General features: G+C 41.6%; 2 protein-coding genes across 15 annotated transcripts; one reads left to right on the top strand and one right to left on the bottom strand.

The window, feature by feature from the left end:
* Nucleotides 1–7,644: 7,644 nt before the first annotated feature.
* LOC139557366 (plasma membrane calcium-transporting ATPase 3-like) lies at nt 7,645–38,378 on the top strand. Of its 11 annotated transcripts, none has more exons than XM_071372090.1 (23): nt 7,645–8,169; nt 10,397–10,905; nt 13,071–13,268; nt 13,502–13,759; nt 13,997–14,122; nt 17,866–17,997; nt 18,767–18,817; nt 19,134–19,172; nt 19,597–19,758; nt 19,905–20,119; nt 20,484–20,726; nt 21,085–21,326; nt 22,538–22,772; nt 23,774–23,953; nt 24,097–24,184; nt 24,287–24,393; nt 24,845–25,036; nt 25,387–25,600; nt 26,198–26,409; nt 26,601–26,708; nt 26,933–27,115; nt 27,898–27,984; nt 36,495–38,378. In XM_071372090.1, exons 2-23 carry the CDS (start codon nt 10,689–10,691, stop codon nt 36,930–36,932), a joined length of 3,927 nt encoding a protein of 1,308 aa, XP_071228191.1. In that variant the 5' UTR covers nt 7,645–8,169; nt 10,397–10,688; the 3' UTR covers nt 36,933–38,378. The 11 variants fall into 11 exon arrangements, with proteins under 11 accessions (XP_071228191.1, XP_071228190.1, XP_071228198.1 ...); XM_071372089.1 differs by having other exon boundaries at nt 10,274–10,905; XM_071372097.1 differs by having other exon boundaries at nt 10,274–10,905; nt 27,898–28,051.
* Nucleotides 38,379–38,575: 197 nt separating this feature from the next.
* On the bottom strand, nt 38,576–53,048 carry LOC139557368 (bile acid receptor-like). 4 transcript variants are annotated; one of them, XM_071372101.1, is made up of 11 exons: nt 52,933–53,048; nt 45,377–45,518; nt 43,172–43,537; nt 42,804–42,944; nt 41,992–42,122; nt 41,341–41,439; nt 41,127–41,226; nt 40,780–40,896; nt 40,530–40,622; nt 40,037–40,150; nt 38,576–39,814 (listed from the first exon to the last, which is right to left on the bottom strand). In XM_071372101.1, exons 2-11 carry the CDS (start codon nt 45,471–45,473, stop codon nt 39,612–39,614), a joined length of 1,461 nt encoding a protein of 486 aa, XP_071228202.1. In that variant the 5' UTR covers nt 45,474–45,518; nt 52,933–53,048; the 3' UTR covers nt 38,576–39,611. The 4 variants fall into 4 exon arrangements, 2 of the variants coding, with proteins under 2 accessions (XP_071228202.1, XP_071228203.1); XM_071372102.1 differs by having other exon boundaries at nt 38,576–39,811; XR_011671373.1 differs by having other exon boundaries at nt 39,788–39,811; nt 40,037–40,169.
* Nucleotides 53,049–57,959: the final 4,911 nt, after the last annotated feature.

The following is a 57,959-nucleotide window of genomic DNA, read 5'->3' as shown; positions in this document are numbered from 1 at the left end:
GAGGTGCGCTGCTGTTTATTGAATAAACATTAGCTAGTCAGTCGATCACATTTATGGCATGAAAGAGGCCCAGCAACTCAGCTCATTTCACAGGTTGAGCTTTATTAATCTTTATTTAGATTCTGAATATGCAATCAGGCAATTCCATGTTATGGCAGGGGATAACTTGCAATTGCAGTGGCCTATGCTAGAGACCGGTAGATCTCAATTCACATTTGTTATATTTTGGATTGGACATTTAAATGATTTAAAATTAATGAATTGATTATGTAATTTGTTGTGTAAATGAAGAGACCAAGTGCAAGTCAGATTCCAGTAGGTGAAGGTCATGGACTCAATAACTTCCTTCCTTCTCTTCCCTCTTCTTCACCCCACTCCTGTGTGGGCTATGTTTTATTCATGGGGAATTCGCTGGCTGCGTAGCTACCTCTATAATTAACGTAGTTTAGCATTAGAAGGCAACTTGTTCTGGGGAGAAGGACAGGAGTGATCTGATTAAGATGAATGGACAGTGCATATCAATGGGACCAGAGAAACAACCTGTCATGTCTCGTAGGTTATGTAACACTATTATTCACTGATTATCTATTAATAATTTTCTGTAGCCTAAATGCTTAGCTAATTATTATGAAGATAATAAAAACATGTAGGGTACTAGGGGGTAACTAGCCCCCTGGGGTAAATGCCCCCCCGTAATTGACATTAAGATCACAAGATGTTAACAAATTATTTTCCCTGGCTGCCACTGTTCTTGCTCAACAAAAACTGACCCCTGTGTCATCACAACTTGTGGAGATATTTCAACAAAACGATTTTGTGTTTTTCTTTGTATATGTACACTACCGTTCAAAAGTTTGGGGTCACTCAGAAATGTCCTTGTTTTTGAAAGAAAAGCCCATTTTTTGTCCATTAAAATAACATCAAATTGATCAGAAATACAGTGTAGACATTGCTAATGTTGTAAATGACTATTGTAGCTGGAAACAGCTGATTTCTAATGGAATAATGGAATATCTGCATACTGTAGGCATACAGAGGCCCATTATCAGCAACCATCACTCCTGTGTTCCAATGGCACGTAGTGTTAGCTAATCCAAGTTTATAATTTTAAAAGGCTAATTACATTTACATTTACATTTAAGTCATTTAGCAGACGCTCTTATCCAGAGCGACTTACAAGTTGGTGCATTCACCTTATGATGTCCAGTGGAACAACCACTTTACAATAGTGACAATAATTGATCATTAGAAACCCTTCTGCAATTATGTTAGCACAGCTGAAAACTGTTGTGCAGATTTAAAGAAGCAATAAAACTGTCCTTCTTTAGACTAGTTGAGTATCTGGAGCATCAGCATTTGTGGGCTCGATTACAGGCTCAAAATGGCCAGAAACAAAGAACTTTCTTCTGAAACTCGTCAGTCTATTCTTGTTCTGAGAAATGAAGGCTATTCAAACTGAAGATCTCATACAACGCTGTGTATTACTCCTTCACAGAACAGCGCAAACTGGCTCTAACCAGAATATAAAGAGGAGTGGGAGGCCCCGGTGCACAACTGAGCAAGATGACAAGTACATTAGAGTGTCTAGTTTGAGAATCAGACGCCTCACAAGTCCTCAACTGGAAGCTTCATTAAATAGTACCCGCAAAACACCAGTCTCAACATCAACAGTGAAGAGGTGATTCCGGGATGCTGGCCTTCTAGGCAGAGTTCCTCTGTCCAGTGTCTGTGTTCTTTTGCCCATCTTAATCTTTTATTTTTATTGGCCAATCTGAGAAATGGCTTTTTCTTTGCAATTCTGCCTAGAAGGCCAGCATCCCGGAGTCGCCACTTCACTGTTTACTTTGAGACTGGTGTTTTGCGGGTGCTATTTAATGAAGCTGCCAGTTGAAGACTTGTGAGGCGTCTGTCAGAGTGGCCGTCGGATTCTTGGTCACCTCCCTGACCAAGGCCCTTCTCCCCCGATTGCTCAGTTTTCCCGGGCGGCCAGCTCTAAGAAGAGTCTTGTTGGTTCCAAACTTCTTCCATTTAAGAATGATGGAGGCCACTGTGTTCTTGGGGACCTTCAATGCTGCAGAAATGTTTTGGTACCCTTCACCAGATCTGTGCCCCAACACAATCCTGTCTCTGAGCTCTACGGACAATTGCTACGACTTTAGACAATTGCTTCAATTTTAGAATAAGGCTGTAACGTAACAACATTTTGAAAAAGTCTTCACAATTAGGGTACTAGGGGGTTACTAGTCCCTCCCAAAGAACAATGTCTAATTGCTGGCATAAAAAGCAACATTTGAAAAACAAAATTGTATGTGGATAAAGGTCATGCTTAGGTGAATAAACTATAAAGGGAAATAAATGGCTACTGTTGAGACTTTTTTTGTTATTTCATAATATGTTGTTTTTAGAAAAGGTGCCAGTTACCCCGGTAGAAGATTATGGCATAGGGTTTCACACAAGTGTGTTGAAATCCATTTAATCCGTTTTTAAAAATTATTATTTAGTAAGTTTTACTTAAAAGCTAAATCTAGGTGTATTATTTTAATTATTTTGAATAAAATATGTGGGGGAAATGGTGTTGCACACATCACCATTAATATCTGCACTATTAGTAGATTTGATGTAAAGTCCCTCTTTTTAACTCACCTGCACATTCATTTTGTTGTTTCTTTCTTTGTTGTTCCTTTTCCAAACAATACATTATGTACAATTGCAATAAGTATTATTTGAATAATGCAAGATTTAAAATCCCAGCAGTCTTCAAAATGACATTCAGGAGCAAAAGCTTTTCAATAGTTGTTTTTAATTCCTCTGTGGAGATGGGAGACCGTTCCAGAAGGACAACCATCTCTCCACCAATCAGGCCTTTATGGTAAAGTGGCCAGACGGAAGCCACTCCTCAGTAAATGTCACATGGCATCCCACTTGGAATTTGTCAAAAGGCAGCTACTGTCTCTCAGACCATGAGAAACAAGATTCTCTGGTCTGATGAAACCAAGATTGAACTCTTTGGCCTGAATGCCAAGTGTAACATCTGGAGGAAACCTGGCACCATCCCTACGGTGAAGCAATGGTGGTGGTAGCATCATGCTGTGGGGATGTTTTTCAATGGCAGGGACTGAGAGACTAGTCAGGATCGAGGCAAAGATGTACAGAACAAAGTACAGATAGATCCTTGATGAAAACCTGATCCAGGGCGCTCAGGACCTCAGACCGGGGCGAAGGTTCACCTTGCAACAGGACAACAACCCTAAGCACACAGCCAAGACAACGCAGGAGTGGCTTCGGGACAAGTCTCTGAATGTCCTTGAGTGGCCCAGCCAGAATCCGGACTTGAACTTGATCGAACATCTCTGGAGAGACCTGAACATAGCTGTGCAGCAGCACTCCCCATCCAACCTGAAAGAACTTGAGAGGATCTGCAGAGAGGAATGGGAGAAACTCCCCAAATACAGGTGTGCCAAGCTTGTAGCGTCATAACCAAGAACACTTGAAGCTGTAATCACGGCCAGCGGTGCTTCAACAAGTACTGAGTGAAGGGTCTGAATACTTACAGTACTTGTCAAAAGTTTGGACACACCTGCTCATTTTACTATTTTCTACATTGTATAATAATAGTGAAGACATCACAACTATGAAAGAACACTTATGGAATCATGTAGTAAGCAAAAAATTGTTAAACAAATAAAAATATATCTTATATTTGAGATTCTTCAAAGTAGCCACCCTTTGCCATGATGACAGCTTTGCACACTCTTGGCATTCTCTACCAGCTTCACTTGGAATGCTTTCCCAACAGTCTTGAAGGCGTTTCCATAAATGCTGAGCACTTGTTGGCTGCATTTCCTTCACTCTGCGGTCCAACTCATCCCAAACCACTCAGGAACAGATATAGCCCTTGGTTCTCTCCAGACCTGACTGCCCTTAACCAACACAAAAACATCCTGTGGCGTTCTGCATTAGCATCGAACAGCCCCCGTGATATGCAACTTTTCAGGGAAGTTAGAAACCAATATACACAGGCAGTTAGAAAAGCCAAGGCTAGCTTTTTCAAGCAGAAATTTGCTTCCTGCAACACAAACTCAAAAATGTTCTGGGACACTGTAAAGTCCATGGAGAACAAGAGCACCTCCTCCCAGCTGCCCACTGCACTGAGGATAGGAACCTCTGTCACCACCGATAAATCCACTATAATTGAGAATTTCAATAAGCATTTTTCTACGGCTGGCCATGCTTTCCACCTGGCTACCCCTACCCCGGTCAACAGCACTGCACCCCCCACAGCAACTCGCCCAAGCCTTCCCCATTTCTCCTTCTCCCAATTCCAGTCAGATGATGTTCTGAAAGAGCTACAAAATCTGGACCCTTACAAATCAGCCGGGCTAGACAATCTGGACCCTTTCTTTCTAAAATTATCTGCCGAAATTGTTGCAACCCCTATTACTAGCCTGTTCAACCTCTCTTTCGTGTCGTCTGAGATTCCCAAAGATTGGAAAGTAGCTGCGGTCATCCCTCTCTTCAAAGGGGGGGACACTCTTGACCCAAACTGCTACAGACCTATATCTATCCTACCCTGCCTTTCTAAGGTCTTCGAAAGCTAAGTCAACAAACAGATTATCGACCATTTCGAATCCCACCGCACCTACTCCGCTATGCAATCTGGTTTCAGAGCTGGTCATGGGTGCACCTCAGCCACGCTCAAGGTCCTAAACGATATCTTAACCGCCATCGATACGAAACAGCCGTATTCATTGACCTGGCCAAGGCTTTCGACTCTGTCAATCACCACATCCTCATCGGCAGACTCAATAGCCTTGGTTTCTCAGATGATTGCCTCGCCTGGTTCACCAACTACTTCTCTGATAGAGTTCAGTGTGTCAAATCGGAGGGCCTCTGGCAGTCTCTATGGGGGTGCCACAGGGTTCAATTCTTGGGCCGACTCTCTTCTCTGTATACATCAATGATGTCGCTCTTGCTGCTGGTGAGTCTCTGATCCACCTCTACGCAGACGACACCATTCTGTATACTTCTGGCCCTTCTTTGGACACTGTGTTAACAACCCTCCAGATGAGCTTCAATGCCATACAACTCTCCTTCCATGGCCTCCAACTGCTCTTAAATACAAGTAAAACTAAATGCATGCTCTTCAACCGATCGCTGCCTGCACCTGCCCACCCGTCTAGCATCACTACTCTGGACGATTCCGACTTAGAATATGTGGACAACTACAAATACCTGGGTGTCTGGTTGGACTGTAGACTCTCCTTCCGGACTCACATCAAACATCTCCAATCCAAAGTTAAATTGGATGCAGTCTATCTCAGTCCCATCCGTTTTGTCACCAAAGCCCCATATACTACCCACCATATACTACCCACCAAACCCACTGGCTCCAGGTCATCTACAAGACCCTGCTAGGTAAAGTCCTCCTTATCTCAGCTTGCTGGTCAACATAGCAGCACCCACCTGTAGCACACGCTCCAGCAGGTATATCTCTCTGGTCACCCCCAAAGCCAATTCCTCCTTTGGCCGCCTCTCCTTCCAGTTCTCTGCTGCCAATGACTGGAACGAACTACAAAAATCTCTGAAACTAGAAACACTTATCTCCCTCACTAGCTTTAAGCACAAGCTGTCAGAGCAGCTCACAGATTACTGCACCTGTACATAGCCCATCTATAATTTAGCCCAAACAACTACCTCTTCCTCTACTGTATTTATTTATGTATTTATTTTGCTCCTTTGCACCCCGTTATTTTTATTTCTGCTTTGCACATTCTTCCACTGCAAATCTACCATTCCAGTGTTTTACTTGCTATATGGTATTTACTTCACCACCATGGCCTTTTTTTGCCTTTACCTCCCTTATCTCACCTCATTTGCTCACATTGTATATAGACTTATTTTTCTACAGTATTATTGACTGTACTGTATGTTTGTTTTACTCCATGTGTAACTCTGTGTTGTTGTATGTGTTGAACTGCTTTGCTTTATCTTGGCCAGGTCGCAATTGTAAATGAGAACTTGTTCTCAACTTGCCTACCTGGTTAAATAAAGGTTAAATAAATAAATAATTGTCCCGCTATGCGCAAACCAGATGGAATGGCATATCGCTGCAGAATGCTGTGGTAGCCATGCTGGTTAAGTGTGCCTTGAATTCTAAATAAATCACTGACAGTGTCACCAGCTAAACACCCCTACACCATCACACCTCTTCCTCCATGCTTCATGGTGGGATCCACACATGCGGAGATTATCCGTTCACCTACTCTGCGTCTCACATAGACACAGCGTTTGGAACCAAAAATCGCCAATTTGTACTCATCAGACCAAAGGACAGATTTCCACCGGTCTAATGTCCATTGTTCGTGTTTTTTGTCCCAAGCAAGTCTCTTCTTCTTATCGGTGTCCTTTAGTAGTGGTTTCTTTGCAGCAATTCGACCATGAAGGCCTGATTCACCCAGTCTCCTCTGAACAGTTGATGTTGAGATGTGTCTGTTACTTGAACTCCGGGAAAGCATTTATTTGGCCTGCAATTTCTGAGGCTGGTATCTCTAATGAACGTATTCTCTGCAGCAGAGGTAACTCTGGGTCTTCCTTTCCTGTGGCAGTCCTCATGAGAGCCAGTTTCATCATAGCGCTTGAAGGTTTTTGCGACTGCCCTTGAAGAAACTTTAAAAGTTCTCGACATTTTCCGGATTGTCTGTCCTTCATGTCTTAAAGTAATGATGGACTGTCGTTTCTCTTTGCTTATTTGAGCTGTTCTTGCCATATTATGGACTTGGTCTTTTATCAAATAGGGCTATGATCTGTATACCACCCCTAGCTTGTCACAACACAACCGGTTGGCTCAAACACATTAAGAAGGAAAGAAATTCCACAAATTAACTTTTAAGAAGGCACACCTGTTAATTGAAATGCATTCCAGGTGACTACCTCATGAAGCTGGTTGAGAGAATGCCAAGAGTGTGCAAAGCTGTCATCAAGGCAAAGGGTGGCTACTTTGAAGAATCTTAAATATAAATATGTTTGGATTTCTTTAACACCGTTTTTGGTTTCTACATTATTCCATATGTGTTATTTCATAGTTTTCATGTCTTCATTATTATTCTACAATATAGAAAATAGTAAAAACAAGAAAACCCCCTTGAATGAGTAGGTGTCCAAACTTTTTTTTAGTACTGTATGTAAATGTGATGTTTCAAGTGTTTATTTTTAATACATTTGCAAAAAATTCTAAAAACCTGTTTTTACTTTGTCATTATGGGGTATTGTGTGTAGATTGATGCAACAAACGATGTAATCAATTTTAGAATAAGGATGTAACGTAACAAAATGTGGAAAAAGTCAAGGGGTCTGAATACTTTCTGAAAGCACTGTAGGCCTATCTACCTCCATGAATTGATTAAGTCATTCTGATTTGAATTTATTATAATGATGATTTGATGATTATTTTTATTTGTAAACATTTCATTTTTCCAATGGCTGTCTAAGGCTTAGACAGTCTTTTTTTTAGTACGTTTTTTAGTAAGTTCGGTCTAAGGCTTAGGCAGTCAATCTAGGGATATAGTACCAATATTCTGGTCAAATTGTACTGTCAGGGTGTGCAAGTGGAGGGGTTGCAGGGAGGGATACGAGCGTCCTTCTCGGCAGTGGCAGCATCCATCCATCCACCCCTCCCCTCCCTCTCCTACCCGTCGCATAGAACAGCCCATTTTCATGTTGCCATCACCTTAGGACGAGTGCGGTTAGCGAGGTATCTTTTCAGCATGTAGACCCAAATTCTTGCTTACCTATTGGAGCTTATGCTGTATTATCTGACAAAAAAACAACAGCAACGAGAAACATTGGGAACAACGACAAGAACAGTAGGCCTAATAATATCAAATAGCTACCTGCAGTCCATAACCATTAATTTATGCAAACACGCTAATATCTACCCTGTATCATTTCATTTTCTTCAGCATTAGAGGAATTCCACATAGGCCTAGACGTCCGCACAATTTTGTGCTCTACATTTTTATATGCTGACCAGAAACAACAGATGGGACATCACGTCGGTATACATCCCTCAAACGTTTTTTTCTCTGTCGGATTTGAAGTGAATTTGAAAGTGAAGAACATTGGATTTTCTGTTTTTCTAAACTCCCCGTTGACGTCCTTGGACATGGCCGGGTGAGTATTTTAACTCCGTTCAATGGTGTTCTTCTATTATTATGATAGGCTAAGGATAATATTGACTCAAAATGCCTCGTGATATTTGAATGACCTATGAAAATGTCGATGATGTGCACCATTTATTTATATTATTATTATACCTTTCTCGCTAGAAGGCTACTGATATATTATGGGACTGGTAGGCTAATACTGACTACTCCATGAGATAAAACGTAGCCTATTCATGCATCCAACACTGAACATAAAGTGTCTACATTACCTTTATCAATATGAAATGCTATAAAACATGTATCAGTTATCTAGATAGGCTACATTAATGTTGTGGGCAACAGGAATAGATTATGATTCATTAGTAGGGAAGCACTGGCATCTGGAATATCTAAAATCCTGATTTGGCGTATTCTGGGAATAGGGTAAAGGCCTACCGGTCACTACTATGATTTATGTCTGAATCCACAGAGATGAGTTATTCTGCAAATAAACCATAGCCGGTGTCTATCCGGTGTTAACCTTGCAGTAGCCTAGGCCAGCTCACGTATTAAATGTAGCACATTCACGCGGGCAGAATTTGATCGTTTTCCCACTATCAAGAAACGCAATATGTTCCAATCGTATTTTTCTAAGTGCTGCAATTCCTCTGAAATCTTTTGCCTCGAAAATGTGTTCTTATTCATATTAGGCCCATCATACCCCATTCCACCTCTAGAAAAAAAAATAAAAATCCGAATTTAAGAGCTGTATAATTCAATGCTTTGGTGTGCATTTCTATTGTAATGGAAGGATATCGTTGACAACATATATTTTTGTGCAGACCAAGGTTAACAACTGATATCTGAAGGTTACAAGTAAAGGGCACGGTGGATTTTTGACAATGTACTACTACAATAATACATGCTCCGGGAAAGGGATGCTTTTTAAAAGTATGATATATAAACAGCTATGCTTCCATTCGCTCTTTGATACTGTGGAAATATAAGAACATCTTAGTATAATGCTTCGTGCCACGATGGAGGTGCTTTTACTCTCGCATCACTCCGAGGAGAGTATCCTCTCTGAATCACAGATCGCTGAGCATCATGGCTGTGCGCGTCGCCTTGGTAAAACCCATTCTAGACATGGATTGGCTATTTCCATACGAGCGTGACGACGCTCATTCAGAAGGTGGTACTGTGAGAACAAATATATTCTGGAAATGTGTTTACTGTTTGTGTTTAACCTTAAAATTTTTCTTGGGATTTTGATGATTCCTGGGCGCATATAGTAGGCCTAATTTGTCATGTATGGATGGAATAGCATCGAGGGAATAACATTCTCTGTTTGAAGATGATTAATAGAGGAGGTTATTATGCAAACGTCAATAATGATACAAAGTTTAGAAAAGTGTAGCATTAGTAGGCTAAAAGCTTGTCAAATTCATTATGGCCAAAATAATCAGCAAATCCCATACACACCATCGGATTATTTGCGTAGGCCTTTAAACCATTGACTATGAAGTATAAAACCATAAGGAAATGTAAAGATATCTTTGTAATGATTACAATTTGAAGTCACAATTCAACGATATGACTTGGAGTCATACATAAATAACAGTATCAGTCTTATAAAGATATTGTATATTTGCATGTGTTTTCATCCCAATGCCTTTCTCCTTAATTTTTTTAGTATGAGCATACAGGATGGTTACGTATGTCCCCATGATCAGAGAGCCAACCCACTGTTAAGTTGTTTCAAGCCAGAGAGGCCTTAACCTCCTAAATCAATAAACTCCAAATCAATAGTCCTCTTATAAATAAGTTATGGTGTCTGTTTTTTTGTTTTGTTTGTTTCTTCTCCCAGTGAAGGGGGTGTGGGATTCCAGCAACTCCTATTGGGTCATTAGGAATTCTCTTTGATGCAAATGATAGATCGTATTTTCATGACATGGTGACATTCTGCCAAGACCCTGAGTTCCTTACAATCTGAGAGTTATTTTGAGACCTGGGTTTATAGTCTTTTAAGGGGACTAATGGTTATTTTTCTCTGTTGGCAAATGTTCACAATTTGATTTATAGATAGGTTTGAATGATGAAAGAATATTCTCTACAATACCCCTTTTCTCCAGCCTCTAGGTGAATCCACCTTCTGAAGCATCTTACTCTTTACACTCAAACGCCTGAGCTCTTCTTTTTATTTCTCTCCTTACAAATATCTGGCTCTATGGATTGGTATCCTCCCTATCATTTAGCTTGATGCCCTTTTCTCTTCTGGGGTTGTGAGAAACACCAGATTAAGGTCTCTGGTGGAATAAACCACAGTCAAATAACACAACAAAAACATTTCCATATGTTCTTCCACACATGCCTTGATATGGAGAATCATAGAAGGGGAAAAGGAGGGAGTGGCATGGGGGAACATTAATCGAAAAATCACATAGTCAAGCATACCCCACTTCCTACCCTGGCCAAGGCACTAAAGGAGACCATCAGAAAATCATTGTTTTTTGAAAAATCAACACATTTCTATAACCACACATTATCATGGGGGACTTAGCCAATAGCTCGGTGGAGTTCAAACCCAAGAAGCAAGGTAGTGGAGGGGGAATGGAGGTCAACCATGCAGGGGACTTTGGGGCTACCCTGGAGGACCTGCGGGACCTTATGGAGCTGAGGGGTGCAGAAGCCATTCAGAAGATCCAGGAGAACTACACGGATACAGAGGGCCTCTGTCAGAGACTGAAGACATCCCCAGCCAATGGTGAGAGTCTCACTCGGACACACCACTCTCAGAGTGACATACTTCATTTGTGACACAAGATGCACATTATTACTCCACCTTACTAATCAAATTCAAACCAATATGTTAAATCAACTGAATTGTTTATGAAGAACCAGTTGATGATGTTGTATGCCGTAGCGCCACTGCCATCGTGTTTGCATAGACGGTTTCTACTTTACTCAATGTCATCATTTGTACTGTCCTCATCCGTCTGGTTTTCTATCTGTATTTTTGTATTCCCAACCCAGTCTGCCCGAACATGCTTTCATGTCGTTGCTAAGCTACTAAAGCATCAGCAATCTGGTGGGTGTGAGGCAGAGACAGACACCTCCTCTCATTCATCCTCCAGCAAACATAAAATCGGCCCGAGGAGAGATGCTCAAACATATAAGAGCATTTCATGTTTTCAGCATAATTACTTTATTTTCACTATTATAGTTTCAAAAAAGAAAAACTCTGATGACCTTAAATGATACAAGTGCCTTACTGTTTTTCACCATATCATCTTAAACAGGGATTTTTGATTATACTGTTGAGTAGAATGGGAACTTTCCAAATAATGTCGATTTCAGTTTCAATTTACTTCAGTGGAAATTACTAAGTAAAGAGCAAAAGAGTCTCATTTGTATTTACATTTTTAAGAACAATTTTAAATATTCCTGTTTTTACAATTCAACACACCTCTAATATCTGCAAACTTTTATAATGATTACAAAACAATGTTTTATAATTCAATAGAAATACATGTTTCAATAATCAAATCAAATGTTATTGCTCACGTACGCAGATTTTCTGATGTAATCGCAGGTGCAGTGAAATGCTTTTTAGCTCCAACAGTGCAGCAATACCTTGCAATAATAAAACAAAACAATACACACATAATCCAGAAAAATAAAGAAATTACGAAAAACATCAAAACGAGCAGTGTCAGATACCGGACTATAAATATATATACATCTAATATCCAAAAGTTATTTCCAGGTGTAGGTAATAATAAAATAAAGGTTCTGAGGAAATAATATAAGAAATTACCCCCCCAAAAATTATAGTAAATACTGCAAAGTTGGCTAGGAGCTAGAAACAGAGTGATCATGTCTGTCGGCACCATCTTGTTAGAGAGATCAAGAGGAATTTGTTCATGAACCTTTCATTACCATAGAAACGGCAAGAATATTGTCTGAATTAGTAAAAGGGGAATTTTCACAGAGTTTCCATTCAGATAAATTATTAATTTGCATATCTCCTCAACCTGAGATGTCGCTACTCACGTGTCTTTTTATCATCAGACTGTTTCACACAATTTCTGAACTTGGTCAAGGTCAAATGGAGTTCTGTGTGCAGTGCAGGCCTAGCTCTGGTTATAGTGCGACTACATTTTGACTACCCGACGAAATGGGATTGTGTGAAAAAGAAACAGATAAAGAGAGAAGGAGAGAAAGAGATACAGAGAGAGTGATGGCTGAGTTGCCAGTAGCAGCAGGTGACGTTTGGCAGGGAAGGACATGAGGAGTGTGTGACAGTCTGCCTAAGTGTGCTTGCCAGAGCACACACCCCACTGACTTAGCCATCTGTGCTGTTCCCACCCCATCTATCTCACTTCACCAAGAGAGCACCCAGCACTCAAACATGTATATGTCTGTCATATGATGCATGTGAGTGAGTCTATTGACATGTACATTTACAGAAATAATTGCATGATGCCTTATGCCGTGTCCTGTCTGCTCTATTGTAGACATTTTGATAGCACTTTATTTGAATGCTCTGTCATAATGCCTACACAAGGCTATAATAAACATGGCCTAGTCTGTCATTTTCTCAAGTTCTATGACCATGTCCAATATAATGTAATGACTGTTTATGACAACAGTATTTCACAAGGCCAGTTTCTAATATGAACCTATCATGAAGTGTTTCACACTGACTTTGTGAATCATGATGCACTGAAACTCAACAGATTAATGTCAGAGACCTGCAATTTGACAAATGTTTAGTCTTATGTAGGCATCCTGACAGAACTACCCCCCTTACCTACTGAATTCACGCAAGACTCTAATGTTCTCTAGTAGCGTTTTACATTAAATCCAGTGAGGTGAATGAAGGGATGCCGTACACCATGTTCAGTAGCAGTATTCCCTCTCCTCTAGGCCTATCGGACAACCCGTCAGACCTGGAGAAGCGTGGCCAGGTGTTTGGCCAGAACTTTATCCCTCCTAAGAAAGCCAAGTCGTTCCTGGAGCTGGTCTGGGAGGCCCTACAGGATGTCACTCTCATCATCCTGGAGATAGCTGCCATCATCTCCCTCGCACTGTCCTTCTACCAACCACCCGGAGAGGAGAGCGAAGGTAGGTTTGACTGACTATCCAGGTATTGAACTTGGGCTTTCCGCATGCCTTAAGAAAGCATTAGCCCTCTGAGCTAATGCCTAGATATTACCTCTGGGAGCTAACCCAAGTTTTCAGTTCTATCAGTTAAGGTAACTCATCAGGTGAGCGGAGTTCTGTCTTCCCTAATTTCTCTGCCCCCTCTCTTTCTCTGTCTCTCTCTGTCATCTTTCTCTCTCTCCCTCTCTCTGCAGCGTGTGGGAACCTGGCGTCCGGTGCAGAGGATGAGGGCGAAGCGGAGGCTGGCTGGATCGAGGGCGCAGCCATCTTGTTGTCCGTAGTCTGTGTGGTGCTGGTGACGGCCTTCAATGACTGGAGCAAGGAGAAACAGTTCCGGGGACTGCAGAGCCGCATCGAGCAGGAGCAGCGATTCGCCGTGGTGCGGAACGGCACCGTCATCCAGATCCCTGTGGCCGAAATGGTGGTCGGGGATGTGGCCCAAATCAAATACGGTCAGTCCAGAATCAGGAGAGGTCACCTGTGTAGTATACCTGGTTAGACTATCTACATAGTTACCTGTGTAAAACACATTTGTGGCATTTGTGGTCCTTTTAACAGCAACCATATAATTCAGTAAACATATCTGGTATTGTGCATACTTTTATTAAGCAGTTATAACTTTATAATTCTTTATAGATCCTTATAAGTCTCTGGTCCCATGTGTCCTCCTGCATCCCGCTCCCACACAGGCGATCTCCTTCCTGCTGATGGGATACTGATACAGGGAAATGACCTGAAGATCGATGAGAGCTCGCTGACAGGAGAGTCTGACCATGTAAAAAAGTCTGTTGACAAGGACCCTATGTTGCTGTCTGGTAAGTTGTTTGCATATAATACAGTAGTCATATTACAGTTGGGCGACAGAGGCCATGCTAGGGGTGTTTGCCTCTGTGCAGTGTGTGTGTGTGTGTGTGTGTGTGTGTGTGTGTGTGTGTGTGTGTGTGTGTGTGTTCTAGGTGCTTTCTTAAGCGTGTTCTTTTGTTTCTTGTACGTGCCTACGTGTGACTGATGAGCTGCCTGAGTGAAGGGCCTGTCTAATGTGTCAGTATGCTGGCTGTAATGCCGAGAGGGGAAATCTCATTGCCTCTCCCAGTAAGAGAGTGACTCCTCCCTGTTCCCTGGAGCCTGACAGGGCTAATCGGATTGTAGCCCCTGGTCAGCTTCCTGAGCACCGGGTCATGGCTCCATTAGACCCACAGGACACCCTCTCTCATCCTTTTCCCAATAATGATACTCGGAACTGGACTTTGCTACTCACTCCATAGGTCCATTGCCTGGCTAGGCCTATGCAGGGAACTAAAAGAAGAGCGTGATATTGTGATCATGGTGTAGCAGCCTCATCCACATTGCTGTAATGGCGCAGAAGAACAAATATTGAACGTTTTTAGATGCAGGTTAAGAAATATGTATGGTCAGTTATTTCATCATTATGTTTTTTTCCGGTATGTACCTGTCACACTTACATACATCACTTGATGTTTGGGCCACAGCATACTGGATGATTGCAGGAGAATGTATCAGTTCCAGTTGAAATACATTAGCTTTACCTGCTCTGACCATCTACATGCTGTGGTTTAGTGGACATATTCATAACAGTCTCAAGCCATTGCATATTTAAGCAATCACAAATATCAAACATATTTAGCAGTTTTCTGCACTATTACTGATTGTTCTTTCTCACAGAGGGCTATTCCACTCCCTGGTATTAGGGTATGTGAACAGTGTTATTGAGCAACCCCAGGTCTCTTGTGATAGAGTAGTTTAATTAATGGGAACATAATGAAGCTCTGCTGTACAGAAGTAATTAGATCACCGGTCAGTAGGAAAAACAGAGAAAAGTGACCTTACACAGTGATTAAAAAAGACAAACTACAGTAGCCACAGATTGTTGAGTGTAATTCTGCATTGACCCTGGATTCGAACCTGCGTTCCCAACGGCACACCTCACTCAAGCCAACCGTGCAAAACTCTAGAGCAAGAAGCTAGCTTGTCACTCCAGGAATGAGAGTTGGCTTTTAGGCCTTAGGGAAGATGACGTCACTGTGTAATGTTAACTTAGTCGTCCACTATATCTACACTAAACAAAAATATAAACGCAACATGTAAAGTGTTGGTCTCATGTTTCATGAGCTGAAATAAAAGATCCCCTGAATTTTCCATACGCACAAAAAGTTTATTTCTCTCAAATGCTGTGCACAAATTGTTTACATCCCTGTTAGTGAGCATTTCTCATTTGTCAAGATAATTCATCCACCTGACAGGTGTGGCATATCAAGAAGCTGATTAAACAGCATAATCATTGCACAGGTGCCCCTTGTGCTAGGGACAATAAAAGGCCACTCTAAAATGTGCAGTTTTGTCACACAACACAATGCCACATATGTCTCAAGTTTTGAGGGAGCGTGCAATTGGCATGCTTACTGCAGGAATGTCCACCAGAGCTGTTGCCATATAATTTAATGTTAATTTCTCTACCATAAGCCACATCCAACGTTGTTTTTGAGAATTTGGCAGTACAGTGCCTTCAGAAAGTATTCATACCCCTTGACTTATTCCACATTTTGTTCTGTTACAGCTTGAATTCAAAATGGATAAAATAGATTGGTTTTCTCCACCATCTACACACAATACCCCATAATGACAAAGTCAAAACATGTTTTTTGAAATGTTTGCAAATGTATTGAAAATGAAATACAGAAACACCCATTTACATAAGTATTCACACCCCTGAGTAGATACATGTTAGATTCACCTTTGGCATTGATTACAGATGTGAGTCTTTCTGGGTAAGTCTCTAAGAGCTTTGACACACGGGTTGTACAATATTTGCACATTATAATTTGTCAAGTTGGTTGTTGACCATTGCTAGACAGACATTTTTAAGTTTTGACATAGATTTTCACGCCGACTTAAGTCTACACTGTAACTAGGCCACTCAGAAACATTCAATGTCGTCTTGGTAAGCAACTCCAGTGTATATTTGGCCTTGTGTTTTAGGTTATTGTCCTGCTGAAAGGTGAATTCATATCCCAGTGTCTGGTGGTTAGCATACTGTACCAGATTTTCCTCTAGGATTTTGCCTGTCCTTAACGATTACAAGCATACCCATAACATGATGCAGCCACTACTAAGCTTGAAACTATGGCGAGTGGTACTCAGTAATGTGTTTTATTGGATTTGCCCCAAACATAACACTTTGTATTCATTGCTTTGCCAATTCTTTTGCAGTATTACTTCAGTGCCTTGTTGCAAACAGGATGCATATTTTGGAATATTTTTATTCTGTACAGGCTTCTTGCTTTTCACTCTGTCAATTAGGTTAGTATTGTGGAGTAACTACAATGTTGTTGATCCATGCTCAGTTTTCTCCTATCGCAGCCATTAAACTCTAACTGTTTTAAAGTCGCCATTGGCCTCATAGTGAAATCACTGAGCGGTTTCCTTCCTCTCCGGAAACTGAGTTCAGAAGGACTCCTGTATATTTGTAGTGACTCTATGTATTGATACACCATCCAAAGTGTAATTAATAACTTCACCATGCTCAAGGGGATATTCAAAGTCAGCTTTTTTTTATTTTTACCCATCCATCAATAGGTGCCCTTCTTCGCGAGGCATTGGAAAACCTCGCTGGTCTTTGTGGTTTAATCTGTGTTTGATATCCAGATAATTGTATGTGTGGGGTACAGAGATGAGGTAGTCATTAAAAAATCTTGATAAACACTACTATTGCACACAGAGTGAGTCCATGCAACTTATTATGTGACTTGTTAAGCACATTTTTACTCCTGAACTTATTTAGGCTTGCCATAACAAAGGGGATGAATACTTATTGACTCAATACATGTCAGTTTTTCATTTTTAATTAATAAAAACATTTGAAAAACATAATTCCACTTTGACATTATGGGGTATTGTGTGTAGGCCAGTGACACAAAATCTCAATTTAATCAATTTTAAATTCAGGCTGTAACACAACAAAATGTGGAAAAAGTCCAGGAGTGTGAATACTTTCTGAAGGCACTGTACGTCTAACCGGTCTCACAACTGCAGACCATGGAGTCGTGTGGGTGAGCGGTTTGCTGATATCAACATTGTGAACGAAGTGCCCCATGGTTGCGGTGGTCTTATGGTATGCACAGACATACCGTGACGAGATCCTGAGGTCCATTCTGAGGCCCATTTTTTTAAAGGTATCTGTGAGGTATCTGGAAATAAATATCTATTCCCAGTTATGTGAAATCCATAGATTAGGGCCTAATTCATTTATTTCAATTGACTGATTTCCTCATATGAACTGTAACTCAGTAAAATCCTTGAAATTGTTGCATGTTACATTTATATTTTTGTTCAGTATACATCCTAGAAATAAACACTTTTGAAAACATGATTTTTCTGCAATAACAATCCATGAACAGCATATCATTGCAAACAATATTTATGGACATTTTCTCTTCTGTTTTAGGTGCCATATATATAAAGGTACTCTGTTTAATATAGTGTTGATAACTGTGAGTTATTTCCATGCCTATTTATGAATTTCATATTTGTGTCCCCTTAGGAACTCATGTGATGGAAGGCTCTGGAAAGATGCTGGTTACTGCTGTGGGGATCAACTCTCAAACTGGAATCATCTTCACTCTACTGGGGGCTGGAGAGGGTGATCAAGAGGAGGAGAAGAAAGACAAGAAAGGTAAGATAATAAGACATGCTGAAGGTGTAATGTCTTTAAGACGTTATCATTGGTATAAAAGCAAACCCTAGTAGCCTACATTTGAATCTCAATACATATAGCAGGGATGCTTAATATGGATATATACTGTACACGGATGTATTTACATATGATTGATTTGCAATGTCTGTTTCTTTTACTGTATATACACAGAGACATGTATGTATCAAATAAATAAATAAAAATGAAAATAAATCATGCATTGGCAGTTTCAATAGGTGTGTTGAAATGATGCTCCATTTAGCTGTGAGTCATTTAAGACCGGATGTTACTTCTGCTGAGAAAGAGAGAGCAGAGAGAGCATCACTGAGCTGTACAGTGTATATTTACAGTACATGGGCAGAGACTTTCCTCTCTGTCTCCCTCTCCTTGATATGAAGAGAGTGGTAGCTAGCTAGCTGTTTAATAATTATATCCAGTAAAAGCATAGCAGTCTGCAGATCGATCAATCATTTAATGGAAAGAGGGAGAGCAACATGGAGATGGGGTTACACAGACAGGGAAGCCTCTGGTTAGGACCAAACTTCACAATGTAGACCACAGAAAGATATGATGCAATGGTTTACTTATTTACTGCTGAGGTCTCATTCACTCATTTTTATCCATTCCCTGTTTGTGTTGTTTCTGTTGCTCATTCTTTTTAGTGATTTGATTGTTTTTGTCTCTTAATTTGATCAAATCTCTTATTGTCCCTATCCCTATCTCAAATCCCAAACCACTATCCCGTCAGAGGGCAATAATACCCCTGCAGTCGAAGCAAAACAGATCAGCATCATGAATGGTAGGTGTTTCCCCTACTAGACTAGTTAGATTGGTGAAGGGATTTGCTAGAGATATTCCATGGGACTTCCATGGGAAATTGTGGGCCCCTAATGTAATTGGGGGGGAAAATACAAACTAAACATATTTTGAAAAGTATGTTTAACATGCTTCACATGTTTCTGTCACTTTCATTTTTGTCTATTCATTTTCCCATTCAATTTTTACTCCTTTAGGGGGGTTAAAATGGGAGCCATGTTTGCCTCCCATGCAGCATTATGTCTGTCACTTTCAGCTGTATCAGTCTAGATATTTATCTCTCTCTCACTCAATCACAGGTAAGCAAGATGGGACATTGGAAAACAATCAGAACAAAGGTAAGAAACAGTGGGATTTCAAGGCAGATGAATCATCCCTCATTTCAAATAGGCTGCCATATATAAATCGTTTGGGGAACTATACAAACAAGAGATGGTATGAGGTAATAATTTATACCAAATATTTATATAGAACATTTTTACTTCTCGAATAAGATGGAAGCAATCTCTTGATTTATGTTGAAAACATCTTACCTGCACCTGTAAATGTGATAATAATGGATTGTATGTATACAGCGCTTTTTTATTAGGTCTCAAAGTGCTTAAAATCCTATAGGAGGCACTCCATGTTACAGTTGCATACTGTAGCACCAACCTGGGCGAAGCACGGCAGCCATTTTGTGCCGCAACGCTCACCACACCTTTTGACATTCATCTAACCGTCCTAACCACTCCCTAACTTTGTGACAACCCCCAACCTTAGCCAAGAAACAGGATGAGGCCGTTGCCATGGAGATGCAGCCCCTGAAGAGCGCTGAAGGAGGGGAGGTGGAAGCAGAGAAGAAAAAGGGCAACGTGCCTAAAAAAGAGAAGTCTGTGCTCCAGGGCAAACTCACTAAACTGGCCGTGCAGATCGGGAAGGCAGGTGAGGGCTGACTCTAAGCATTCAGCATTCATAATCTGTTTCTGCTGGCCTGCTTGTTCACTTTGCTTTGACCTGTGAATACACAAGGTGGCTAGTAGTGCATACACTGCTGACAAACTCTTCACATTTCCTGTCCTCCTTCTCAGGTCTGGTCATGTCAGCCATCACAGTGATCATCCTGGTGATGTACTTTGTGATCGAGACCTTTGTGGTTCAGGGCCGGGAGTGGCTCACTGAGTGTACACCTGTCTATGTGCAGTACTTTGTCAAGTTCTTCATCATCGGCGTCACAGTGCTGGTGGTGGCTGTGCCTGAAGGGCTGCCACTGGCTGTCACTATATCACTTGCCTACTCTGTCAAGGTGAGGGGAATAAGCTGTGTGTGTGTGTGTGTGTGTGTGTGTGTGTGTGTGTGTGTGTGTGTGTGTGTGTGTGTGTGTGTGTGTGTGTGTGTGTGTGTGTGTGTGTGTGTGTGTATGTGTGTGTGTGTGTGTGTGTGTGTGTGTGTGTGTGTGTGTGTGTGCGTGTGTGTGTTGCTGCAGACATTATGTGACATTATGTGACAATCATGTTAAATCGCATTTTTGCTCAAATATCCCCCATGTGACAAAAACAAGGCGCGATTACACTATATATTGTGCATGCAGCTGAATTGTATTGTAGTTTCTTAGGTGTAGGCCTAACAGTAAGATTCCTCTCCGTCTGTTTCCTCCTGTTTCCCTATAGAAAATGATGAAGGACAATAACTTGGTGCGCCACCTAGATGCCTGTGAGACCATGGGCAATGCCACGGCCATCTGCTCTGACAAGACGGGCACCCTCACTACCAACCGCATGACCGTGGTGCAGGCCTACGCGGGCGACCAGCACTTCCACATGGTCCCGCACCCTGACCAGATGAATCCTATGGTGCTGGACACACTCGTAAACGCCATAGCTGTCAACAGCGCCTACACCTCCAAGATTATGGTGAGAGGGTGGATTGTGAAAGACAGATACTGTAGATACCTGCACACTGTTGAATGCTCCTACAGTTTTATTGTGGCATATGTCTGCAGTGTGGAATGATAACGGGACACAGCTTTATTTTTTCTGTTTATTCAGTGTAGTTTAGTTGGACATTTGAATGGAAACTCATTTTGTTCATGTCAGCACAACATACAGTAGCTTAAACAATTCATAGAATTCAGATTGTACATACCATTTTACATATACATTTACATACAAATGATATCGTCTTACCTTTTCTTTTCCTTCTTGTCTTAGACTCATTTTGCCCAGTCAGTTGAGCGGGGAGGATATAGTAACTTAATATTTTATCCGTTAGCCCCCAGATAAGGAGGGAGGCCTACCCAAGCAGGTGGGCAACAAGACAGAGTGTGCCCTACTTGGCTTCGTCCTGGACCTGAAGAGGGACTATGCCCCCGTGAGGGAACAGATCCCTGAGGAGAAGCTCTACAAGGTCTACACCTTCAACTCGGTGCGCAAGTCCATGAGCACAGTGGTGCAGTTGCCCGATGGATCCTTCCGCCTCTACAGCAAGGGGGCCTCTGAGATCCTGCTCAAGAAGTAAGTCTGACTCCGAGGCTTTACAAATAAAGTTGGATTTGATTTGAGGCTACAGCTTTGATAGAGAATGTGGTGGTGGTGGCCTCAAGATAAAGTTAGCCTTGAATGAGGTTTGATGAACAAAACGACTAACATTAATATTGTGCCCTAACATACAGAGCATCTGACTTGTGTCCTGAATAGGGTGGCAAAGGAAGGGTATATTACTGGGAAGTAGCAATATCTAACACAATTTTGGTAACTTTCAAGGATTTTAAGGAATTTATCACTGGACTTCTCGTGGCCTTTTTAGGTCCTTCAGATGATCACTGGTGTTTGTAATTATCTCTGGCCCTCTGTGTGGCCTTATTATATGTACAATATATAACATAATCTAAAAATATTATTTTAAATAACATTTAAAATAGAATGACAACGCTGTAAAACATCCTAAGTATAAACCATGAATTTAGCGAATACCATTGGTGTTTAATCCTGGGCCATGCCACCATAAAATATATTTCACTATGTCAATATGTCTTTGTTGTAAATGTTGTGGTGCCAAACTGGTTGCAGTTGTGAAAAAATAAATAGTTGGAAAAGTTGCATAGTTAATAAAAAATAATGCCATTGTTGATTAGGTGGTTGTCAGAGTTGTGTGTATAGGTGGCAGGGAAGTCAGGCTCAGGAGAATCAAACTGAGTGTAATGGAGTTATTTAATAACAATGAACGAAACATACTCCAAACACTAAATGTAACAAATAACAAAAATGGGTACGAGGACCCGTCGCGCACCAATACAAAAATATATACAACACTGAAATACAAACAATCTCTGACAAAGACATAAGGGGAAACAGAGGGTTAAATACACAACAGGTAATGAATGGGATTGAAACCAGGTGTGTAGGAAGACAAGACAAAACCAATGGAAAATGAAAAATGGATCAATGATGGCTAGAAGACCGCTGACGTCGACCGCCGAGCACCGCCCAAACAAGGAGAGGCTTCGACTTCGGCAGAAGTCGTGACAGTGGTTTAATTTTTTTTGTTGCTATTTTCTCTTGAACCATATGGTCTATTCACTAGTAGCTCATGGACAATATGGACACAGATATAAAAAATGTATACTATATACTGTATGAATACTTAAAAGTTATTCAAGTATACTGTACATTTCCTGTAATTACCGGTAGCTTTGCAACCATAGTTCTGACTCTCTGTCTGTCAGGTGCTCCTCTATCATGGCTGGCGGTGGAGATCCGCGGGGTTTCCGCCCACGGGACAGGGATGAGATGGTGAAGAAGGTGATCGAGCCCATGGCCTGCGACGGCCTGCGCACCATCTGCGTGGCTTACAAGGACCTGCCGGCCAGCCCTGAGCCCGACTGGGAGGACGAGGCGGGCATCGTCAGCGACCTCATCTGTATCACCGTGGTGGGCATCGAGGACCCTGTCCGCCCAGAGGTAACCAAGACCGTACGCAGAGGGACTCTCTATTGCGGTGCAGTTGTTTACAGATGTAGGTAGAGATTTGGAGTGGAGTTTTTCCACAGGTATGACAATTGACTGTTTCTTGCTCTTCATTTCAAGTGAGTTATTCTGCAGATAAATGTCTAAATAAGTAAGATAGATATGAATTTAGGAATAAATAAGATTAGAGTGGGGAGAACCATGCACTTATGGAAGGGCTGGAACAGCAGGGTGACACAACAGGTATTGTTATACAACAGGTATTGTTAAACAGCAGGTATAGGTATAGTTAGGTATAGGTAGAGTTAGGTTTAGGTATAGGTAGAGTTAGGTATAGGTATAGTTAGGTATAGGTATAGTTAGGTATAGGTATAGTTAGGTATATTTATAGTTAGGTATAGGTAGAGTTAGGTATAGGTATAGTTAGGTATAGGTAGAGTTAGGTATAGGTATAGTTAGGTATAGGTATAGTTAGGTATAGGTAGAGTTAGGTATAGGTATAGTTAGGTATAGGTAGAGTTAGGTATAGGTATAGTTAGGTATAGGTATAGTTAGGTATAGGTAGAGTTAGGTATAGTTAGGTATAGGTATTGTAATCTCACACGTAACATAAATAATAAATAGTATCGTAGCATCTGTCAACAGACTGGGATGCGACGACTAACAAGGAACTTTGCCGCAGGTGTTCACATTTTTTGAGTTTCGGAAAGGGAGTGGACATTTGGACCATAGACTTGCCATAAGGATACAGAGAGGGGAGGGGGGGGGGCTATTTCGCTCCTTGTTCTAGTATATTTTCTAACACATCTGCCCCCAGAACATAATCAAGTGTCCGATGCAATTAAAAAATGTTTCAGTTCTGCGTTTCTGAGATTATAGGTATTGTTATAATTGTAGTAGTAAATATTCAGTGATTAAGCTGTAGTTTCATGCACATTAGCTAGTAAGAGGGTGTGCCAAGGCTTTATCAAAACCCAGCTGTCTTTTCTAACCAGGTCCCAGATGCTATCAAGAAATGCCAGCGAGCAGGTATCACTGTGCGCATGGTGACAGGTGACAACATCAACACAGCACGAGCCATCGCTGCCAAGTGTGGCATCATCCAGCCAGGGGATGACTTCCTGTGTATAGACGGGAAGGAATTCAACCGACGAATCAGAAATGAGAAAGGAGAGGTAGAATTCATCATTCATGAATTGTTTGACACTTTTTAACTGACAAAAAAATATAAGTGCCCTGATTCAGTTCCTTAGCTTGTTTTACATAGTGTTACATGACTCAACATTTTCTGTGGATACCCAATCTTTCTTTCTTACAGGTTGAGCAGGAGCGCATTGATAAGGTTTGGCCCAAACTGAGAGTTCTGGCTAGGTCCTCACCTACAGACAAACATACACTGGTCAAAGGTGGGTCAGTGATTCTACACTCAAAGCTACAGTATTCTTTTGTAAACAGTTTGTAAACCATGCAGCTGCAGCATTTCCAATGTGACCTTAATCTCTCTGCAGGCATCATAGACAGCACCGTACTGGAACAGCGGCAGGTAGTGGCTGTGACAGGGGATGGGACAAACGACGGACCCGCCCTGAAGAAGGCCGATGTTGGCTTTGCCATGGTGAGACATCATGATGATGATGATGATGATGATGATGACAAATCTTTAGTCATTTTAGTAACTTTGGGAAAATATTAAGTCCCACACTTAAAGTTGCAGTCCGGGATCATAAGCACTTACAAATTTGTATCGTATCATACAAAATGGTTGATGTAGTACACCATTTTCAGGAACCAGTTTTGGCTCGTGAGCACTGCTTTCAAAACTACTGTGTGATGCTCCAAGACCTTTGGAGCATCACTTTAATAATACATTTCCCTACCTATTTACATTGTAGTTACATAGGCATGGTATGTACTGTGGTATTGTTACATTAGTTCTAACATAGTACTTACGGCTGTGTAACTATCATGCACATACATAGGTATTAGTGACATGTTTTTTTTTTATGTGAGACTTGTGCAAGCGGGGGGGTGAATTTAAAGTGGATTATTTTGGTGGCTCTGTGTAGGGCATCGCTGGTACTGACGTAGCCAAGGAAGCCTCTGACATCATCTTGACTGATGACAACTTCTCTAGCATTGTGAAGGCGGTCATGTGGGGACGTAACGTCTATGACAGCATCTCCAAGTTCCTCCAGTTCCAGCTCACTGTCAACGTGGTGGCTGTCATTGTGGCCTTCACCGGCGCCTGTATCACACAGGTACTCACTCCATCTCTGACTCTCACACACCATACCACAGTACAGCACATCACAACACACCACAACACACCACAACACAATTCACTGTTGTGTAAAATCCAAATGGACCATTTAAGTAACTGTAGTAAATGATCTAAGATGTAGGTAACGGTCTATGGACATTCCAAACAAGCTTTGAAGCAAAATTAATTCAAATTATATCAACTTACCTCTTTTTCTCTCTCCTTCTCTCCTTACCTCTCTTGCTGCTTCTCTTTTTACTTCTGCCTCTTTCCGTCCCCCTCTCTCTACCTCTTTCTCCCTCTCTCCTTACATGTCCCTACCCCCTCCTCTCTCTCTCCTCCCTTCAGGACTCTCCTCTGAAGGCTGTCCAGATGTTGTGGGTGAACCTGATCATGGACACATTTGCCTCCCTGGCCTTAGCCACCGAGCCGCCCACTGAGTCCCTGCTCCTGAGGAAGCCTTACGGCCGCAACAACCCCCTCATCTCCCGCACCATGATGAAGAACATCCTGGGTCATGCCATCTACCAGCTCACCATCATCTTCACCCTGCTGTTTGCGGGTACACACAAGGGAGGAGGAGAAGGAGGAGGAGAGAGACTGGAAGTGGGAGGAGAATGGAGACAAGGGGAGGAGGTGGAGGGGGGCTGCAGGTGGAGGTGGGGGACGGAGGCTGGAGGTGGGGAAAGGGGGAGTGGGGTGTAGGTAATGCAATAGTGAGGAACAAGAAGGTTGAAGAAAAACAGTCATGGAACTGTGGTGCTCTATTTAGCTCATAGTATTTTACATGATCATTTAGTATACCTTTGCTTGCTATTAAAGGGATAGTGTGTTTTGCTACTTATCCAGTCAGATGAACTCATGGATACCATTTTTATGTCTCTGCGTTCAGTATGAAGGAAGTTGTAGGTAGTTTTGCGAGCCAATGCTAACTAGCTTTAACGTTATCACTGGAAGTAGAAACTACCGTCAACTTCCTTAAAACTGCACGCAGAGACATAAAAAATGGTATCCGTGACTTCATCTGACATTGGGTAAGTAGCAAAACAGCTTAATTTCCAGAATCTTGCACTATCCCTTTAACTAGAAAATATATATTCGACTACATGTGTCTCTTTCTATTGTCTGCTTATCCTTTTTGTGTTCCTCTCCATCTCAGGAGAAAAGATCTTCAACATTGATAGCGGACGCAACGCCCCTCTGCACTCTCCCCCCTCTGAGCACTACACGATCATCTTCAACACCTTTGTGCTCATGCAACTGTTCAACGAGATCAATGCCCGCAAGATCCACGGTGAAAGGAATGTTTTCGACGGCATATTACACAACCCTATTTTCTGCAGTATTGTGCTGGGGACTTTTTTAATGCAGGTGAGAGGACCATAAGCTTTTACTTCTTATACGTTGTTTTTCCTTTACAATCCTAGTAATGTTATTCAACCATGACATATACCTAATAATATTGACTACTTAATTATTCTCTCACAGGATATGTTGTGCTAACCAATGGCAACCACTTTTTGTGATCATATCTCTCTTGTCTTGTGTCTTATTCTGTACAGTTTGTGATTGTGCAGTTTGGGGGGAAACCTTTCAGTTGCACACCGCTCAATGTGGAGCAGTGGTTGTGGTGTCTGCTCGTGGGAGTAGGAGAGCTGCTGTGGGGACAGGTATTTATGCTGGAGTTAATGTTGTGTGAATGTGTTAACCAATCTGTGGTTCTCCAGTGGTTTTGTGTCAAGACACAATTAAGGCATTTGACATAGACAAACACACATATCCATAACCCAGTCTTCAGTTGGCTTTGACACAAGGACTTGCTAGGACCAACCAGACTGAAACGGAAGTTGTGTTCTTCTGCTCATCAACTAACGCTGACCCCTGACCCCAACAGCTCATCACCACGGTGCCTACCAGCCGCCTGCCCTGTCTGAAGGAAGCGGGTCATGCGCTGGGTAAGGAAGAGATGATTGATGATGACATGGCAGATGATGAGCAAGAGATTGACCATGCTGAGAGGGAGCTACGTCGAGGGCAGATCCTCTGGTTCCGGGGCCTCAATCGTATTCAGACTCAGGTACAGTGCATTGAGCTCCACCATTCTCTGTCCCTTGTCTTTCCCTAACAAGGGCTCTCGTATGTGCTGTACTGTCCTACGAAGAGGAGTCTTTTCTGCTTGCCCGACTTATCTCTGTTAATTTGTGTCTCTCTTTCTTCACCATTTGATGCCTTAATTTATTTCACCACACTTTGTTTTCCTATATTTATTGAAATATAATAATCTCTATTGTAACCTATCAGAGTCATTTTGATTACATCTCATGGTCATATTTCTCACTTTTTATCCTTCATCCTCATGTCATTGCGATTATCACAGATTCTGTCTTTATTTTTTATGTATCCTTAATCCTCGTCACTGTTACCCAGAAAAGTCTTCAATGATCATACCTAATAATCCTAACAACAAGTATATTAAATATATTACAAGAGTTCTAATTGTAGTCTGTCTCTTACTGAAACCAGCATCTAGGTGAGACATATGATGCTGATGTAGTCCTAAATACAATAATGATCATTACCAGTCCATGTTTTGAGGGCAACATCATTGATTTAAAACAGACTTTGATTTTCTTTTAAAATGCCTTTTTGTATCTAAAACATGCTTTTTGATTCCTTCATTGTGGAACATGATCTCTACAAAACAACAAGTTCTACTATACCATCCCTTTAAACGTGATTCATTCTGCCTGTTGCTTTCATAGCTCTCCAATATGCCGCACAGGGCCCCCTACCAATTGACATGAGGTACTTCAAGACTGTCATGTCCTCTCTGTAATATCCTCTCTTTCTCTCCAACAGATGGAGGTAGTGAGTACCTTCAAGAGAAGTGGTTCCTTTCAGGGTGCTGCGCGACGTCGCTCCTCAGTTCTCAGCCAACTCCATGACGTAACCAATATTTCTACTCCCACTCACGTAGTTCTCTCCACTGCCAATGCAACTGGTGCGCCTGGGAGTGAGTTTCTGCCATCCATTAACGGCACACAACAAAAAACAGTCCACTCACTATCATCAAAATGAGCATGTTTTACATAGAAAATTGACCTTTGCCTGCCCAGAAATGCAATTAAGCATCAAAGATATGTGTGTTTGTCTGTGTGTGTGTTGTGGCGTGGAGGAGTCAACCAACTGACCAACTGACCTTTTCATTTTAGTTTTCCTCCTTTGTTCTGGTTTATCTACCATCTCTATCTCCATCATGTTTTAATTAGTTTAGTGACTGTGTGTCTATGTGTATATTTGTGGTTTTATTATTTGTTAATTTAATATTACATTTCTCTACCTCCTTTTCACTACTACCTCGTGATCTTAGGCCAGGATTCAATCAGATTCCCGCTAGCCGACAACCGCATAGCTCTTGTTCGAGTGCTGCAATGTCAGGCTGTATACTCGTTTGTCTTTGTAATTATGTATAGGCTACCTCGCTTCTTCAAGCGTGATATTAGCTGGCCAGCTGTATTAAATGAACCCATAAATAATATATTTATTTATTATTATTTATGTACAGTGCCTTGCAAAAGTATTCATCCCCCTTGGCGTTTTTCCTATTTTGTTGCATTACAACCTGTAATTTAAATGGATTTTTATTTGGATTTCATGTAATGGACATACACAAAATAGTTGAAATTGGTGAAGTGAAATGAAAAAAATTACTTGTTTCAAAAAATTCTAAAACATTTAAAACGGGAAAGTGGTGCGTGCATATGTATTCACCCCCTTTGCTATGAAGCCCCTAAATAAGATCTGGTGCAACCAATTACCTTCAGAAGTCACATTATTTAACTAATTAAGTCCACCTGTGTGCAATCTAAGTGTCACATGATCTCAGTATATATACACCTGTTCTGAAAGGCCCCAGAGTCTGCCACACCACCAATCAAGCGGCACCATGAAGACCAAGGAGCTCTCCAAACAGGTCAGGGACAAAGTTGTGGAGAAGTACAGATCAGGGTTGGGTTATAAAAAAATATCTGAAACTTTGAACATCCCATCAAGAAACCATTAAATCCATTATTCAAAAATGGAAAGAAAATGGCACCACAAAAGAGAGGGCCGCCCACCAAAACTCACGGACCAGGCAAGGAGGGCGTTAATCAGAGAGGCAACAAAGAGACCAAAGATAACCCTGAAGGAGCTGCAAAGCTCCACAGCGGAGACTAGAGTATCTGTCCATAGGACCACTTTAAGCCGTACACTCCGCAGAGCTGAGCTTTACGGAAGAGTGGCCAGAAAAAAGCCATTGCTTAAAGAAAAAAATAAGCAAACATGTTTGGTGTTTACCAAAAGGCATGTGGGAGACTCCCCAAACATATGGAAGAAGGTACTCTGGGCAGATGAGACTAAAATTGAGCTTTTTGGCCATCAAGGAAAAACGCTGTCTGGCACAAACCCAACATCTCTCATCACCCCGAGAACATCATCCCCACAGTGAAGCATGGTGGTGGCAGCATCATGCTGTGGGGATGTTTTTCATCGACAGGGACTAGGAAACTGGTCAGAATTTAAGGAATGATGGATGGCGCTAAATACAGAGAAATTCTTGAGGGAAACCTGTTTCAGTCTTCCAGAGATTTGAGACTGGGACGGAGGTTCACCTTCCAGCAGGACAATGACCCTAAGCATACTGCTAAAGCAACACTCGAGTGGTTTAAGGGGAAACATTTAAATGTCTTGAAATGGCCTAGTCAAAGCCTAGACCTCAATCCAATTGAGAACCTGTGGTATGACTTAAAGATTGCTGTACACCAGCAACTGGAGCAGTTTTGCCTTGAAGAATGGGCAAAAATCACAGTGGCTAGATGTGCCAAGCTTATAGAGACATACCCCAAGAGACTTGCAGCTGTAATTGCTGCAAAAGGTGGCTCTACAAAGTACTGACTTGGGGGTGTGGGGGGGTGAATAGTTATGCACGCTAAAGTTTTCTGTTTTTTTGTCTTATTTCTTGTTTGTTTCACAATAAAAAAATATATTTTAGCAACTTAAAAGTGGTATGTTGTGTAAATCAATTGATACAACCCCCCCCCCCAAAACATTTTCATTTCAGGTTGTAAGGCAACAAAATAGGAAAAATGCCAAGGGGGGTGAATACTTCCGCCAGCCACTGTATTCTTTTTTTATTCATTATATAATATTTTGATTTATTATAGCCTATATTTTATATGTATGACAATTTCATAGTTCTGAAAATGTTTCCTCATTTATGCTTTTTGACTGCACAAATAAGGAGAACGTAGCCAGGTACCTTTTGTAAACTGTTTTTCGTTGAAAGATTTTACATTCAAGTGTAATTATTTCTATCATCAATAGAGTCTACACGTTATATCAATGTTTTGAACTACTAACGTTTTAGGGAACGACGGTATCAGGTTTCAGGTAAGACCCAAGTGCAGACTGTGTAGAAGTAACAATGTTTATTGCAACAACAGGGGCAGGCAAACAACAGGTCAAGGCAGGCAGGAGTTGATAATCCAGAGGGGGACAAGGTACAGGTTGGCAGGCAGGCTCAGGGTCAAGGGTAGGTAGAGTGGTCAGGCAGGCGGGCTCAGAGTCAGGACAGGCAAGGGTCAAAACCAGGAGGGTGAGAAAAGATTCTGGAAAAAGCAACAGCTGAGACACAAACCGCTGGTTGACTTGAACGAACGAGACAAACTGGCAACAGGGGATAATGGGGAAGATGGGTGACACCTGGAGGGGGGTGGAGACAATCACAAGGACAGGTGAAACAGATCAGGGCATGACAGACGGGTGTGTCTTTTGACAATGTCCACAAGAGCAGCAGCTCACCAATTTGACAGCTCATACCGTTATACCTCTTACCCGGCCTAAACAAGAGTTTGTTGGCTAACGTGGGTTACCGCTGATCTGATTTAATCCTGGCCTTAATCTATTTCTTCATCTTGCTGCTTTGTTTGGATTGATGCAGTCTGTGATCAATCGTGTTTCAAACTGCCCAGAGCAGACTGTCTGTATGCTCCTATGGTTTTATCAGATTTGTGACAATACATATGTTTAATTTTCAAAGAGATACACATTTTATTTAGAGCATTACGACAATGCCAATTTGAAAGAATTTCTTAAATGGCAAATCAAGGTAAAAAAAGATAAGAAAAAAAAGAACATGTATTTTGGGTTTGTGCACTTCTAGACAGTTGTAAACCTTCGAGTGTAAGCCTGAAACAGTGACATTTCTGAGATGTTACTGTCTGGTCACCCTACCAATACAAATCTTTCTCTGTCCCTAGGTTCGATCAGACTGCCAAAATAGGATCTGCAGTGTTGCTTTGTACAAATAACTACCCTTATTTTACTTGGTCTTTTTCATTCTCTCTCATTGTAGGTTTTGCATCTCATGAAGGAAGATAGTTTTATTTCCTTTCTATTTCCTAACGTAGGCCTACTCTAACTGATTATTACGGTTCATTTATGTTGTTGTTTTCTTTTCTTATAAAACATACAGATTATCTTATTCCATTGAGGTCATTCAATGATATGTTTCCATTAAGATAAATCAATGATGGGTTGAGGGTGGGCTTAAACTGCAAACTACAGCTCCAAGCATTGCAGGTTCAATCTTAGTGCTAGGCACTCCTTTTTTTGTTTTATTTTTTCTGTTTTAACCCTATACCAAACCTTAACCCTAACATTTTAACCAGTTAGAATGAAGGCCTTAACTTAAGTTTCGGTTTCACTTCTACACAGTTTGACTGACAGCTAACTTCAGTTCAGTTTGACTGACAGCTTACATATGGCAAAATACACCATAATTGAAGGGCAAGACATGCCATATATCTGTTGCATGCAGTTATGTCAAATGTCTCCATTTCCTTTGGAGGTTGCATTGCAGCATTTGGTATAATGCAATACCGAGGCATTCGTCCAACCCATATTCAAAAACAGACCATTAAGTGTTGTGCACTTTGCCTATTATCATTTCCTTTGAGGACTTTTTGATTTGTTAATTTCTCTTATAAACAGCCACAGATTGTTCTGTATGTTAGGAAGGTTAGTAGACATCTGAATGTAGGAACACTAGCTTCTATTTCTGAATTTGCATTGTTCAGCGTGTCTTTTACGTAATTGTTTTGCTGTTCAGCTTTATAGGTAGTTCTCATTGTTTCCCCTTGATCATACTGTGTACATTGATGGAAGGTCCATTATCTTCACTGAGAATAGTTTGACCAATTCATGAATAGAATTGCCATTTGATTCCCTGAATTGACTGAGTGAAAATGAATTGAGCCTAACCCTGACTTGCGTAAATTGTTTGTGTAATTTAATAAGTCTGAAGTGACCATGGGATTCATGCTCCACCACAATAAAACAGTCCTTCTCATCTTCTTCTGTTTTTCCATCCAGCTCCTTGAGAGATCTTTAGGTGGCCCATTTGAAAGAAACCAAGTGAATACATTGACTTGAGTAATAGTTAATTTTCAACAGCTGTGGTGTTATATTGACCATTATACTCGAAAGTTTACAATTTTCACAAGGGGACATGAATTCAGAGGGCACATAATAATGATTTATTTTCTAAATAATTGACTTTATGGGAACAAACAGCTCCTTGGAAAAACAAATCAGCACAAGTCGACCTTAACAGTGTCTCTATGTTGCCTGACTCCCTCATCACAACAACGTTATTGGGTCATGTCGCTTCTTGTGCAAGATCTTTGTGGTCATTTTCACAGTTAGAATGTTTTTTTTGGTTGTGCTTGCTACAAAGGTTGGTCTTTTTAGAGGCGCTTGCTGAAGAAATGGGTCTTTGTGGCTATGCTTGCTGCAGGAATGAACAAACAAATCATATTGTTTGTGCATGCTGAGGTACAGTCCACTGAGCAAATCGGAGTAAGGACCTAAGTATAATTTCTAACGCTCACCCAAAACTCAGACTTTCACACGAATCTCCCTTTTTATATCAGTGCATGATTTAAACAAGGGTTTTAGTTACTCACATGTATCTCAAGATAGGATTCAGCCTGTAGTGCCTATCGCAACAGAATATGATTGCATTCATGTTCACACACTTATTTGCTCTGTGGGAATGAATGTATTATTATTATTTTATTATACTTCACAATATGTGCATCTCTTTACCATTTAGGACCAGCCATAGTCATTACAGAAACATCCTTTTTATTAATGTATTGTTTTCCTCATTAACAATATTAAAGCAAGCTTACCATAAGGCCTATTAAGACCTATGTTGAGTTCTGTGTGAATGGGTGCTGACTTTGAGTGGATGAATAACCCATCACTTCTTATTATTTTTGTACAAGGAGATGGGTATGTGGTGGCTGGACACAGAACAACTGGTGGTGTATCATAAATGTTTCAAATGTAGATTTTCCCATGCTTACAATGCCTTCGGAAAGTATTCAGACCCCTTGACTTTTCCCACATTTTGTTATGTCACAGTCTCATTCTAAAATTGATTAAATCGTTTTTCCCCCCTCATCAATCTACACACAATACCCCATAATGACAAATCAAAAACAGGTTTTTAGAAATTTTAGCTTATCAAGAATGAAAAACATGTGCTATTTAATAGTTTTGATGTCTTAAAATTTGTAGGTGTGTCCAAACTTTTGACTGGTACTGTAAGTATTCAGACACTTTACTCAGTACTTTGTTGAAGCACTTTTGGCAGAAATTACAGCATTGAGTCTACTTGGGTATGACGCTACAAGCCTGGCACACCTGTATTTGGGGAGTTTCTCCCATTTTTCTCTGCAGATCCTCTTAAACTCGGTCAGGATGGATGGGGAGCGTTGCTGCACAGCTATTTTCAGGTCTCTCCAGATATGTTCGATCAGGTTCAAGTCCGGGCTCTGGCTGGGCCACTCAAGGACATTCAGAGACTTCTCCCGAAGCCACTCCTACGTTGTCTTGGCTGTGTGCTTAGGGTCGTTGTCCTGTTGGAAGATGAACCTTCGCCCCAGTCTGAGGTCCTGAGTGCTCTGGAGCAGGTTTTCATCAAGGATCTCTCAGCACTTTGCTCAGTTCATCTTTCCCTTGATCCTGTCTAGTCTCCCAGTGCCTGCCGCTGAAAAACATGCCCACCATGCTTCACCGTAGGGATGGTGCCAGGTTTCCTCCAGACGTGACGCTTAGCATTCAGGCCAAAGAGTTCAATCTTGGATTCATCAGACCAGAGAGTATTGTTTTTCATGGTTTGTGCGTCTTTAGGTGCCTTTTGGCAAACTCCAAGCGGGCTGTCATGTGCCTTTACTGAGGAGTGGCTTCCATCTGGCCACTCTACCATAAAGGCCTGATTGGTGGTGCTGCAGAGATGGTTGTCCTTCTGCAAGGTTCTCCCATCTCCACAGAGGAACTCTAGGGCTCTGTCAGAGTGACCATCAGGTTCTTGGTCACCTCCCTGACCAAGGCCCTTCACCCCTGATTGCTCTGTTTGGCCGGGCGGCCTGCTCTAGGAAGAGTCTTGGTGGTTCCAAACTTCCTCCATTTAAGAATGATGGAGAACACTGTGTTCTTAGGGAGCTTCAATGCTGCAGACATTTTTTTGTACCCTTCCCCAGATCCTGTCTCGGAGCTCTACGGACAATTGCTTCGACCTCATGGCTTGGTTTTTGCTCTGACATGCACTGTCAACTGTGGGATCTTATATAGACAGGTGTGTGCCTTTCCAAATCATGTCCAATCAATTGAATTGACCACATGTGGACTCCAATCAAGTTGTAGAAACATCTCAAGGATGATCAATGGAAACAGGATGCATCTGAGCTCAATTTCGAGTCTCATAGCAAAGGGATTGAATACTTATGTAAATAACGTATTTCCACTTTGTCATTATGTGGTATTGTGTGTGATCAGGGAAAAAAACGATTTAATCCATTTTACAATAAGGCTGTAAAAATTGTATTTATTTTGAAAAAATCAAGGGGTCTGAATACTTTCCGAAGGCACTGTATAATGTGATGTTGAGGAACAGTTTTTAAAACAATTGTTCTGACATTGAAGGTACTGGTTTGCTGTACAGCACTGGCAATTCCAGTGTGGTGACTATTGTGCCTTATGTAATAGATCCATTGTCTACTATATTACCATTTTTGTACTGAGCTGGATGACTGTATTTATGTCCTTAAATTTGTTTGTACTGTATCTAAAACACCTGAGTTTAGATATACCCTAGATAACTTAAAAGTACACGTTCAAGATGTTCAATAGAAATATACAATTCACTTACAATAATACTTATTTTGGAAGTTTAACTAATTATTCATATACACTGTTAAGGAAGGGCTTTTTTTACAGCCACCCCCAAATTCACAAGAGTTAATTTGAACAATTTTTACAATGATATAACAACATTACTCATCAAGTCTACAGAAGCCTGTGATTACTGTGACTGGTCTGTATTGTGTGTGATGTTCACTTAGCTTAACTGGTAGCTGCATTATGGCTCATTGGACGTTGCATCACACAAACAATCTGTCATCCAACTACACCCATTTTTGTTTGCACCAAGACAAGCTCAGGCACGACCACCTGCAATGTGTTTCTTTTACAGCATGGCAGTAAATGAGGCTCTCACATGATCAGTCTTGGCATGTCAGTTGTTGTTTGGTTTTTGAACTGATCTGAATCCCATACTCTGTGTTCTGCTTGTTTCACTTGTCCCGTATGTAAGTTCAGAGTTCAGTACAAAAATATGTATAAGTTTGAGAGAGAGTGTGTGTGTGTGTGTGTGTGTGTGTGTGTGTGTGTGTGTGTGTGTGTGTGTGTGTGTGTGTGTGTGTGTGTGTGTGTGTGTGTGTGTGTGTGTGTGTGTGTGTGTGTGTGTGTGTGTGTCAGACAATGTTGTACATCCATCAATTAATATTTGATTAATTTTAAATATCTTAAATCGAACTGACAACACTAACTTTTATTTAAGTCATTATTTCAGTTTTCATTTGTTTTACTTTCCCTCATTTACTTTAAAGTTACAGAGTAATCCAAAGTGGACATGTACATATTGTACACATACAGTAGGTTTTATCAGGTCAGTGAGGCATTTCAAACTCATAGGTAATTGATTGCCTTTAAAGAGGCTGTACAGAACTTTTGCCTCTGGGCAAGTTCTTGAGCAAAAGGTGTCCCCTAAATGGACAAATATAATATCTAGGAATTACCTTATTGGACAGAAAGAGGTACACCTCCCTACGCCCAGGCAAGCCTACTACTGTACGATAACACCTTTTATTTAGAATTTAACTAACATTTAGTAGAATTTTCAGAAGATTCAAAAGTTTTATTTTTTCATAACTTTTTCAGGTCAGCCACTGTGACGCTTTTAAATGCTTAAATGCTACATCTCTCTCCAATTGTTTGTCCCATCTATTCCCTTTTCCTTTCTGCATTTCTCCCCTTGTTTGACCATTATTATACAAAACTCAACATAGATCCGAGTGGTGAAAGCATTCCATAGCCCACTTTATGATGGCATTGAGAAGCCGGAATCCAAGAACTCCATCCACGACTTCATGGCACACCCGGAATTTCTCATCAGTGACTTGGTCCACAACATCCCCTTGATTGACGAGACAGACATTGAAACCGAAGAATCAGAGCGCTCAGAGTGCAACAACGTTCGCCTGGCTTTTCGTCAAGCTCCTCCCCCTGCCCAGGCCCCTCAGCCTCCCCCTCGCTGCCGCTCCACCTCCCGTCCCGCCCCCTGCCGCCAGCAGAGCCTCCCCGTTACACTCAACTGCAACAACAACGCCACTGCTGCTGCTGACGCTGAGAATGGAGATCATCTGAACCCAAAAGATGCAACACTACCAACTGCTTCTCTCTGCCGCCCCGCCAGCCCGTTGCACAGCTTGGAGACCTGTTTATAACTACAATCTGGGCACATGGTTGACAAGTAGGGAGAGGAAACACCAATGACTTTGATGGACATGGATGTAACCCAACAAAGAGGAAATGAAGAGGAAAACTGGACATGGAAAGAGAAATTATTACATTGTATAGACCAATGGTTTTATAGATTGTTGCCCAACCTTTCCTCAACAGACACTGCTTTTAGCCTGCACTCTCCGCTTCAAAACACTCACATATCCTCTCAAAAAGCTCCGCAATCTAACGATGCTAACCCCATCAGACTCTGATCGACACTTTTGAAATGTATATCTAGGCACGCAATAGAGGAGTGATTGGTGTAGTGGAGACAAGAATGAACTGGAATTGATTCTTGCCCTTTTGATTGAAAATATGAAGACTCAACCGAAAGTGAAATGGGGTTAATTCATTCTGCTTTTTAACAATATAATTCTTCAGATTATTACTGTTGTTATTACTACTGCAATTACTACAATTACTACTACAATTATTATATTCCAGTTAATGATGCTTCATTAATTAGCTTTATCTTTCCATGTATGTTTGTATGTATTGTTTGTTTGCTTAACTGCTGTATTTGTCTCCTTGTTTTTCTGTTTTTATATACTCCTTCTGGTCACGTCACCTTTTTTCCTTTTCTGTGTTTACATGTGTTGTGTATGTCTTGAAAAAGAAAATAATAAATATAACTATACAAATAAATTTAAAACATATACAACAACTTCAAAACACAAAATGGTAAGAAAATAGTAGATATGCTATAAAAAAGAAATCCCCAAAAGCACTACTAATAGTTTTGGTTCTTCTCTTCATGTAGATATGTCTTCAATTAAGTTATTCATTTGGACACTTCCATGAACAAAGGGAACAACTGAACTGAGTATTGAAAATATTAAGTTGTGCATAGTGATTAAAGTAATTTATTTAAATGATTATTTAATTAATCCATGTGTATTCTCTTTATTTTTGTCTTTTAGTTTGCATAGATTACATAACACAAAATGTAAGGAAATAATTACTTTTTGATGTACTTTAGAATCTGTCAAACAATATTTGACTGTATGATTTATGTGTTTCTACCCAACTATGCTTTACTGCCATCAACAGTGATAACTAGTCACAGCTTTTACAGTGGCACAGTTATATATCAGAACAGAACATTGAATATATCTTTACTTTTACATTTTACTTACATTTCCACATATAGTGTTTTAAGAGTGATATCGTTTTTGAAAGTAGCAAATAGGAATTCTCCCTTTGTGGAGCACTTATTAAAGCAGTCTGAAGAAAATATATTCAACAACCATGAGAAATAATTCCCTTTATCACTGAGTGGGAGTGATTATGTTGCAATAGAAGTTGGACGACTGAGGTATCTGTAAGGTGTATTGCCATGTTTTCTGATGTTAGACACAATTGATATCAATAAACTGTTTTGCACTGAACTGCCAAGCTACTACTGTCGACCGACAACATCCTAGGTAAGTGTAAAATCATTTATATTTATATTTTTTGTTAACTATCCCTTTAAACTCCAAGAGAACAAGGTATAACAGATCTACCAGAGTGGTGTATGGAAGTATTATGGCCAGGTAGTTGATTAATTTTCATCCTGGAAATGAGTTGACACAAACACGATGACTGCCAAGGTATGATAAAATACTTTTTTAATACATCTGTGTACTCCATATAACAAAACTCACATTGGTTTAATACTGGTCTGTGACTTTAAACCTTACAGTAAAAACCAGTCACTCAAAAGAATGGTATTTTTATGATAAACCGCATAATCATAAATGGCCAATAGTGTTACTTAAATTTTTTGGGTACAAATTCGAGAAAAAATACAACATTAAGTGTTTATTTGAACTATTTAACTAAGTCTTTAGTTAAACTATTTGTATCCCTGTCTCTCCGTGCTCAGTGTCTGTCTCAGGGCTGTCTGTCTCAGGGCTGACTGTCTCACATGCTGACCAGACCGGACACGTCGCGTGCGCGAGCGTCGCAAAATAAATTTAGAAATCCATGTTATTCAATTATTGCACCCACACTGCTCGCGTGCGCCAACGAGCGTCTGCGACGCCAAGGGCTAAAATAGAACTCATTCCTATTTCTGACGCAGATCGCGCTGCAAGTCCTGCCTCTCCCATCTCCTCATTGGTTTATTGAAGCAGGTACCCACGTGCCATCTCCTCATTGGTTATACCCACGTGGGTGATTGAAAGACAAACTGTTTTGCTGGTAGTCATGGTAATGCAATGAAAGTTTAGATGCGATCACCATATAAGTTAAACGATGAAAAGGCCTGGAAGGAGGAGAGATGACTAGAAACGATTCGGTTGGCCGTTTTATGTGTGGATTAATTGTCGGAGTAGAGGTCCTTGTGCATTTCAGGTAAAATAACAACTCAATGTTTATATCCCAGGACAAATTAGCTAGCAACAGCAAGCTAGCTAAATAGGGCAAATTAACATTAGCTAGCAAGTGCAAGCTAACTAGCTAAATTGCCATACATGTTTAATGCTTTTCGACCTGTCCCCAAATTAATGTAATTGGTTCAGAGTTTGTTTTGATATTTTAACCTGCGTGTTGTGATCGCGTTTGGTGTGGGGGGGCAAAATAAATGTATGCACGATAGCGCACAATGGCGCACGTGCGCAGCCGGTTTGGGTTCCGTGTCAGGGCTGCTGTCGGAGCAGGGTGAGGTGGTTGTGTTGTAGCGTGCGCAGCTCCGTGAGTCTCCCCAACAGGCGAGCGAAGCGCTGGGCTCCCTGAGGGCCCTGGGCTCCACACCAGGCTCCGCACACCCTGGACAGCAGCTCGAGGATCAGCTCCTGTAAGCTCTCCACACACGCAACCGCCCGCAGCGACGCTTCGTCTGCTAACAGAGATACAGTAGATGACAGAACGACATATATGAGTTTGTCATCACTATCTGGGCAAGCTAGAGGAGATATTCAGACACTCTTGGAGGAAAATGATCAGTCAATAAAAAGTGTGTCTTTATTAATAAAAAAGTATTGTGTTATATGTATTAAAAATGTATTAATAAATACATTTTGCTTTTCATACAGTAAGGTGTCAGGCATAGAGAGCCAATCACCTGAGCATAGCAGTACTGTAGCAGTGAGCAGGGCATATTCAGCCTCGGTCACCCCCAATGCTGCCATGCTGTGGAAGAAGTTGATCACCGGTCCAAGCAGGTCCTCATTGACTCCTGCACACAGACACACTAGCTAAGACACACAATTGAAGAATAGAGTAAAAACACACCATTTCCTTTTTTGCCCCACTTCATTCTAACTTCTTTGAAGGTTTTAGTTCACTATTTAGTTGACTAGTTTTAGCATATTTTCGACTTACGTGTTTTGGTTTCATCCAAACAGTTTTTAATAAGTTGTTTAGCTGGTTATTTAGCAATGTCCATATTCTCCGGGCTAGCATATTTTTTTGCCTGTAGTGGAAAATAAGCTAAAACGTCAAAAAAATGACCTTATCCGTTGAACCTCTCTTCAAATAGTATTGCAAATAATGCTCGTAAGATGGGATACTATGGTGGTGAGTATACTGTATCTAATAAGGACAGTGTGCCTTACCTGGGTTTAGAGGGTCAGTCCCACTATGAATGTTTTCCTTGGAATCCAAGGTTTTCAGCCAATGATGAGTTGAGATGTTGAAAGGCTGTAGTGCTTGTAAAATAAGGGGGGAAAAACTATTAGCTCTATGTCATAATTGGCTCCGTTCCATTTTCATCCCTATCTTCTACCTCTTCGGTATGCTGAATTGGAGCCAGGCCAAATGACTCAGACACCCACAATCCTCACGGTGGTGTAGTGGTGTCAGTACCTGGACTATAGGCTGCCGGGTTTTGGGTGAACTGCTGCGCTGAGAGCAGAAACATGACTTCTACAGAGGAACTAGAGAGGAGGGTGCTCTGGTCCGAGCAGTTCAGGAGCTCAAAGCCTACACGGACACCAGACGCTAGATTAGTTAATACTGCAGGAGGTCATTCAGAAGCAGAGGGGCCACAGAGAGAGAAATACTTTTTTTATCTGAAAACATATGGTAGCCGAAAGCAAAATTATGTATGCTTACCAGGTATTTGCTTTCCATTTGACCTGTTTAGTTCTTTCATATCAGTGCAGAAACAAGAAAGGAGAGGAAGCTGATGTACGAGATGAGGCTCAACTCACCAGGTACACTCTTGGCAAACTGCAGCAGCCTCTGAGAGGGAGGGGAGGCCACGTCCATTAGTCTGTCTCCACCATCCTCTGTACAAGTCCACTCAAACACCTGCAGAAAAAACTGCCTGCATAAGCTCTCAATGAGATGGGAAGGAAAATGACAACACATCTTTCAAATCTCAATCCACGGAAAACAGAATTACTATTCTAATCAGCAACCCACCCTACAGTGTACAGTGTACTGCGCCCTGTACTGCCGAAGAGCCTCCACCATCCTGTCCAGTACATGATTCTGTTCTCTTGACAGATTTGCAGACACCACCTGTCATGGAAGGAAATGCATCACCAACAGATCAGTTGATTGCTGAGTGAAATTATCATTCTGAAACAGACTTGGAGTATAAGCAGGGTTCGTACTATAGGACGCCACCATAAGAAATCATTCACAAGTGTTTCAGGCTACTGATGGAGCATTCCAAAGACATATGCATTGGCGTATAAAATTATCCGATTGTCCAAAAATGTGATCTGGGACATGCCCCCTGATGGTCCAAGAACTTAAACTGGAAGTCCAAGAAAGTCATATGGGAGAGGGCCACTTATGAACCAAAGTAAGTTAACTTGGGGTCTGAGGAAGAGATCCGGGTACTCCAGTGGTGCAATCCATTCTACCAGATTATCCTCCAAAGGTATGTAACTATTTAGACGCTTTGATATTTGCTTTGGACAAATAATATGATCTTGGGGTATCTTTCAAAAACAGCAAGCTACATTGTCTTCCCCATTAATAATATTCAAGAAAGTTAACCAAAACACTTAAGGTTAGAAAACTAGATGAGAAAGTTTGAATGGAGGAGAGGAGAAAGGGATGTACCTGTCCTAGCAGCCTGTTGGTGGAGCTGACGCTCCTGCTCTCCATGTTCTCCTCCTCCTCAGGCCCTCCTCCTCTGTGCTTGGCTCCCTTCCTCAGCCTCTTTGACTGGCACTGCACCTCGGTCAGCAGACCTGGCAACACAGCTGCCTCTGTCAGACTCATATAGGCAATTATCTTTAATTTATTTGTCCTTTATTTAACTGGGGGAGATGTATTGAGATATAGCACATTTTTGCAAGGGATCCATGTCCAAGGTATTTTGGTTATCTTAGCAATGAAATATGTTTAAGTCCGCCTGACTTTAAATTGGATATACTGGTCACGATTCTTGATCTTATTGCTATCAGACTTTGTCTTTATTCACATCACTTTCAGTTCAAAATAGTTCAAATATCCCTACTGTCACACCTTGATCTGTTTCAACTGTCTTGTGCTTGTCTCCACCTCCCTCCAGGTGTTGCCCATTTTCTCCATTATCCCCTGGGCATTTATGCCTGTGTTTTCTGTTTGTCTGTTGCCAGTTCGTCTTGCCTCGTCAAGCCTACCAGCGTGTATTCCTGTACTCCTGTTTCTCTTTTGACCACTCTGCCTGCCCTGACCCTGCCTGCCCTGACCCTGCCTGCCCTGACCCTGCCTGCCGCTCTGTACCTTACTGACTCTTCTCTGGATTACCGACCTCTGCCTGCACTTGACTTGTCGCCCGCCTGCCCCCTGTTTTGTTAATAAACATCTGTGATTCAGACTGTCTGCATCTGGGTCTTATCCTGAGTTCTGATACCTACAGGCATTTTGTTATAGTATGTTCCACTCACATTCGTCTAGCATGCCCACAGCACGACATTTCCGCAGGCGGCAGTCCTGGCACTTCCTCCGCATGTACATATCCATCTCACAGCCTCCGCCACTTTTACACCGGTACACTGCTTTCTTTGTCACACTCCTTCGGAAAAAACCTGAAGCACAGGAGTACAGTAATGACAGATTATGACATTGGTTTGAGTAGCAACCACCTCTAGTTGGGGTCCATTTCAATTAAAGTTAATCCAGATAAAGATTTCCCCATTCAAATTATAAACACATATTCAGACAGAATCAGAAGTAGCAGGCTCTGTGACAAAACTTTCAGATAGACCCTCCCAAATATTGTTGTAAACTTTGATTAAAACACTGCCTCCCCTACCTTTGCAGCCTTCACAGGTGAGGGCATTGTAATGGTAGCCAGAGGCTTTGTCTCCACACACCACACAAAGCTCATCCAGGCCCCTCACCCGCCCTCCAGGGCCCAGCCTGGTCCTCTTGACCAGGGGCAGACCTCCGCCACCCCCCTTCCCCAGGCCTCCACACTGGGGCTCCGGGCTGGGCTCGCAGGGAGCCTCCAGGCAGTGGGGACTGTAGGGGTGGGTGTAGGGTGGGTGGCATGGCTGGGAGGACGGTGGTTCGTAGACAGAGAATTGCAGGTTGACGGGGCTGTACTGCTGTTGGCTGAAGGCTTGGCCCTGTAGGTCTGGCTCCTGGAAAGAGTAGCCCAAAGGGTCCCCCAGCACATCTGTGTGATGGGATAACAACACAAAATTGTGTTTTTGTCCTGGTCACTCCGGTTAAGTTTACGTGCACCACAGGAGTGGATTTGGGAACGTCTAGTGGCTAACCTAGAGGGTCCACCGGCAAATATTACTAAATTAATTAATTTTTCTACCAGAGCCATTATTACTGTCAAACTGTTTTTTAAGTCAAAGTGCATCACAAGAATGTGTTCCTTGTCCACAATCTTACGTGCCTTTTATTTGTCCTGTGGGGCGTAATAAAAAAACATCAGAGCAAGACCTTGTGAACCAGTTTGGACTGTGGAAACAGGATGCAGCTGAGAGGTTACAGCGTTGTTTATGAATTTGATATTTTTTATAGAGTTTTATGAATGTTTTGTGAGCGTATGAATGTTTTGTGAGCGTATCGGGGTAGCCGGTGGAGCTGTGAACATTTTGTAACTTCAAGCCCCACGTCCACAGAGGGAACATGTGTCACCCCTGGCAGCTTTTCTGAAGCACATCTGCATTATAAGGAGAAGAGCTGGTCACAGATCAGCCCTAAATCAGTCACTCTGATCAGAAAGATCCTCTTCCATAACCTGAGTCTCTTGGCATTTTATTAGGTCAGAAAATAACTGAAATAGTGAGAGGTTTCTTCTTTTAAACACAAAAAATGTAATGATTATGACCAACAATGACTAGAAGTTACATCCTTTCTCAAAATGCATCAATACTAGGGGTTGTACAAGTTACATTGTACTCAGGCGCACTTCGAGTGTCTTCTTACCATATAAGCATGGATATTTGTCCACAACTCTGATGCCCTGACATGGACTGAATACCACAGTGATTTCTAGAGTCCAACCTCTGACCTATGACCCCTAATTTCTGAATCCCAAAACTCACCCCATCCTCAACCACAACCATCCTCACCCCTCTTCTAGAACCTTGACTCTCTAGCCTTCCTCCCATTGCTCTCTCTCTCTCTCTCTCTCTCTCTCTCTCTCTCTCTCTCTCTCTCTCTCTCTCTCTCTCTCTCTCTCTCTCTCTCTCTCTCTCTCTCTCTCTCTCTCTCTCTCTCTCTCTCTCTCTCTCTCTCTCTCTCTCTCTCTCTCTCTCTCTCTCTCTCTCTCTCTCTCTCTCTCTCTCTCTACTTTCCTAACTCATTCCGTCTCTCCTCTGTGTCTCCCAGATGTTTCCTGTCCTGGTGAGAATGGAGGCCAATACTGAGCTTGTGCTTGTGTGACAACGCTATGGTGAGCTCTGTTTGTAAACCGTTTCAGCACTGTGTAAACACCCGGGTCTCCCTCCTTCCCACGCACACTAACACTACCCCCCATCATGCAGCTTGTCATATCCATCCGTCCAGCTAGGAGAGGAGAGGACAACAATGTGAAGAAAGAAGCCTCATAGTTCGGATTAGGCCATAACTCTCCACTGCAACCATTATAAATAGCCCCTCTTTCCAATGACATTTTTTGTTAGCTAACATCCTGTGTATTGGAAAAAATACAAATAAAGACAGTTATTTTCTAAATGTATAAGGTTAGACCCACATTATGTATCCCTACAAGTCTCCCTTTCTAATCTGCAGGCCATATGGCACTAAACATTTGAACAAAAAAGCATCACACCAACTAAAGCAGAACAAAGCAAGCATAAACATGTGGAATATAAATGTCTAATCATGACATTTTGATTCAATTAGGTCATCACCATACAATTACAGGGTATGTATAAAGATAAATTGTGTTTGGATCAGCATACCATAGTATTGCAGACAATTTATAACCCCTACAAAATCTGACTAGATTATTTTAGTATAATTGCAGACAGTCCAGATCAAAAGAGTCGCTCACCGTAGTACTGCAGAGGCTCGGAGATGCCGTATCCATCAAAGGCGGAGAGGTAACCACCGGCAGACATGGTCATCTCCGACTCACTCCACTCTCTCATCTGGACACCTGATCCACAGTCAGTCCTTAGGAACACCCGCTTAATCTATTGACACAGACACAGGGAACCACACATCTGAGGAATCTGCAACTCTCCAAACATTCTTTTATATCCACGCTGACAACAGGTCTCCTCAGTCTCCTAGCTGTGATATCATTGCCTATTTTAAGCTACCCTCTATGATGCAAAACTAAAGGTTACTGTTGTCCACTGTGGAGGCGTGCAGCTGAAGTCTGTGGCAGTGTGATGGATCTCTGCTCCTCTGAGAGGCATCACGGGGAGACAAGGGACAGCGATGAGAGTGTGAGAAGAAGAGAGAGATGGGACTCATGTCCAAACAGCTGCCCTGGCTGAATGTTCAGAGGGAAGAGAGAGGTCCTGTCAGATGGGGGCCTGTCCCTGGTGGGGAGCTCAGGTTTGGCCTGGGTGGATGGATCCCACCCCACCATGGAGCAACAGGGACCCAATAATCACCCACCTGAGTGTGTGTGTGTCGTGGGAGAGGAGATCACAGCGTTGGATCAATGGTTTAGCTGTAGCTGGTAACTCACTGCTATTTTGTCTCTGTACCAACAAAACTTGACATGACCAGTGGTCAATCTTTGTAATATTTCTTCTATTTTCCATAAACATCCTGATAACTTTAATACTCTTCCCCATCTACACTACACAGTATACTATTACTATGCTGTAGTTACTCTCCCTGGGTGGGTAGTGTGTGTGTGTGTGGGTGTGCACGCGCGGGTTTATGCATGTTTGTTTGTATGAGTGTGTATGTGTATTAGTGTATGTGTGAGCATGTGAGTGTATACACTACTGTTAAAAAGTTTGGAGTCACTTAGAAATGTCCTTGTTTTTGAAAGAAAAGCAAATTTTTTGTCCATTAAAATAAAATCAAATTGATTAGAAATACAGTGCAGACATTGTTAATGTTGTGAATGACTATTGTAGCTGGAAACGGCAGATTTTTTATGGAATAACTACATGGGTGTACGGAGGCCCATTAACAGCAACCATCACTCCTGTGTTCCAATGGCACGTTGTGTTAGCTAATCCAAGTTTATAATTTTAAATGGCTAACTAATCATTAGAAACTCCTTTTGCAATTATGTTAGCACAGCTGAAAACTGATTCAAGAAGCAATAAAACTGTCCTTCTTTAGACTAGTTGAGTATCTGGAGCATCAGCATTTGTGGGTTCGATTACAGGCTCAAAATGGCCAGAAACAAAGACTCATCAGTCTATTCTTGTTCTGAGAAAGGAAGGCTATTCCATGCGAGAAAATGCCAAGAAACTGAAAATCTCGTACAACGCTGTGTACTACTCCTTTCACAGAACAGCGCAAACTGGCGCTAACCAGAACAGAAAGAGGAGTGGGAGGCCCCGGTACACAACTGAGCAAGAGGATAAGAACATTAGAGTGTCTAGTTTGAGAAACAGACGCCTCACAAGTCCTCAACTGGCAGCTTCATTAAACAGTACCCGCAAAAAACACCAGTCTCAACGTCAACGAGGTGACTCCGGGATGCTGGCCATCTAGAAAAAAGAAAAAGCCATATCTCAGACTGGCCAATAAAAATAAAAGATTAAGATGGGAAAAAGAACACAGACACTGGACAGAGGAACTCTGCCTGGAAGGCCAGCATCCCGGAGTCACCTCTTCACTGTTGACGTTGAGACTGGTGTTTGCGGGTACTATTTAATGAAGCTTTGGAGCCCCCAGGGCATTTATTCCACTGCTTTGTTTGTATTGCAGTTAATATTTGACGCTGGGCAGATTTAGAGTTTGGGGGACTCGGATGCCCCTCCAGAGTTGACTGGGTCGAGTTGAGCCCTGATGAGAGAGAGACCCTAGATTTGCCCTTACCTCTCCCTGATTGGGTTTGACATGCAGCTTGACTCTAGAGAACTTATGGTGTCCTTCCCACCCTCACCGCATTCCTCAACTGTCTCATTACACTGGCCTGTGTGTGAACCAAGCCGAGCAACAAGCAGGATTTAATTTAATTAGACTTTATCTATCCCACGTGTTGAGCATCTGTGCTGAGCAAGCAGTGCAAATGAGAAGGTACACCGTACATAGGATGCATACAGTATATGCACACATGCATAACATGAAGTGATAAAAGTAATAATAGTTCGGTGACTAATTAGATACAGATATAGTATCTTAATTTAATCACTCTGTTCTCGCTGCAAATTTTCCTGCATCGCAGGACATTCAAATGAGCCTTGTGACCACATGTAACCTCGGTAGCCCAGGACCTCCACATCTGGCTTCTTCACCTGCGGGAGCGTCTGAGACCAGCCACTCGGACATCTGATGAAACTGTGGGTTTGCACAACCGAAGAGTTTCTGCACAAACCGTCAGGAACCATCTCAGGGAAGCTCATCTGCATACTCTACTCCTCACCAGGGTTTGACCTGACTGCAGTTCGGCATCGTAACCGACTTCAGTCGGCAAATGCTCACCTTCGATGGCCACTGGCACGCAGGAGAAGTGTGCTTTTCACGGAAGAATCCCGGTTTAAACTGTACCAGGCAGATGGCGTAGTGTGGGCGAGTGGTTTGCTGATGTCAACGTTGTGAACAGAGTGCCCCATGGTGGCGGTGGGGTTATGGTATGGGCAGGCATAAGCTACAGACAACGAACACAATTGCAATTTATCTATGGCAATTTGAATACACACAGATACCGTGACGAGATCCTGAGGCCCATTGTCATGCCATTCATCTGCCTCCATCAACTCATGTTTCAGCATGATAATGCACGGCCCCATGTCGCAAGGATCTGTACACAATCCCTGGAAGCTGAAAATGTCCCAGTTCTTCCATGGCCTGCATACTCACCAGATATTGTCAACCACTGAGCATGTTTGGGATGCTTTGGATCGCCTTGTACGACAGCGTGTTCCAGTTCACCCAAATATCCAGCAAGGAGATGTATCGCGCTGCATGAGGGAAATGATGGCCACACCAGATACTGACTGGTTTTCTAATCCACGCCCCTACTTGTTTTGTAAGGTACAGTTGAAGTCGGAAGTTTACATACACTTATGTTGGAGTCATTAAAACTATTTTTTCAACCACTCCACAAATTTCTTGTTACCAAACTATAGTTTTGGCAAGTCAGTTAGGACATCTACTTTATGCATGACACAAGTCATTTTTCCAAAAATTGTTTACAGATAGATTATTTCACTTATAATTCCCTGTATCACAGTTCCAGTGGGTCAGAAGTTGACATACACTAAGTTGACTGTGCCTTTAAACAGCTTGGAAAATTCCAGAAAATTATGTCATGGCTTTCGAAGCTTCTGATAGGCTAATTGACATAATTTTAGTCAATTGGAGGTGTACCTGTGGATGTATTTCAAGGCCTACCTTCAAACTCAGTGCCTCTTTGCTTGACATCATGGGAAAATCAAAAGAAATCATCCAAGTCTGGTTCGTCCTTGGGAGCAATTTCCAAACGCCTGAAGGTACCACGTTCATCTGTACAAACAATAGTACGCAAGTATAAACACCATGGGAACATGCAGCCACATACCGCTCAGGAAGGAGACACGTTCTGTCTTCTAGAGATGAACGTACTTGTCACGACTTCCGCTGAAGTTGGTGCCTCTCCTTGTTCGGGCGGCGTTCAGCGGTCGACGTCACCGGCTTTCTAACCTCCACCGATCTACATTTCTTTTTCCATTTGTTTTGTCTGTATTGTACACACCTGGTTCCCATTACGTTTGAATTATTTCCCTATTTAGCCCTCTGGAGCCGTCATGGTTTTGTGCGTGTTTATTGTTGTCAGTTGTCTCGTTTATGTGATTCTGGATTTTCGTTCTCCTTGTTGGAAGATTATTTTTGAGTAAAGTTACTATTATTACTCATCTCTGTGTCCTGCGCCTGACTCCGCCTTACCCACATCACCTAGACTCTGACAGTACTTTGGTGCGAAAAGTGCAAATCAATACCAGAACAACAGCAAAGGACCATGTGAAGATGCTGGAGGAAACAAGTACAAAAGTATTTTTATCCACAGTAAAACGAGTCCTATATCTACATAACCTGAAAGGCCGCTCAGCAAGGAAGAAGCCACTGCTCCAAAACCGCCATAAAAAAGCCAGACTACGGTTTGCAACTGCATATGGGGACAAAGATCATACTTTTTGGAGAAGTGTCCTCCGGTCTGATGAAACAAAAATAGAACTGTTTGGCCATAATGACCATCGTTATGTTTGGAGGAAAAAGGGGGACGCTTGCAAGCCGAAGAACACCATCCCAACAGTGAAGCACGGGGGTGGCAGCTTCATGTTGTGGGGGTGCTTTGCTGCAGGAGGGATGGGTGCGCTTCACAAAATAGATGGCATCATGAGGAAAGAAAATTATGAATATATTGAAGCAACATCTCAAGACATCAGTCAGGAAGTTAAAGCTTGGGTCTCGCAAATGGGTCTTCCAAATGGACAATGACCCCAAGCATACTTCCAAAGTTGTGGCAAAATGGCTTAAGGACAATGAAGTCAAGGTATTGGAGTGGCCATCACAAAGCCCTGACCTCAATCCTATAGAAAATTTGTGGCAGAACTGAAAAAGCGTGTGCGAGCAAGGAGGCCTACAAACCTGACTCAGTTACACCAGCTCTGTCAGGAGGAATGGACCAAAATTCCCCCAACTTATTGTGGGAAGCTTGTGGAAGGCTACCCGGAACATTTGACCCAAGTTCAACAATTTAAAGGCAATGCTACCAAATACTAATTGACTGTATGTAAACTTCCGACCCACTGGGAATGTGATGAAATAAATTAAAGCTGAAATAATCATTCTCTCTACTATTATTCTGACATTTCACATTCTTAAAATAAAGTGGTGATCCTAACTGACCTAAAACAGGGAATTTTTACTAGGATTAAATGTCAGGAATTGTGAAAAACTGAGTTTAAATGTATTTGGCTAAGGTGTATGTAAACTTCCGACTTCAACTGTATCTATAACCAACATATGCATATCTGTATTCCCAGTAAATCCATAGATTAGGGCCTAATTTTTTTTTTTTTTTTGACTAATTTCCTTATATGAACTGTAACTCAGTAAAATCTTTTAAATTGTTGCAAGTTGCGTTTATATTTTTGTTCAGTGTAGCTTAATAACACAAGATAGATATTAGTCTCCACTATGAAGTACAAGTGTATCCTGAACTATAGCTTACTGTAGCCTATCAAAACTAATTTTGTTTTAGAAATTATCACTTTTTATAATCAAATACTGCTGCTCTTCCTGCTGCAGGACTATTTTACTCCTGCGACGAAGCTGGTCAAATTAAAATCCGACACCTGTATATTTCACTAACTCATGCTCAGGCATGCAGTCCTCTGTTCTTCACTAATGGTTTCCAGTATATTGTAACTGTGCCAAACTCATAATTCCCAATGAGCTGAACCTTCAATAAGGGCTGTCTGGAAAGAGGTGGCAACCCCAGGTTGGGGAGTGGTCTAAATAATTTTGGATATAGATGAACATGCGTTGCGTTGTGCTGTGTTGTGCATCAAACATGACACTCGAGGAATTTGAATCCTTGGTGGGAAACTACAGGTCTCCTGTAAAGTGAGGACGAGGTAAAAGAGCAATCAACAGAGGAGGAGGCTCTAAACAGGTCCATACTGTAGAGTTTGGAGAAATGGGTGCAAACCTGACTATTGGTGGATTCTGGATGATTCAAAAACATTTATGCATAAAAGCTTTGATGTTGCGCAGAAAAACAGACCCTCTATATTGATCGTCTCTGTTACAGTAACTCGCAATTTCTCTCCATAGCTCCCAATAAAGCAACTTCACATTAACATTGTGTCAACTTTGGATCCATCTAATATCACTTCATCTGATACCTAGGAACAACTGACTAAGGTCCCCGATGTAGAGAAATCCCAAATACACTATGTCATTATTACATTTATCTGATTCCTCTTGGTCATTGTAAAAGTAAATTAACAAATCCCAGGAAAGACTTCTGTTGTTATGTTCCTCTGTCATTTGTATTGTTACATTAGTCATGTCCTCACATATCCGGCAAAACAAACCCTTGATATCTCTCATACTGCAGGATAACGGAGGGAACGACTGCATGCACATTCATTCCTTTTTCCCATCATATTTAGAGATGGGGACAATTTATTGGAGTGTGTACATGTGGCCATGGATCTCCTAGTCTGGCCTAGTTGTCACTTTGTTGGACAAGGGCCTGAGCATGTTGCACATACCCAAGGGAAGCTTTTTGGAGGAGGATGCGGAGGTGAAGGAGGAGGAGAAGGAGGAGGGTGGGGTAAGGGAGGGCTTAAAATATTTACCCTTGATTCACAAAAAATGTGGACTGAAGGCAGTAAGCACACAAATAATCTATTTCTCTTTCTTTCATTCAGCATGTCCCCCTGTTTGTCTATTTATCGCTGCACACTGTTTGCTGGTAGCCTGATTCAGATAGCACAGTGTTTACTGTGTTTACAGGAAACTTACGTTAGATTAGAGTGGCCTTGCAGGGAGGGCCAGTAGATGGATTTGTGGGTAAAGTCCAGTGCTACATTTGAGGGGTCAGTGTGTGTGTGTGTGTGTGTGTGTGTGTGTGTGTGTGTGTGTGTGTGTGTGTGTGTGTGTGTGTGTGTGTGTGTGTGTGTGTGTGTGTGTGTGTGTGTGTGTGTGCGCGTGCGCGTTTGTGTGTATTACTAACATAATTACTAACATAATATTCACAATTAAAATCTTTGATTACAGTTTACCTAAATGTAGGGCACTGTTGTTGCTTTAGAAAACTTCGGCTAGCACAACTGCAGGTTTCAATGATTCTCTCTCAAATGGATTCCACAGAATCAAGATTTTGGTTTTCCCCCTACATACTGTAGATGCAAGCTTAACAACTATATTTTCCATTACTTGTTTGTAAAAGCAGGTCTTAAAAACTTTCATAAATGTGTTAGGCTACTGTTGTCAGGACGGAAAGGACACAGAATCATGTTAAAACACTGGCTTGACACGGTGGTAAAGATATTTTTTAAAGTCCAAGTGTAACCACCAAACCTCTCTAACCTGTCCAATGTCAGTTCCTTCTTGCATGTATCACTAATGTGTAAAAATAAACATAAAACTTATTTAAAAAAACAGTAGACTTAGTTGATTACCCTTCCAAAGCACACTGTTAAAACTTCTAAATATCTCTGTAAGGCAGTAAGATGCATTATGGCTCCTTAGCACTTCATCTATCAGGTAGCAAGTTTCTCAAGAGAAGTAGGACACCGCTGAGCTTCTTCACATTAACAAGAGGACGCATTCTAGAGGCTTTGGGGGAAATGATGGTCAAACTAAGATTTCCAAATACACAGAGTCCATAGCAGAGTTTGAATAAAGGTTCATATTAAAATAAGGCTGTTACTCTTCATCCAGGAAAATGTATTAAAAATAGTGATATGAACTCACCAGTGGTGGTCTTCTTCCTCGTGTGTTGACTCTTCTGATAGCCTCTTGATTTGTCCTCCCCTTACATTTGTAATGTTGACTGCAGTCCAGCCTCTGACACCCTACACTTGCCAAACATGCACATGCACACACACACACACGCTACACACACTCGCGCATACACACACTCACAAGTACAAAGAAGAGATTTCCATCTCAAACAAAAGACTGGACACAATATCAGAAACATTGTGTGAGGTAGATTAGGGTATTAAATACCATGGATTTCTTTCAAGAAGAGGGGTTCTCAGAGTAGATTTAGCAGAGGTAAATACAGTAAGTAGGATGTCTGTATAGTGTACAAGGTTATTGACTGTGAAATGTAATGTATGCGATTCTTTCCCCAAACATGATCAGTCATTTATTATAATGAATAATGCCTGCAAAGAAATATACGCACCTATTACTATGCAGTGATATATAGGCCACGGTGGGCAAACCTTAGAATTTAGCTCAAGTCAAATCATCACACTGACAAATCTTTCCTGAGAGAGTGTACACCTTGCTTTGGCCTACGTCATGAGGTGATATCTGAAGTTGTAATTGATACCTCCCCCAATGAATTGCATTGTGTGAAACTAGAGAGCATCGAGGGATGTATATGAAGTATGTGGAGCACCATAATGAAGAACGGAGGGTAAAGTGGATGTGATGGTGTGGGCCCTGGCCCTGCAGTGAGAGAGAGCAGGCTCATTATGACATTCCCAGCATTGTGTGTTTATAAACAGCTTCTTGTTCATCCCGGTGATGGATGATGGCCCGCTATCGCTGGCTCTTCCTGCTGCCCTCCGTAAGAAGCCCTGGGACTGCCTAGGAACACAACCTCAGTTTCACAACCGACGACGACTACACGCACACATACTCCTACTCCCTCAATGTCACTGTACGATATCAGCCCCCCACACAGTTCATCTTCTCAATGAACCCATCGTGATAGTTTTGTTCTGACCTTTCCTTCCTCTCTGGGTGGGCCCTCAATGTCACTTATATGTGTGTGTATGTGTGTGAGAGGGAAAACGTGTGTGTGTGTGCGTGTGAGTGAGTGAGTGAGTGAGTGAGTGAGTGAGTGAGTGAGTGAGTGAGTGAGTGAGTGGAGGGTTTCCCGGGGTCAGAATTCCATCGCTCGTTTTCTTCACTAACATGACAGTATAAGAATAACTCCACTAATGAAGAGAAACAACATAGCTGTGTATTCCAGGAACATTAGCTCCAGTGACAGGTCTACCAGGCTCCCCCAGGGTCTACCAGAGTGTGGAGTGGAAAGGTCAGGAATAAGGCTTGATCTGCACGTGACATGATTAATTAAGGTTGAGTGTACATGGGATAAAGTCACGGTTACAGTTGGATAAATATGGTGAAATATATAATACCAGAGCCATATATAGAGAGAGAGAGTTTGGCCATGTTGCCGCGTTTATTCTCTAAATGTTGGTGATGTAACAATACGAGACTGTCTCTGACAGTTCCCTCTGAAATGACCCGCTGTAAACAAGCAAAACAGAGCAGCGAATTTAACAGACATTTTTATTGATTAGCATTTTGGATAATGTGTATCCAAGTCTCCGAGTGGTGTCAACAAATTGTATACAGTGGCTTGCGAAAGTATTCACCCCCTTGGCATTTTTCCTATTTTGTTGCCTTGTGGCGAAATCCTACACGGAGCCTTCACCGTGCGCTGCCACTTTAAGAGCGCATCAGCAGTAAGGAAGGAGGAAATAAAGACAGCTCGTTCAGCTCTTTGGGGAGGAGCTCTTGGGTGGCGCGACAGTTTGATTGTGTGTGCTATGCTGCAGAAGTTGTGTTTGGTTTCAGCGTGTGTAGATTATAAACTATTTAACTCAATCATCGGTGTGACCGCTCTAGGTCGTGGTTGTTTTCGTTTGGGACCGCGCCGGTTATGGATCGCATGGATTAGTAGCAACATTGTTGTGAAGCTTTGACATACAAACCATTGGACGGTCAGACAGTACACCGGCACGCCTGAAGACCACAGCTAAGATCTCTCTTGTTCTTGCTCTCTTTCTCTTCCCTCTATCGTTCCAGTGCTTTATCCTGCAACAGATTTTCTATTTTTCAAAGGCACTTCCCATTGAAGTTCATTAGAGCTGGACTATTATTGCCCTGCCAGAAGTATTTGGGTGGACATTTTAGTTAAAATGGAAGTTGCTTGCAAGTTGGTTATTGTTATTTGAACTCTATTGAGGTGGGGTGTACTAATGACATGTGGCCGAGAAGATTGTGGATATTTTTAAGGCCTTTGTTGTGTCTATAAACACCCCCCACATTCATACCCTCTGCACTCCTCCACTGGAAGATAATACATATTACTGCAAATCCTCTGTTGATGACTGTGTTCTTTCTTGTATGAAGTTGCTGTTCAATTGCTCTGCCATTTATTATTATTGTATGAGGTACAGGGTAACCACCCCTGTGCTGTGGGTTTTATAGGGTGTGTATTCTCTTTTCTCTCCACTGGCTATCTGGTAAACAGGCTACACTCTAGGCAGTCTCTTCTGCTGATGTGTGTGGGTCTGGTAGTGGTACTCTCTCTATTCTACTCTTTTCCTTTCGGCATGTTTAATACCTGCCTGGCGCCGGAACAAAATCTTTATCTTTACCCCTCTCTAATAAATACCGCTACAGCCTTACACCTGGAATTAAAATAGATTTTTTGGGTGTTTGTATCGTTTGATTTACACAACATGCCTACCACTTTGAAGACGCAAAATATTTTTTATTGTGAAACAAAAAAGAAATGAGACAAAACAGAGCTTGAGCGTGCATAACCATTCACCCCCCCCAAAGTCAATACTTTGTAGAGCCAGCTTTTGCAGCAATTACAGTTGCAAGTCTCTTGGTATGTCTCTATAAGCTTGGCACATCTAGCCACTGTGATTTTTGCCCATTCTTCAAGGCAAAACTGCTCCAGCTCCTTCAAGTTGGAAGGGTTCTGCTGGTGTACAGCAATCTTTAAGTCATACCACAGATTCTCAATTGGATTGAGGCTTGGGCTTAAACCACTCGAATGTTGCTTTAGCAGTATGCTTAGGGTCATTGTCCTGCTGGAAGGTGAACCTCTGTCCCAGTCTCAAATCTCTGGAAGACAAACAGGTTTCTCTCAAGAATTTCCCTGTATTTAGCACCATCCATCATTCCTTCAATTCTGACCAGTTTCCCAGTCCCTACCGATGGGGAAAAAAAACATCCCCACAGCATGATGCTGCCGCCACCATGCTTCACTGTGGGGATGGTGATGAGAGGTGTTGGGGTTGTGCCAGACATTGCGTTTTCCTTGATGGCCAAGGAGTACCTTCCATAGGAGTACCTTCCATATGTTTGGGGAGTCTCCCACATGCCTTTTGGCGTTTTGGTGGGCGGCCCTCTCTTGGCAGGTTTGTTGTGGTGCCATATTCTTTCCATTTTTGAATAATGGATTTAATGGTGCTCCGTGGGATGTTCAAAATTTCAGGTATTTTTTTATAACCCAACCCTGATGTGTACTTATCCACAACGTTGTTCCTAACCTGTTTGGAGAGCTCCTTGGTCTTCATGGTGCCCCTTGCTTAGTGGTGTTGCAGACTTTGGGGCCTTTCAGAACAGGTGTGTGTGTATGTATATATATATATATATATATATATATATATATATATATATACTGAGATCATGTGACACTTAGATTGCACACAGGTGGACTTTATTTAACGAATTATGTGACTTCTGAAGGTAATTGGTTGCACCAGATCTTATTTAGGGGCTTCATAGCAAAGGGGGTGAATACATATGCACTCACCACTTTCATTTTAATTTTTTTGAAATTTTTGAAATAAGTAATTTTTTCACTTCACCAATTTTGACTATTTTGTTTATGTCCATTTACATGAATTCCAAATAAAATCAATTTAAATTACAGATTGTAATGCAACAAAATATGAAATGCCAAGGGGGATGAATACTTTTGCAAGCCACTGTATATGCTTTCAATGGACACATTCATAGTTCTTTTTTTTAAACTATCAGAAATAAACAGTGCAACAGTGTCAATTATCACTTAGCAATGGCTATGGAGGAGAAAGTGGTGCTCTCGGAACGTTCAGACAAACTGCATTGGCCCAACTCTACATTCTGAAAGTATTCAGACCCCTTGACTTTTTCCACATTTTGTTGCGTTACAGCTTTATAATAAAATGGATTCAATCATTTTCCCCCTTCATCAATCTACACACAATATCCCATAACGACAAAGAGAACAGTTTTTTTGTTGTTGAAATTTTTGCAAATGTATAAAAAATAAAATACAGAAATATATCTGATTTACATAAGTAGTCACACTACTGAGTCAATACTTTGTAGAAGCACCTTTGGCAGCGATTTCAGCTGTGAGTATTTTTGGGTAGGTCTCTCATAGTGCCTTCAGAAGGTTCTCACCCCTTGACTTTATCCACATTTTGTTGTGTTACAGCCTGAATTAAACATGTATTAAATAGAGATTTTTGGTCACTGGCCTATACACAATACCCCATAATGTCAAGGTGGTATGTTTTTGTTTTTTGACAAATTTATAAAAAATGTAAATCTGAAATATCTTGAGTCAATAAGTATTCAGGCCCTTGGTTATGGAAAGCCTAAATACGTTCAGGAGTAAACATTTGCTTAACAAGTCGCATGGACTCTGTGTGCAATAATAATGTTTAACATGATTTTTGAATGACTACCTCATCCCTGTACCCCACACATACAATTATCTGTAAAAGGTCCCTCAGTCGAGCAGTGAATTTTAAATAGATTTAACCACAATAACCAGGGAGGTTTACCAATGCCTCGCAAAGAAAGGGTAAAAATGCGACAATTTTCCTGTCCTGCTAAGCATTCATAGTGTAATGAGTACATTGTGTGTCAGGGAAAATGTATGGCGTATAGAGTACATTATTTTATTTAGGAATGTAGAGAAGTAAAAGTAGTCAGAAGTATAAATAGTAAAGTACAGCTAT

The sequence above is a fragment of the Salvelinus alpinus genome, chromosome 28, assembly GCF_045679555.1.
Source record: "Salvelinus alpinus chromosome 28, SLU_Salpinus.1, whole genome shotgun sequence".
Lineage (NCBI taxonomy): Eukaryota > Metazoa > Chordata > Actinopteri > Salmoniformes > Salmonidae > Salvelinus > Salvelinus alpinus.
Note: the sequence above shows the minus strand (reverse complement) of the source record. Positions and strands in the feature narration are given on the sequence as shown.

What these genes read in the sequence shown, in the direction of transcription:
- LOC139557366 (XM_071372090.1), top strand. Translation starts at nt 10,689, where the DNA reads ATGGGGGACTTAGCCAATAGCTCGGTGGAGTTCAAACCCAAGAAGCAA. An exon ending in AGGACCCTGTCCGCCCAGAG is followed by an intron (nt 22,773 to 23,773) that starts GTAACCAAGACC and finishes TTTTCTAACCAG; the next exon opens with GTCCCAGATGCTATCAAGAA. An exon ending in CCGGCGCCTGTATCACACAG is followed by an intron (nt 25,037 to 25,386) that starts GTACTCACTCCA and finishes TCCTCCCTTCAG; the next exon opens with GACTCTCCTCTGAAGGCTGT.
- LOC139557368 (XM_071372101.1), bottom strand. Translation starts at nt 45,473, where the DNA reads ATGAGAGAGTGGAGTGAGTCGGAGATGACCATGTCTGCCGGTGGTTAC. An exon ending in TGTGGGCATGCTAGACGAAT is followed by an intron (nt 42,123 to 42,803) that starts GTGAGTGGAACA and finishes CTGTGTTGCCAG; the next exon opens with GTCTGCTGACCGAGGTGCAG. An exon ending in GTTTGCCAAGAGTGTACCTG is followed by an intron (nt 40,897 to 41,126) that starts GTGAGTTGAGCC and finishes GTGTCCGTGTAG; the next exon opens with GCTTTGAGCTCCTGAACTGC.